The sequence below is a fragment of the Nicotiana tomentosiformis genome, chromosome 2 (genome assembly GCF_000390325.3).
Source record: "Nicotiana tomentosiformis chromosome 2, ASM39032v3, whole genome shotgun sequence".
Taxonomy (NCBI): domain Eukaryota; kingdom Viridiplantae; phylum Streptophyta; class Magnoliopsida; order Solanales; family Solanaceae; genus Nicotiana; species Nicotiana tomentosiformis.
In genome coordinates, this window is record NC_090813.1 from 85,992,901 (window position 1) to 86,064,989 (window position 72,089).

The window sequence follows — 72,089 nt, forward strand, 5'->3', positions numbered from 1 at the left end:
TGTGCGGTACTCCTTCCGCAGCTGCGAAAAACCTGTCTGGGCAGAACTTAAAAACGGACGAAAACTCAGTGCATTTCTTTCTATTTTTCATCCATTGTTGGGCGATTTCAGAGCTCTTTGTGAGGAGTTTCAACTATCAACTTGGAGGTAAGTTAATTCTATACCCTTTGAGTTAAATACATAGATTATAAGTAGATTATAACTAGTAAATCTTAGAAATCAAAGAGTTAGATGAAAAACCTAGATTTTTATAAAAATGAGATTTTGACCACGAAAATAGTTATGGAATCGGGTAGAAATTATATATTCAAGTTCTTGAGATTATGGATAACGTTTTCATCCGAGCACGTGGGCCGGAGGTAAATTTTAGGAATTTTACTATTTTGTATAAGGTAATTTATTTAATAGATAAATTTCGAATCATTTAGCATATATTAATTATTTTGTATAATATTTGTATAGTTTCGGATTTTTCGGCGAATAATTGTTGCTAATTGCGGGGGCTACATACGCACGAGGTGATGAGAGTCCGTGCGTAGCTACTATTAATGGTAAAGTCCGGGTAGTTTAGGACTCAAAGCATGGATTACTTGTGTAAATTGCATTCTTTGTTTAATTAATATTAATTGATATGTATATATGATTATATTTTGAATTGTTAGATAAAGATATTAAAGGATGAGAATCTCATATATTTGATTTTCTGTTTAAATTAATTAATTATCAAAAAAAATTTTCTTCCTCCCGAATTTATCCTATAATAAATATACTCTCCTTCCGGAGGTACATAAGAAAATGTCGTCCTTTCTTGTGGAGCGGGCCGAACGCCTCGGCAGGATAGATGCATCTATGGATCGCGTTGCACGTCTCTCGGCAGTGTACACGACACTCTGGATCGGGTCGTACGTCCTCGGCAGAAATCGTGCTTAATAATAATAATTACATGATACTTTAATAATTTATTTCAGCTTGCGAAGCTAATTGATAAATTGGAAAATCCTTAAAATTTAATGATTTATTATTCTTGCTTGTTAAGGAATTAATTGTTATTCCTGTAAATGAGATTTAATTGATAAATTGAAAATTTATTGAAATTGAATTGCAGCTTGTAAAGCTATTTGATAAATTGGAAGTTTTATTGAAATTGCATGATTTAAAATAAATAAATTAGAAAAATTATTGCATTTGAAGGATTGTTATTATTTCTGCTAAATGAATAAAATTATTGTTAACTCTGTGAACCATGCTGATTTGAATAATTACAATTTATTCCAATTATTATTATTGACCCATAGTGAGTGTCAAAGTCGGCTATCTCGTCTCTAACACTTCGAGATGAGGCTTGATACTTATCGGGTACATGTTGTTTTCGTACTCATACTGCACTTGTGACATCGGATTTTGGGAATGGTTGTGAGTTGTTTAAAATTTTAGTTGCTAAACATATTTATCATTTACTCTATGAGTTTTATCTTTACAATTTCATTGAAGAAATTTTTATTTCAAAAATACTAAAATGGGTAATTAAGTTAATTGATTATGGTTGGCTTGCCTGACAGTGGTGTCCGATGCCATCACGGTCTTTAATTGGATTTTGGGTCGTTACAAAATGCTTTTCCATTTTGACATACTAATTTAATTATCTGAATACCAATAAATTGTCTGCTAAATTTGTTTGATGACTCGAATACTAATAGCCAAAAAAGATACTATTTATCAAAATGAATATTAGTACATTAAACCATATAATTAAGAAGAATTTTCAGAAACCACTATTGTTTAGTAGCTACTAACTTCCTATAGCTATCATATATATAATTACTTCCTATAACTACTACTCAATTGTTAGAGTAGTGTATTCGCGTTACTGTATTCTTGAATACAACAGCAAAAAGCGCCTAAAAAGAAGGGCAGACCAGTTGTACGCGCATGTATTCACATGTATCCGCGCCATGCATTCATGAATACAGTAACAAAAAGTGCCTAAAATCAGAGTAGTCCAGCTATACGTGCATGTATTCATATGTATTCGCGCTGCTGTATTCAAGAATACAGCAGCAAAAAGCACCTAAAATCACGTTTGTCCAGTTGTACGTGCATGTATTCATATGTATTCACGCCATATATTCATGAATACAGTAGCGACAATCACCTTAAAAATAGGTATGTCCAACTATCTAATAACGTAAATAATATCAATTAGTGTGATACACTCCTAATATAACTCAACAAAATCAATTCTAACATGACTCATTATCAACGCAATTAATTAGAATGATTTTTCAGTTGTATATAACTTTTGTATTTAGTGTGTTTCAATATATTTTTTACTATTGCATTCATTAGATTCAATGTATGTATTTACTGTATTCGCTATTTTATATTTAGTGTATTCAAATGTATTTGTATTAACAGTATTTTAGTTATTCCTAATACATGTTATTACTGATGTATTCAGTATATTTCATTGGTTGTATTTACTGTATTTTTATTTGTATTCAGTGTATTTTACTGTATTTAATTATATTTTAAAATTAAATGTATTTTCTCATGACCCGACGGTCGTTTTGAGCTCTAGCGCGTCGTTCGGTAGTTTGAGGCCTTGAGTAGCTTCACTTCAGGTATTATGACTTGTATGCGTGGTCAGAATCGAATTTCGGGAGGTTTGGAGCTGATTCGGGAAGAAAATTCTAAATTCAGAAGCTTTAAGTTGGATTTTAAGGTTTGGATTTTTAGTAAACGACCTCAGAATCAGGAATTTAAGGTTCCAATAGGTTTGTATGATGATTTCAGACTTGGGCGTATGTTCGGGTCGAGTATCGGGTAGCTCGGGAGTATTTCGGCACTTATCACTAAAGGTTAGTATTTTAAAGGCTTAATAATTTTCTAAGTTTGTGTTGAAGTGAATTTTTATGTTATCGATGTCCGTTTGGGATTTTAAGCCTGGGAATAGTTCCGTATGGTAATTTTGGCCTTAGGAGCATATCCTGATGTTGATTTGAAGGTCCTTAGGTCATTTCGATGTCAATTGGCGAAAGTTGGAAATTTGGTGATTTTTGGGAAGCTTGACCGATAATGGACTTTTTGATATCGGGGTCGGATTCCGGAAGTAGGAGTACGTCCACAATATCAACTATGACTTGTGTGCAAAATTTGAGGTCAATCAGACTTGATTTGATACGTTTTGGCATAAGATATAGAATGTGGAAATTTGAAAGTTTATAAGTTTGATTCGAGGCGCGGTTCATGATTTTGAAGTTATTTGAAGTGATTTGAAGGTTCGACTAAGTTTGTGTGGTATTTTGGGACGTGTTGGTATATTTAGTAAAGGCTCGAGTGGCTCGGGTGAGTTCGGACAGGGTTCGGATCGATTGGAGTCTTGTTGAAGTTGCTGGAAGTTTGTGTTGTTGGTGTAACCGCTTCTGCGGAAGATTCATCGCAGAAGTGGCCTCGCAGAAGCGGCTAGAGGGGAGCTGGGTTAGAGGCGCAATTGCGAGGTTTTGGCCGTACCTGCGAGACCGCAGAAGCATATTTTTGATTGTAGGTGCGACTCCGCATAAGCGGAATTTGTGGCCACACCTGCGGAACCGCAGAAGCGGCCAAGTGACCACAGGTACGGTGATCACTGGGCAGAAGGTTTGCTTAAGTACGGGATTTTGGCCCATTGGCTCTCATTTCCACTTGGTTGAGGCGATTCTTGGAGAGCTTCAAGGAGGGATTTTCATCAAGTAACACGAGGTAAGAGATTCCCACCTATTGTAAGTTAAATACTTGGTTTATATATGGATTTAAATATGGAAATTGGTAGGAAATTGGTAGGAATTTGGGATTTTGAAGAAAAACCTAGAAATTGATATTTTTGGATTTTTACCACGAAATTGGACATAGAATTTGGAATAAATGATATATTTTAGTTCATGGTGTTATGGATAAAGCTTATCTTCGAAAGATTTTGGAATCCGGGCACGTGGGCACGAGGGTGGATTTTATCGATTTTTCAAGCGGAATTGGAAATTATTTAAATTGATTAGTTATGGGTATTAGAACAAATATTGATTTATTTGCACATTGTTTGCAAAGCTTGGGATCGACAGGAATCGGTTTGTGGTGTCAGAGTGGCATTGGAGTCGGCTATGGAACTTCAAAGCAAGGTAAGTCTCTTGTCTAACCTTATAAGGGGGAATTTATCCCATAGGCGATTTAAATAAATATTTGCTACTAATTGCGGGGACTTACGGTGAGCTGCATCCCATGTTACGAATCCGCAGCATACAGAGTCTCCATCAAAGTTATTTATATACTTCTGTCTAATTTGTATTCCAGACAAATGTTGCATTTATCATTTTTTTCCTAGTTGATGCCCATGCACTTGTGACACCGGGTTTTGGGGGTTCCTACTGGATGTTTAGTATGGTAGTTCACGCAATTTATGTTGTTTCACCATATAAATTCTATTTCATACTATTTAATTAATGGAAATTATGATTTTAAAAGTAATAGAAATGAGTAATTATTTTAGTAAATTACTATTGGCTTGCCTGACGGCGGCATTAGGCGCCGTCATGATCTATAGTGAATTTTGGGTCATGACAACATGGTATCAGAGCACTAGGTTCGTGTAGGTCTCACGAGTCATGAGCAAGTCTAGTAGAGTCTTGTGGATCGGTACAGAGACGTCTGTACTTATCTTCGAGAGGCTACAGGGCTGTTAAGAGCACTTCCCTTGTTGATTCCTTATCGTGCAGTTTGATTCCATTGAGGCTTGTGTCTTTATTTCCTTCCTACTCATTCTTACGCGACGTGAAGCGCTAGTTATCAATTGGCATTGAGGAGTTGTAGTGGTACTGTAAACATGGTGCAAGATGTTTTCCCTACGTATTCAAGCAGGCTATCTATCGTCGCCTTGCGGAAGGATGTTATGGTGTTTCAACTCAGTATCTATATTTCCTATGGTTTTGAGGTTATGCACAGATTGTTATGATGTTCATGTGTTGTTATCGCATAGTGTTGGTGTAGTTGTAGGGTGCTTGTTTATGTGTCGAGGCAGTGAAAGACTTGAGATGAGGATTTCTCAGCACATGATTTAGAGGTTCGGTGTTTAATTCCAGCAAAGGAAAGGCAATCAGACTATGGATGTTTGGGCTTGGGTCAATGAAGTAACGAGACTTGGTATTTTCGAGCGTGGTGGAATTCTCATTTGTGATGTGGTGTCGTCGTCTTTATTTGAACACATTAGGGCTTGCCGGTGTTATGATCTTCTTTGATTTTGCCTTCAGAGCAGGGTGTTGTGAAATGGTGCTTGAAGGGCGGTTGTCAGAAATAGCGGTGTGCAGCGGTTCATGATCGAATGGATGATTCCAATGTTGATGGCTAGAGGAAGATGATCTACTAGCAGACTTAGAATTGGTAGTAATTTGTTAGTTCAGGTGCTACAGAGATGGATTTCGATTTGATACAACAATTGGGAAATAAGGAATGAGGAAAGATACGTGGGAGGTGTCTTGCGATGGTTAATTTACTAGCAGGTCAAGTATGAGAAGAAGAAGTCGGGAAGTTTCTTAAAGGAGATGGTTTGACCGAAGTGGGAGAGGCAGAGTAGCATATGGATTCGGTGGTAGGATAGCCACGTACCTTGAGAAAGTGTTGAACGGTTTGGAAATCGCAATGGAGGGCGATTTGGTCTATGTATCTTATTTGGGATGATGGTTACTGTACGGAGAAAGGTTTAATGCGGCCGAAGGGGGGTTGCTTGAAATGGAGAGGGGTGTGAAGATTTGATTATCATTTTAGATACGACATGACTTGAGTGTGGATGATATTATTTAACTCTTAGTTGATATTAATGGGGAAGGAACGGACGTATACAACGTTGCGGAAAGAGGTCGGATATGAGATCGTGGCTGATGACTCAGAATGTTCATGAAGAGATTTAACAAAACACTTCAAGAAATTTGGCGGGTTAAAGGTGTGAGATCACAGTAATTGATATTGAGGAATCATTGCGGGCTCTACATCATGTAATGGTAGCTTAAAACTAAATGGGGGAGCCCCACCATCTACGATTTGATCGCGTGGTTGTCTGCTTGTGCAGGTTCTGGCTATCGGTGCATTGGTGAACTATTCATGACCAAGAAAAGAAAATATCAGGAGTAATTTGAGCACGGAACTTGATGAATGTGTGCCAAACTTCGTCTTATTGATTCGGGTGCAAGTTTTGGGAAGACTCAGAGTTTATACTTCTTGTGGGTGTAATGTACAAGGAAAATAATTCAGCTGGTTTCTTCTTTGAGAGGGCATTCATGTGCTTGTAGAGCAATGAAGTTTGGTTATATTCGAGACCGGGTCAGAATGGGTGACTCTTAACAATGGTCCAGTGAGTTCGAGAATTTAAGTCCAGTACCTAAGGTTATCGGGTCCGTTGTATGGTTAAGGATCGAGTTTCTGCAGGGGGTTGTGAACGGGACTTGGAGTATTTTATGTTATCATCGGGTATGCGGTGCGGTATTGGAGGAAAGGAAGAAATAACTTCGTATTTGCAGGAGGTCTTGCGGAACATGTATACCAATTGGAAATGCCATTGTGCGCATAAGGAAGGAATGAGATGAGTTATAAGTATTGAGACAATGTGATCTCGTGATGCGTTCACTCGGTATGAGTGCGGATTTAGTTTGTTATGTTTGAATGGAACTACTAGTATTTCTAAGGCAAGTCAAGAGTGTTTGAAGAAGTTGGGTCGATTAGTAATCGTTGAATCAACATGATTGTAGCAATGATCAGTTCCTTCAGCGTGAAGTTATACATATGGTTTGTGGTTGTACTCGTGGGCTTAACAGCCACCATAACTTGATTGATTCGGGAGGTATTTAATTCAAACGGTCTTGTTGTGTAAACGGATTCCGAAAAAGTTATGGCAGTTTAGATCACGACTTGAGGTTGTTATATCTCCGCGGTTTGGGAATTCAGTTGCGTGTTGCATTAGTTCTTCGGAAATGAGCTAAGTGAAAGGTTTATAGCCAATGGAGTGACTTATTCCACTAGTAGTTCAATGGTTATGGTGAATACGTGTATTATCGCATAGAAACATGATAGGTGCAGTGAGCGGCATGGGAACTAGAAGTTAAAGGTCAAGGTTGGGCTTCGGTGTTGATTAGAATGTCACGAGCTCGGATGAGCAGGTGTTCAGAGTAAGCTGGCATTTTCTTTAGTGTGACCTGAGGACGACGTACTGTGTAAGAGGCCTTGTGTATTGAATTGCAGATTCTTAATTTGATTTACGGAATTTTAACAATGGGTGGTATGGATGTTCGAACTTTTCTATCTGAGCAGAAGGTTGTGGGAGCGTACCCCACGGGGAAATCTGTATAAGTGTGTTATGTTAGTCACTTGATTGCTAAAGATTAAAACCAAGTATGGAGATTTTGGGTACTATTGTTAATGTGGGAGTTTGTTCCGGATTGGGACGGCTGCTTGTGTGTGTCATGAATAGGGCCAATGTGGATCCTTGAAAGGTTGTTAGCCCAGTATGGTATGATCAGAATCGATTTGAGGTCCGTTGGTGGGTCTAATATGAATGTGTGCTCTATGTAAGGTCGGACGTGTTCATTCGTCATAACATTGCTTACGAAGGAGTCGTCAGGCATTGGATGTTATTTTCGCCGTCAGTTATTCCGTGTAGCCTATATTGTGCCACGTGGGTTGTGAGATGTCTTGATTATTCGTACATGTGTTGAGGTCCCGTGTAGCTTGCGGTGTTATATGAGCAGGATAGCTCTCGAGATGTAGGTTATTTATCGCACCTTAATTGTGCTTGAGTTTCGTAGCGTGTGGCGCTATTCGCCTTCTCAGGATTTGTACTATGCATTGGCGTTCCTGTGGTCGATATTCGGGCATTTTATAAGTATAAGCATTATGTCTTGATGCGTGTGTTTTCTTCTTGATTGCTATGTGCGGATCGGGTGACACGCTGCCACGGATATATAATATTTGGATCGGGTTGCACGCCGCAACAGTGAGATGTTGAGCATGGTTCCATATGCTTATTTTGTGTGCTTTGTTTTCATCCCTGAGGTAGGTGCATAGCACCTATTCGGCCGTTTTATTCGTTACGCGGGCTGGGTAATTCCCTGTCAGAGATCGTTCTTCCTTATGAGTTATATTCGAGTTAGTAGCTTGTTGGCATATTGTGGGCATCATATGAGACTTTTGGCAGAGTCTGAGGTGGCTTGTTGCCAGAGCAAGTTGTACTGGGTGAGATGAGGTTATTGGACCTGAAGTTAGTATGATCAGGTTTATATAAGGAACATTAAAAAGAAAATATCGTTATTCATTTCAGAATGAGGTAATGGTTCTTGTCAGGAGGAGAGACTTCATGAATCATTGATTCGGCAGGAGGTTATGAGTTTTCCACATCTCTTTCGTCACGACTGTATCGGGAGGATTGAAATCGGGCTTATATGTGTTATGAGGTGTATTGTGGGCATCGGCTTCGTAAAAATTTCAGCTATTGTGGTTGGGGGATGTTACTATGGGCAACCGACTTATGTGGTGCACGGTGTGATTTCAGCACAGGTGCACAATTATGTTTTAGTACAGTGTGTAGTGATTGATACGGTGTTGGTATGTTAGAATCATGTATTGTAAAGAAATTCGGAGGTTAGAATTTGGTTCTAAGGCTTATTGATTGAATAAAAGAGAGGACCTTCAGTCCGGCTCGAGCTGAGGTGCCAAACTGGGATTGTGATGGCATAGGTAGGTGCACAAGGTGTTAAATAGTAATTTTGGACAACTCCGGAGCAGCTCTTAGCACGTTCGAGGACGAACGTATGTTTAAGTGGGGGAGAATATAAAGATTCGACCGGTCGTTTTGAGCTCTAGCGCGTTGTTCGGCGGTTTGAGGCCTGGAATAGCTTCACTTCAGGTATTATGACTTGTACGCATGGTCAGAATCGAATTTTGGGAGGTTTGGAGTTGATTCGGGAAGAAAATTATAAATTCAGAAGCTTTAAGTTGGAAGAATTGACTAAGGTTTGGATTTTTAGTAAACGGCCTCAGAATCGAAAATTTAAGGTTCCAATATGTTCGTATGATGATTTCGGACTTGGGCGTATATTCGGGTCGAGTATCGGGTGGTCTGGGAGTATTTCAGCACTTATCACGAAAGGTTAGTATTTTGAAGGCTTAATAATTTTCTAAGTTTGGCTTGAAGTAGATTTTTATGTTATCGATGTCCGTTTGGGATTCCGAGCCTGGAAATAGTTTCGTATGGTAATTTTGGTCTTAGGAGCGTGTCCGGATGTTGATTTAGAGGTCCATAAGTCATTTCGACGTAAATTGGCGAAAGTTAAAAATTTGATGATTTTTAGGAAGTTTGACCGATAGTGGACTTTTTGATACCATGGTCGGATTTTGATTCCGAAAGTGGGAGTAGGTCTATAATGTCAATTGTGACTTGTGTGCAAAATTTAAGGTCAATCGGACTTGATTTGATACGTTTCGGCATAAGATATAGAATGTGAAAATTTGAAAGTTTATAAGTTTGATTCGAGGCGCGGTTCATGATTTTGATATTATTTGACGTGATTTGAAAATTTGACTAAGTTCGTGTGGTATTTTGGGACGTGTTGGTATATTTGGTTAAGGCCCCGAATGGCTCGGGTGAGTTCGGATGGGGTTCGGTTCGATTGGAGCATTGTTGAAGTTGCTGGAATTTTCTGTTGCTGGTGTAACCGCTTCTGAGGAAAATTCATCGCAGAAGCGCCCTCGCAGAAACAAGGAAGGGGACCGCAGAAGCAGCTAGAGGGGAGTTAGGTTGGAGGTGCAGGTGCGAGGTTTTGGCCGCACCTGCGAGACCGCAGAAGCGGATTTTTGATCGCAGGTTCGACTCCGCATAAACGGAGCCTGATCCGTAGATGCGGAGGCAAGAGCCCTTAGGAGAAACCGCAGAAGAGGAATTTGTGGCCGCACATGCAGAACCGCAGAAGCGGCCAAGTGACCGCAGGTACGGTGATCGCTGGGCAAAAGGTTTGCTTAAGTACGGGATTTTGGCCCATTTCCTCTCATTTCCATTTGGTTGGGGCGATTCTTAGGGAGCTTCAAGGAGGGATTTTCATCAAGTGACACGAGGTAAGTGATTCTCACCTATTGTAAGTTAAATACATGGTTTATATATGAATTTAAATATGGAAATTGGTTGGAATTTGAGATTTTGAAGAAAAACCTAGAAATTGGTATTTTTGGATTTTTACCATGAAATTGGACATAGAATTTGGAATAAATGATATATTTGAGTTCGTGGTGTTATGGGTAAAGTTTATCTCCGAAAAAATTCGAAATCCGGGCACGTGGGCACGATGGTGGATTTTATCGATTTTTCGAGCAGAGTTGAAAATTGTTTAAAATTATTAATTATGGGTATTAGAACAAATATTGATTTATTGGCACATTATTTGCATAACTTTAGATTGACATACATCGGTTTGTGGTGTTAGAGTGGCAATTGAGCCGACTATGGAACTTCGGAGCGAGGTAAGTCTCTTGTCTAACCTTGCAAGAGGGAATTTACCCCATATGTGATTTAAATAAACATTTGCTACTAATTGCGGGGACTTACGGTGAGCTGCATCCCATGTTACGAATCCGCAGTATACAGAGTCTCCATCAAAGTTACTTACATACTTCTGTCTAATTTGTATTCCAGAAAGATGTTGCATTTATCATATTTTTGTTTCCTAGTTGATGCTCATGCACTTGTGACACCGGATTTTGGGGGTTCCTACTGGATATTTAATATGGTAGTTCACGTAATTTACATTGTTTCACCCTATAAATTCTATTTCATACTATTTAATTAATGGAAATTATGATTTTAAAAGTGATAGAAATGAGTAATTAATTTAGTAAATTATTGTTGGCTTACCTGACAGCGGCGTTAGGCGCCATTACAATCTATAGTAGATTTTGGATCGTGATATATTCTCTGTTTATATTCTGTTCTATTTTAATGTTTGTATTAAGTGTATTTCAATTTTTATATCATGTATTCATGCATACTGTATGTACATTATGCATGAATACAGGTGTATTCAACTGTATTAAAAAAATATAGACCTTCGAAATACATAAACACATGCAAAAAAATATATATTTATACAAAAATACAATGTGTTTGGGTGAATTTGTATAAAATACAATGTATTTGTGTCATTGTATGTGACTAAATAGAAAAGAAGAGAAGAAAGTTTGTCGGAGATGGCGTTTTCCGGCCAAGACTCCTTATATCGCTTCACTACCTCTTCCATTACAATTTACAACACTTCCAATTCGACCGTTTCTTCCTTTTTTCTCTCTTACTTACATGTTTTTGATTTTGAGATTTTTAGCCTTTCTTTCATGATTTGTTTCTCTTTCATGTATCTATGATTCTGTCACGCCCCGAACCTGGGCTTGGATGTAACACGGCACCCGGTGCCTGACTACATGTGACCGAGCGAACTAACTGGCTAGCTGAATCAACATGTGATATCATAACATACTGAATGTGGAAGATAAACTAGCACATGCTGATATACTGAAAGTCTAAATGATATAAATCAAAAAGCGAAAATCCTAATACAATTCTGGAACATATTTGTAGCAAACATTGCTTAACATGAAAAGCCTGCGACTCTGTCTAATTGTTAGTCTAATCTATGAAGCCTCTAATGAAGTACTGAAAACACTAACTATCTAAAAATACTGAAGAGTGTAAGGTAATGATAATGCCCCGAAAGTACTGGGGCTTACCAAATAGCCGGTACGAGAATCCTAGCGCTCTGAATCGTCGACCTGTAAATCATTATCTATATCGTGAGATGCAGACCCCGGGCAAAAAGGGACATCAGTATATTTGAATTGCACTGGTATGTAAAGCAACTAAAATAAAGAACTATAAATGTTGAAACTGATACTGAGATGATAACTGAGAATTGATAATCGATACCTGAAATGGTAATTGTTGAAACTGAAACTGAAATGATAACTGTGATAACTGAACAAAAAAAAAAGAAGTAAGGATATGAATACTTCCTCTTCTGAATGATGAACAACCTGTTTATCTGAATAAATCACGGCCTTGGACCCAATATATATGTGCACAAGCTACGGTCTCAGGCCCAAGTATACGTATACATAACTACGGCCTTAGGCCCCAAAATGCATATAGCATAAGCTACGACCTCAGGCCCAAACATGCTTAAAGCATAAACTACGGCATCAGGCCCAAATATATATAAAGCATAAACTAAGGCCTCAGGCCCAAATACAGGTGTTCAACATTCAGGAATTTAAAATAAAGAATTGAGAATCATACTGCAATACATGATGCTGAAATACTGAATAATATTGAGTTACATGATACTGGAATTCTGAATTGGACTAGACTGAACAAGTATTCATGAACTGATTATGATAACTGAAGCTTCAAATATTTATAACATGCTGAGTAATCTTGACAGAGACTCATGAGAATCAATCACAAGTCTATATTGGTTACGCACTGAGCTCACAACGTTCGGAATGAAAGTCATGAATGAATTACAAAGCTAGAGAATAGAAGTTCTACGACTATTCAAGGAACTAAGCTTAACTATATTTTTTAGGCCATTAGTAACATTGAATAAGAGACGTAGTATAGGGAGAATCATTAATATTTCCAAATATAGAGAGTTAGCCTCACATACCTTAACTTCTTGCTCTTGAACGTAGTACATCATTTGCTAACCCTTTCAACTTTAATCTATACCAATACAAGTCAAAAGGGTTCCATATTAGCAATAATACTCATGCTTAGGTCACTTAGGCATTTTCTCAAACACTTGATAGGCATAAAGCTTCATAGCCCTTATTAATGGTGTTTTTACACCCAACAACCCATTATCTTGCTCATAGATAAATTTTGAAATCTCAATTTGCTATAATCAATACCATTCTTCATCACCCATAAGATAAACAACACTCTTAATAACTAATTAACAATCAACAACCCAAACCTATCATCATTCATACTTTTTTATCAAACTCATAAACTCTAATCTCATGAACATAGAGTCTATAATTATTAATCAAATACTATAATCAAGTAGAAGGTGAAAATATTACCGTTTTGACGTTCAATCCTCTTGAATTCGAATTATAGGGTTTCGTCTCTCAAAACTGATGTCCCAATCGAATATCTATTGATTTGAAGGGTTTACCCATGTTAATAAGGTGTTGGGGAGTTGAAATCAACTTAGAATCATTATTAGAACTCACCTTGGATGAGGAGGGACCTTGGAGGAAGTTAGGTTCTTGAGAGCTTCCCTTTCTAGAGCAAGTTTTTATGTTTTGGTATGTGGGGGACGAAGTAGGACTTTAAAAATGACCCCCGGGTGCGCTCCCATGCACCTGGATGCGCAGTAGGGCAGTATCAGTGCCACAAGAGTGCGGCCGTGCATGGGACCATCTTTGCGCGCACCTAGGGGCACATACTGCGTATTGTCCAGTAAAACACACATAACGTTTTGCACAGAGATCCGTTCGGGATCCACAATGTATCGTTAGAAAGATATTTCCAAGGGCTACAACTTTCGTGTTTTGTGTGTTCCCAAATTCCTTACCTATTTTGCGCGAAGTATTGATGGAAGACGGATTTTTCATAATTTAGTCGATTTTATCGGATCTTATGCTCCTCACTCTCCGTTTTGATTCCAAAATAACTATTTCCACCCACACTCATCCCGATAGGACTTCATATGTCTAAAATATCAAATTAATACTCATTTAACATATCCACACCTAGTCCGAATGTACGAAGTGGTACAGATTTGGCCTATTTTGCTCGAAGTGAGAGAGAAGAAATAGGGAGAGAAAGAAGAAAAATTCTGAGAGAGAATCGTGTGTTAATTGAAAAAAAGAAAAAGGAAAAACATAAATAGCGTATTTCATACCTCAATAATAATATATATCATAAATACTTATTTTGTTATAAAATATAAAAGGTAGTTATAGAAAATAATATTTTAAAATAATTTTGGTTTATAATAAATAGGATGTATAGTAAAATTTCCTATAATTAAACTTGTTCATGTTCCCGTTAAAATCAATCTTGCTCCAAGTCTTGTGTTCTGTGAAAAAAGCTCTGGCCTTGTGCCTTCTGCCCTTCTCTCATCAGCTAGCCACACAACAGCAGCAATTGCACCAGTGTTTCCACTGTTGGTTTAGGCCCAAAGTCTATTTCTTAAATGCTGGGCCTTAAGAATTGGATTGTCCAACGTAACAAGAGAGCATGAGGTACACAAATAGCCCTTAAAGTAGATATTTAAAATTTTATATCCTCGCTTGCCCCATGGTCAAAACTTTAAACTTAATACGTATTGCCCTCACTTGACTCATGGACAATATTTTTAACTTTTGACCGATGGAGAAAGCGTGGATTAGAAATTAAAGACCATCCAAAAAAGTGTTATATTTATGTAATTTTTTGCTGAGTCAGAAGCACGAATGGTCAAACATGTTTTGTTGGAAAACATAATACAATTATATTTTGAAAAAAAGAAAATCTCCGAGAAAACCCAGAGAATTCTTCCAAAACCAAATATAAACACTCATAAAAGAATAAAATTGAAATTAAATCAAAACAAAAACAGAACAATATTCTTATCCAAACACGTTAAGATGCAAAGGGTCTCAGAAATCTCCTCCAACCTCTGTATTTTCACTAAGTTTCGATGACTTTGAGTTTCTCTTTAAATGATGACCAGTAGTAAATGAGTAAGTATTTATGATTCGGTTTGGGTTTTTTTTTTTTTTAAATGAGTAGTATTTATGATTCGGTTTGGGTTGTTTTTTTTTATAAAAAAAAAACCAAATAAGTCTCTATTTTTCTATTATTGGAATCAAACCAATCTAATTAAATTAATTTTTTATCGATTTTGTTAGCTTTTTTTTTTTTTTTTTTGTTGGGTTTTCTATAAATATGTGAAATACACTATACGTCATGCACATGTTCTACCGACTATATTCTAGCATAACACTTCCAAGTCAATTACTCTTTATGAATAGTTGTCATTTACCAATATATTTTGATGATAATTGAACAAAATAGTGATGAATAATTTAAGCACTCAATTAATGACAAGTTATTTTTAACATGAAATAGATTATTGAACTTAACAAAATAAAAACTACAAATCAAACTAGAAAGTAAAGGCAAAGAACTAAATTACTATAAAGGCAAAGAACTAGATTACAAACCAATTGTGTAAAAGATTAATATGTACTGTAAGATTTTATGAATTTTATATAGAAGTGTATACATATGTGTGTAACTATAATTTTAAATAGGTATTTTTATAATCGGTTTGATTCGATTTTTTTGGTTAGTTTTTCTTAAAATCTAAACCAAACCAAATATTGTCGGTTTTTAAAATTAAAAATTAAGATTAAATCAAACCAAAAAAAGTCGATTTTTTTCTTGGGTTTGAATCAGTTTTTGGTTTGGTTTGCTTTTTCGTTCACGTGAACACCCTAGTAGTAAATAAGCAGCATGGGCATGAGAATAATAGCCCGTTTGGCCAATCTGTAAAAATCAGCTTATTTTGAGAAGTGCTTTTTCTTAAAAGTACTCTTGGTAGAAGCAGTTTATGTTTGGCTAGTTAATTTCAAAAGCACTTCTGAGCAACAATTAGTGTTTGGCCAAACTTTTAAAAACTGCTTCTAAGAGTATTTTCCTCAAAAGTACTTCTCAAAAAAATTCTTTTGGAAAGAAACTATTTTTTTTTGATTCTCCTCAAAAATACTTTTTTTTCTTCCAAAAGTTTGACCAAACATTTCAACTTTGAAAAAGAAAGTACTTTTTTTTAGGATTGGAAAAACTTGGCCAACCATACTAAAAATAGGGGACAACTTCTTTTCGCCATCAAATGATTTCAGGTATTCAGATATGTTGTCTAGTTTGGTGTGCTGAACGGATGGTTAATAAGAGAAGCATGTCACATGGCTGAGTTGATTTCACCCCTCCGTTAACAGAAGCAATGTCATTTCTCTTTGTGTTTCTTCTATTCTATTCACAGCGCGTAACAAGTTAGCATATCAGCAGGTAGTTACGCACAAAAATACATACAACTGAAATGAGTTAATTGGTATTTTGCAGACAAGAAAGAGTTACTTTAGTTATTGAGCTGGTAGATGGTTCCATATTGGTTGAGGGAATGAACTGCCGTCTCATCTTGGACAACACTTACCTCATAAGCTAGTTTTTAAGGTATAGTTAGGATCAAAATTAATATTTACTTGGTATCATAGTCAAACTCATCTCTATTCTTGTATTTCCCCCCATGTTATGTTACGCATGTTCTAGTTGTCAGGCCTAGCGTGTGTGGTGTTAGAGTGTCGCAATCAACTCTATGCTCCAGTTTCTAGGCGTGAGCGTGGGCGGTGTTAGTGTCCCGCATTAGCTAAGGAATGCACTATTTATCTCCTTATATACTCTTGGAAAATCATTATCAAGTTAAATATTCAATTGGTATGATTGACCGTAGAAAAGGAAAATGAAAGTATTTTTTAGTAAATGGTGATGTAAATATGTGTAACTAACTAGTGACATTGTACTTATATAAAGCAGCTCACTGACTATCCCGTGTTCAAAGTAGAAACACAATGACCAAGCTCTTCTTACTCACATTACTCTTCCAATCACTCATTGCTGTCTCTGAACATCACGGGTCAGGGCAGAGCGTTGCACCACCAATTGCAGGTGGCACAACTCCCGCTGCCCCATCCAGTGCCGCCCAAGAGTTCTTAGATGCGCACAACAAGGTAAGAGCTGAGGTCGGAGTTGGCCCTCTGAAATGGAGCATCATGCTCGCCAATGCCACCAGCATTATTACGCGCTATCAGAGGGACAAGCGTAGCTGCAGCTTTGCAAACTTAAGCAGCATCAACTATGGCCAACTTCAACTCCTGTTTAGAGGATTGATTGCAATACCACCACAAGTAGCTGTGGATATCTGGGTTGCTGAAAAGAAGTTTTACAATTATGCTAACAACTCTTGCATACTGGGCCACGAATGCTTCTCTTACACCCAAGTGGTCTGGAAAAACTCGCTGGAACTTGGTTTGGTTGTGCTCAAGCTACTTGCTCCAACAACCACACTATTCTAACCATATGTTTCTATAATCCACCTGGGTAATTGGAGAGAAACCTTACTAATCTATCCACTTTTCTAATCTACAATTTTATGCAGAATCCAAAACTATTGCTTTTTATTTAACATATGCTTTCTGTCTTTTTTGCGCAAAACAAACATAATTACTTTAAAACTCCAGCGATAGTTGAGCAATGAATATGAATTAGATTTATGTACGAGACTGCAACTCAAAATTGCTGGTTCTTACACACAAACTAAGCTTTGCTCTAGTAGCAATAGCCAAAGAATGGAGGGCACTTCCACAAAGACACAAAATTATAGGAACTTTGATCATCCTCCATTCTAACACAAACTACCATTCATTTATACAGAAGGGATGAAAGAAAAAAAATTGAGACCCCTTTCAAAGACAAAAGAAATAAACAACCGGATCCTTCAATTAAGCTTAAGCATACCATCAAAGTAGTCATTTCACCAGGTCCTTCATTATCAGATACCGGAAAGAGAAATTATGTGGAGCCCATTCAATGTTCTTGCGGCCCTTCCCCTGTGGAATCTTCTTAATGCTCTTTCTAAGAGAATCCGGTAAAGATTGCTGGACCATCTCCATCACACCGGCAGGACATAAGCTAGAATCCTTAGCAAAGGACTCCACTACTTTTGGCAAAACAATTTTCTGATCCTTCCTCACACCGAAGGTAGCCCTGATATATTCTTCTTTTGCGACTTCCAGCTCCTGAAATACTCTCTTGGGTGTATAGACTCGAACCTGACAACAAACATTTGACTCCCCCGTTAGACAAACAAACTTAATCGTTAGTCATCAAATTTTGTTCTCAAATGATTACAAAATATTGTCATCTTTTTCTTCTTTTCAATCATTAAGTGCAGAAGAAAAGAATGAAACTAGTCTCTAGAGACTTTTTAGTCCAGATCCAATTTTATAGATGCCAAGGAGGCTGGCATCATTGAAATGACAAGATCCTGAAGTTCGGAAAGAACTTGATTATGCAAATTGGCCTCCACGTCACCACTAATTCTAACTTTTTTCAAACGTGTAACTGGATTTGCATAGCAGAGATCAACTGCTATTTTCATGACCAGTGAATAGATGTCCACAGATCTTAAATTAGTTTTAAGATGGAAGTTGATGCCTATTTCTAGCTTTGTGATGAGCAAAAACAGTTGTTTACTCAAATGCTCATGGAGAAGATAACAAGAAGAATATATTATGGCCAATACCGCGGGATCTGAGTGGTTGCCAGAGCATAGTGAAAAATGCAGTAGGGGTTCTGGATGTTCAATAGCGTATGTTTGTCTTTCATCCCCCGCCTTGAATTTTCCTTTAGAAGAAAGTAACAAGCGAAGCCACTGCATTGATAGAGAACTTTATCAGCATTTCAAGTATCAAATCCTACAACACCAGTAGAACTAGAGATGTTCCAAGAACAAAAATCACTAAGCTGGAGTATTATTCAATTATTTTTGAATGAGTACAGACATTTTGACTGCAAGAAGGAAAGAAAGATGCCCTAACTTCATCAGAAAAAAAAAGGAAAGAAAGATACTAAATGCTCTTGGGATATACTTCAAGGAGAGTCAATGTTTTGAGGTGTAGTTAATTGATTGTGCAGCTTAGAACATAACCGTTGCACATGTAATCTAACCTGAGAATGGATATGTAACAAGAAAAAAGTTCATGAGGTGTACCTGTCCTGGTCTGGACATTCGACATCCCAGGATAGAGTTCTGTATCACATCGGCACTTACTACATGACCTCCAACATTATAGGCAGCCTGGATTAAGCAATAAGGTTAGACAACATCTCCACCAAGCAATTCTTAGCCAAATAAATAAGTTATGTTTGCTAACCTTCAAGAGTAGATATATTCTCTTCACATTGTTTTGGGGAATACCGTAAGCTAAAAATGCCTACACAGAAATAGTAAAACTCCACCATCAGCTAAAAGTAGATATTGACTTCAATGATTTCCAAAACTATAATGCTGATACTCTAATCAACGAGGAATCTTACATGCATCACCAATGCATTATGCACGTTAATCCAGAATGCTAGCTTCTCTTCGTGAGTCAATTTTCGTGGATCTATTTGTTCTAAGCGAGAAATAAGTGACCTGCAATATGACACTTCAATGAGTGTTATTACAATAATAAAGGCTAAAGTCGTGCCATGAGGTGCCTGAGTATCAACTGTACTCACCTGAAATTCTGTAACATCGGTTCAATATCCCCCAATTTTTGAGTATCTCTATATACACACTGTACTTCAACCATAGTGCTGTAAGGTCCACTGAATTCCTTCAACCCTTCCACATGAAAAGGATTGTCCAGCCGAACATCAAAAGATGAATCATTCCTAAATCCTGGACTCCATATGTCTTTTGGAGAAAATGCACTTATGGAAGACAAAGATGAGGTTGGCGATGAAAGACCAGGATTTGTCAGTGGAGGATCAGCAAGCTTGCAATATATGGTGCACATGCACTTTATCATATCCTCAGACAGCTTATTTGGTGTCTCTGGAACGTGATCAGAGATACGGGTGCCAAGATGCTCCGCCAAACTGATTACATTTGAAGAAGTATTCTGCGCATACTGCAAAGAAGGCATAAGAAAAGACTCAATTTTTTAAAAAATTTATCGTTCTGTACAGAAAAAACCACTCCACATTTCTAAGACATTTAATACAAAATCACTCCTTCCCTCAAATTTCAGAGAGTGCAACAAGAATTTGTCTTCCTCAGGTAAATTACCTCCATCATAGATAAAGGTTGAGAATGACAAGCACGCAAAGCTTTGCCCAGTGTCTCCTCTGGTGGAGAAGATCTGCTCGACTGAGCTGAACGCTGAGATAACGAAGAACGGCTTCTATTAACTCCAGACTCATTAATTTTGTCTTCTGCCATGCTATTAGTTTCTTTCCGTGGATTTAATTCTGTTTGACTATTAACTCGAGATGAAGAGTTTTCCCTTCTCAACATCACATCAGAATTGGAGAATTCAAGACGCCTTCTTGGCGTACTTATAGGAGATTTTAGTTTAACATCTTTTGTGGGAGGAGACAAAGATGAGATTTGTTGATCAAATGCTTTCCTGTATAGTGAGAGAAGATACTGTTCCAGATGCCCAACTTCCAACTCTAGTACTGCAATATCTCTAATCAGTTCTGTGGCTGGCTGAAATCAATTGACAAGAGTACAATCAGCATTTGACAGAGATAAGGGTAATGGGTCATTTAATATATAAGAAAAGTGTCCAACAACCACCATGAGCCAACCACAATAGACTATTTGAACCTTAAACTACGAAACCGGCTTCACAGAGAGTTATAAATGTGTGAAATCCCCAAATTTTGCAAACACTCTGACAGTATATCTAAAGCTAATAATATGTGCATCTCACATATCTGAAATCCAGCTCTTCAAATTGGAATTACCTCAAATATATAGCATATTATATAGTTCATTTTACGACTACAAGGAGCAGGAGGAGGTACCTTAGGCATTGAGGTCACTTCATTGACATCTTGAGAAGAAGTTTTATACCCTAATGCTTTCTCAAGAGCACATCGAACTGCAACTTGGTCATGTAATCTTCTCTCCAGCTGCATTATCTGCAGTGAGATATGGTTTTGACCATTACATTAACAATCTAGTCAATTCAACTGTCTGAAAAGATATATCATCTATGTTAGGCTACCTCTTGCCTCAGAGAACTCTGAACTTCAGCCGTGGATGATTGTTTCTTCTCGCTCACATTACTGTCATTCGCGTGCCTCATATCCTAGTGAAATATAAAATGATTGTTAGTTGAAAAAGCTGGGTACCTCGAGGAGTTGTACTTATTTCTTTCTGTTTGCAGAAGAGAGAATTAATAAATCGAATCATAGAGATATCAGAAAAAAAGAATCCAGTCTCAGCATTTCCTTGGTCAAGTACACAGAAAGTGAGAAATGGATTTTAAAGCAGAGAAGGACAGGAATACAGGAAGCAAGGTAGAAGATCATGACAGCATGATGTTGGGAGTTCCATTCCTTTTTTTTTTTTTTTTTAACTTTTACTTTTACTTTCCTTTTCCAACATTTTGACATTGCAGAATTTCACTCACAGTATAGCTTGAGAGCTTCTAAATATCAGAAGACAAGATGGAAGTTTCCTTACCAACTTCAATCGATTAGCGGCCTCTACAGAAGGATCCACGATGTCCTCCTTGGGTCCTCGTTTATCCGGGAAGCTGTCATTACAGAAACCACATAACAAGATTGAATAAAGCTGTAGACAACACTCAAGAAACCACGTATAGGAAAGATTTAGCCACGGGGCATATCCGGACTACACCAGAGACTTCTAAAATAAGCAAACATGCTTTATGCAGAACTAAAGAAGTAGGATTTGAGAACAGAAGAAAATGGAATGGTAGTTCAGAAACTTGGATGCTAGATTCAATAGTCCATATCATACAAAAAACCCTTTCCCCTTTCCCAATCTTCCTACAAAAGCTTCCTAATTTTGCAGTAATGCTAAGCCCACAATGGTACCAAGAAAATTGCAAGAAGGGCCAGTTTATCAAGCAAACACATAGTTGCACAGATGTGATCTAGAGATGTTTCTTTGTACAAAACACCAAGTATTATCTACCTTGGGGAACATACCCAATAAGCAAATTTTCCAGTTAAGCAGACCTCTAATACAGTGAAGTAAGAAAGAGAAAAATGAGAAATTATAAAACAAGAAGAAATCCAAAGGCTACCTCTTGGAACGCGTGTGTATAGAAGATGTCACTCTATTTCCAGGCAATTTACTGGTACTGGTACTAAACCCTTCAAAATCCATATCTGCAGCCCACTCAATGACAATGAAAAGTTTCCCCATTTAGCCATCAAGAAACTAATTTTCTTGGCCAATGCGTAAAAGGAACAGCAAAAAATGGATCACAGAACACTTACCATTGCATACTTCAATACAGCTAACTATCAAAAATCAGATTTTTGGAAGATGGAAATAGACCCACAGGCATAAAGACCCCAAATAGGCCTAAAACATCTCAGCTTGGAATCAAAAACTCAATTTTTCTCCTTGCATTTGCAGAAATTCAAGCCACCACACTCAAGAACTAACTGGCGCTCAACAGCGTGAAAATCAGAATAGCTCGTTTATACACAAAAAAGAAATGGCCAAGACAAAAAGCAGCCCTTTTGACCGGGAGTTGAAAGTAACAGGTAACAGATGCTCTCTTTTGCTCCAAAAATCTGTTATTCCCACATTCCCAATATAGCTTTTGTGCAATGAAGGGGAAGGTGAAGGGAGCTTTTTTCTACTGAAAAAAGAGTAAAAGAGTGACAAGAGTGACTTCCTACTAAAGCTCTAAAATGTCAAAGGTATCTAAAAGTAGGTATATTTACTTGACTAGAAAGAGGAGTTCACAAAAGGTCAGGGATTGGAGGGAGGAATAAAAATGCTGGCTTAAAGGGCTTTAACTAAAACTTAAAACAGATTATTAACAAACTAAAATGGATTAATATTACAAGTATTGACAACCCATTTTTCCACATTCGTTTCACTACTTGTTGGTAAGCTAGTGGGAGTTGTTGACCGGCCCTTCCACCCCTTTGTCCCACACCTTTGTGCCCACTCTTATGTATACCTCTTAGTCCCCAAGTTTAAACACTACAGTATATTTTTTGTTTGGCTATCTTACAAATCCATAGACCATAGGTCATAGGTTATAACGTATTTTCTACACAAGCCTTTTTGATGGAAAATTGATCCTTTCAAAGATTGATTTTGAGGTCAACAAAAAAGGTTGTATACTAGAAAATTGTAGGACCTAGGGCACACTTAATAAGGTATTTCGTATGAATTCAACCACTCATATACTATAAAACTATGCGCACATGTATATGCATGTATTTATGATATTGTCATTATTATTATATGCTCCATCATGGCTAATGTGAGCAACTACACTATAATAACCAATTTCATGAGGAGAGAAAAAACAATTCCCACAATTATAGCTTTTTTTTTGGGGGGGGGGGGGGGGGGATTATGCTTTCTTAAAGAAATATTTGTGTTTGAAATTTACTGTTACTTTTCTAAAGCTATTGTGGAAATCATAAATCTTTTTCCATTTTCAAGCAGCACTTTTCTTGAAGTACCAAATTCATTAACTTTACATGAGGGGGTCTTTAAATGTGCCTAACCAAGTATAACAAAAAAGGGCCAGTAATCGAAAGGTACCCTGTCTATATGTGAAATTAAGGTTTTTAACATATGTAAGGTTAAAAGAAAAAAAAGTAGTGCCACACCTCAAAAGAGAAGAAAAGGAAGGGGTTAAAGGGAACATTGGATGCTTGAAAGGAAATGAAGTTTTGTGGGGTTCCTTTTGTCTAAATCTTCTTTTTATTAAAGTCTAATTAAGAGATGGCAAAAAAGATACCTAATTGTCCTTGAGTACCAAAGAGACTAACGTTTGTCAATAGAATCCTGAAAATAAAATACTTATTCTTATAGAGGGACCTTAACACTTGACCTTTTCCAAGAAGGAGACAAAAGAAAAAGAGGTATACTATTCGCTAAATGTAGTTATCAGTCAGGCCTTTGGTTTTTGTCGTGATGTTCAACTACTCATTAGAAAAGCTTCTTTCTTATTTAGCTACTTGTGAAGAGCAACAAAGGAACAGTTCTCCAGAAATAAATTGCTCCATATGATTCTTTACTTTTTGCAGAAAGAAACCAAAAAGTTTACAACGGAAGCAATGAATAATACAGTAGCAGAGAAGATAGTGATTTCTTACTGTCCAATAATGCCACTTACATTTTCCTTTCAACTTTCTTGATTTTTACTGATCTTGAGAAATAATTAGCTTCAAATACAAAAATGAAATGGAGTTGTATTTGCCTGTGTAGATCAAAGTTTTGATCTTTGGACTGAGATGATAAATTTAATGAAGTCCACTATTATCATACAGTTAACTGTTTAAGAGCAACACCAGAAAATGGAAACATGTGGTCCTACTTCCAAGTAATGAGTTAAAAACAAAAACAAAAAAGAAAAAGAGAAGGAAAGAAAAACTGAAACTTCTATTTTATCTTATTGTCCATTTTTATATGAACTGATTCGGATTGGGCATCTCCCAATGTGGTAGGCAGAAGATAGTTAAAAAGTGTATTATAACATAAAGAAATAGTATGATTTAGTGGAGCAAGTGAAGCATCTATTTTCAAATGAATCTGACAGAAAGGCCTTGTGGTTCCATGAATAGTTGAGCTGTTTTATTGATATTCTGTAAATTGTGGATTACAAAAAAACACAGACATGCCTAGTATATTTTGCTAGTAATTTTCTTAGTAGGTGCACAGAGATTCAAGCTACTGAGATTTTCTTGAAAAAGTAGTTGGTATCTTAGGAATTAAAAAATAAAAATAGGTTAGATTCCCCTGTATCTCCTTGATTTAATTTCATTGAATATCTGATTTTTGAAACCTTTGTACCTCTGGCGGGGCGGATTTAGAGCATGGTCACTGATTCATCTTAATCCACTATTTTCGTCGCGGAGCATAATTTTATGTGTAAAAATTCATAAAAATTATAACAAATAATAGGTCTGAACCTATAACTTTAAAAATACAACGGGTTCAATGCTAAAAGCCTTAAAGTTGAAAACCACATAATCTAAATCCTGGATCCGCAAATAACCTCTCTCAAGAAACTCTCATCAGCACAATTCTAGTTGAAATGGCCAAACAAAGATTAAACTAACAAAAAATCTGGATTGTTTCATTGCTTCTGTAGCAATATTCCAGAAGTAAGCAAACAGTTGCTGAAATTAACAGTTTCGGAAAATCAAACACAGAATCAATAGTTTTGTGTTCTTCGCGAAATTCAATCTAAATGGTGGAATAAGACAAATCAGAGGTAAAATTCAAAAGAAAGTACTAACTTGATTAAAGGGCCCTTTTTTTAACTTGATTAAACGTAGTTACTGACTCCACATAATAGAAGATCGTGTAATATAAGTTTAATTTTCTTGTCGCCATCAATGTTAACCAATTGCTTGTACTTATTATGTACACGCCCAGAAGTTTAAATTAAGAAGTTGAAAATTAATTTACAAACTATTACTCCCTCGTTTCAATTTAGACGAAGTAGTTTAACTCGACACGGAGTTTAAGAGAAAAGAAGAAGACTTTTGAAACTTGTGGTCTTAAAAGGTTAAGGGGTAAAAGTTTTGTGGGGCCATGACATTTGTGTGGTTATAAAAGCTTCTCATTAAGGGTAAAATGGGTAAAATGAAGAGTTTAAATTTGAATTATTTTCAAATTTAGATATGTGTCATTTATTTTGGAATAGACTAAAAAGGAAATTACCTCATCTAATCTGAAAAAGTGGGAGTAACTAATTAAGTAAGTTGAAAATATTAGTGTGAAACACTGTTTCAAGTTTATCGACGTACCAGTAGCTAGCTCTTTCTAAGTTTCAATGCAGAAAGACTGTCCGTAAAGCAATAATATGTGCCAAAAGTCATTTATGATTACTGAGAAGAGTACAATCGATTTTTGAAAATAGAGGAAACAGTCACGGTTCTTTAATTTTGTTGTGCCCATATTGTACTCATTTGTATTCAAAAACAGAAATGAATCTATTAGAATCCCCAAAAAAATGAATCAGATTCTTGTTTTCACTTCTTTTTCTTGATTGATCAGTTGTTACTTATGAATCATGATGTGAATATCTCACGAGCTAAGGCCTGAGCTTCTGGCATAGAGTCAGCAAACAAAGACATTGTTAATAAACTTGACATTAAAAGGCTCCGACATGGAGAGAAAATAATAAGGCTTTTTGTTGGATGGTGGGGCTGAGACGAGGGGAAGAAAGGTGTTAGAATCCCCATAAAAAGACATTAAAAAGGGAACTTTCCAAAGGGATTTGGACAAGGGAGTCAATGCCAATGATATAAGGATGCATAAAAGGCATCTCTTTCTCCCATGGCTGTCCCCACAATATGTAAATGATATACTAGGGTTTCGTACCGTGGATAAATAAAAATAATTTTGAAATAAAAATTTAGTATCGACTTATTTTTTGGTTGGTTATTAAATCTAAGATAAGTTATTTTTGGATTAAAAGTAGTACTGGGATACTGCCACATGGTGAAATAGTACATGTTAAGTTATCCTGGGATAAAACAAAAAAATCGACAATCCCAAAATTAATACAACATATCAAACAATCAATAAGAAAATAATATCAGGATAATGAATCTCGTATAACTAATCTCATGATACCTAATCCCAGCATAACTTGTTTTCGAAACAACTCCTAAAGATATAGTTACCAATTTGATAGAACTCAATAATTATATATATGTACGAAAAATAGTCGCAGATAGAATTAGATATGCATTGCAGACTAACGCCATCTAGATCCTAAAAATTTGTCATTGGTCTGTCTCTCGCACACGCTCCTGACTCATGAAACACAATGTGGCTCTCTAGCTGCTGCGTTTCTTGTTATCTGTAGTCATTGGCCACTAGTAACATCACTGCTGCTACACTATTCCACTGCCCAACGGCCACTATACTTTTTGCCCCCCAAGCTATGCACATTGCACCACCTCCTTAAAAATTTTGACCTGTTTCCTTGGATCGTTCCGATATGATAGAGATAGTTATATTTTCTCACATCATGAATTATTTCGATCTTTGGTTTCATTTCATATATTAGGATATAGGCGACTGTGCCATCTTTATTTATTTTATAAACTTTGAAGCTGACAATTAAAGAGTGGTTTAATTGGTTTATGGTCTAGTCATGCGAAAATCATAATGAATAATGATGAATTGTTTATGTAGTGAATAATAGGGAAGGATTGTCATGTGGTCAATAATATATGAATTGTTATGTAGGGATTACCTCATTTGAGGGTATTTCTGTCTTTAGCTACTATTATCTACGTATTAGTACTAATATATATATTAATTATTGCCCCATGTTTCATTCCCTATAAACATAATACTAAATTCATGTATAGGAGCATTTGGTTTCCGGTATCAAACTCCGCGTAACTTATATGAAGTTCAATATCATATAAATTAAACGATATACTCCTACTAATTAGTTATATAGTATCTTACGCATAAAACGCTGTATATGTAATATTGTTTACCCGAAAATCGGATAACGTTAGATTTGTGTATGGTTCTAAGGATATGCGATACAATTTGATATAAATCGTGTAGAGAAATAAAAATATGTGTATTCTTAATTATGAGAATGAAAATAGTGAGCAAAAAGAATGAGTAAAACAAGCACCAGGGATTTTTTTTTTTTTTTGTGATCTTTTGTTGTCATCCCTCTTATAGTAGAGGGATCCTACTTTATATACAATAAAAAATACGTAGTGGAGAGCCCATGATATATTGTCTTTTCCTCGATTTCCGCCAAGATTCTCTCCCATAGTGCGGTTGCAACGTGCGAGCTCGATACTGTCTCGAGCTCAGTGTTGGATCGAGCCTTCGGCCTTGGTCCGAGCTCGATTCTGACTTGGGGTCTCGGTATTCAGGGTGAATGTTGGTTGGTCTATGCATCTTCGATAATCTCCGCTTTGCCTTGTAGTTCGATTTGGATATGGGCTCGATAATGATATCGAGCTTGTCATTTGATCGGTCTTGGAGCTCGAAGTTCGCCGCTCTTACTTCGGATCTTGACCGAGCTTGTCATGCAGATATCCTTTGATCGAAACATTATCGTCTCGACCAGTCCGCACGACTAACTCGAATCGGTTTTGACCGTATACAGATAGTCCCCTCGTTTCTCGGAAAAGGATGTGGCGAGAAACGATATGATTTTTCAACAGCTCGATCAGATATATACTGACATTTTCATCGATCCCGACTATGACGTATGTGATAGCTATCCCATCTGTTTGATTTTACCGAGGCATTTAATGTGTCAGACGGTGGTCGGCCACCTCTGATATTGAACCGTCATTGCTTCAATTTATAAATAGCCTTTCTTTCCACCATTCATCATTTTATGCCTCTAGTCTTCCAAATTTTGCAAATTCCTTTTCTGAGTTTTCTGCTTGTAAACTTGTGAGTTTTATTGCAAATTCTTTCTTAGAACACCAAATACTTCCGTCCTTTATTTATGAAATTTTAAATGGCAAAAACGTCTAAAACTGTTCCGTAAAAAGAGACCGCTTCTTCATCTCGACCTACTGGTGGCGAGGATGTGGAAGAGCCCGGCCCTGAGAAATTCGTTCCGGTTGGGTGTTCGACCGTAGGCGATTTTAAAATTGAAAAGCCTTCTCCGATACCGAGCCGATGTCGAGGTATCAATGTTCAATCACTAAAAAAGTTCTCGATAAAGTCATACAAGAATGCAACTGGGATAATAAATTCGTAGTAATCCCATCACCCGATGAATCAATTACTACGTACGTCGAAGGGTTCTTAAGTGTTTATACTTATCCTTTCACGTTGGGACCCTTAGACCCTGTCATCGTCGCCTTTTGTAAGAGGTACGATGTGACCCTTGGCCAAATCCACCCTTCCTTTTGGAGGATAGTGATTCTTCTTCGATTTTTCTCGAGCAAGGTCGAGGGGCGTGTCTTCACCCTCGATCATCTTATGCGTCTTTACAGTTCCCGACTTTATCGCGAAGGGCTGATCAAGCTTGCTCGCCGAGCAACCAAAGCGCCATTCTCGAGCATAGACGAGACCCGGGATCGGGGTTGGATGGGATGTTTTGTTCGAATCAGAACCTCGGATCTGATCCCTGCCGATAACTTGCCATTTCCCGAGAAATGGAATATGAGCCATGAGTAAATGTTTCTCTTTGCCCGTTTTGATTTTGTGATTGCTTTCTATTTTGCTGATCCATTTTTCCTTATCACAGATGTATCTCGAATACCGGAACCGATCCCGGATCTTAGACAATGGGTTGAAAGCCTGGTGTTGCAGAGACCGTACTCCGAGCGTGTGAATTATCAAAGGGCCAATAGGAGGCCAGCAGTCACGGTAAATCTTTTTGTCGATTTGTCTCTTCATCGGTTTGTATGGTAAATCTCCCTCTTCCTTTTTGTAGGACTTGGGAAAGATGTAGTTATGAGGCCGCCGTCCGGTGGCGAGGAAGTTCCTGTCCCGAAGCAGGTGAAAGAAAGGAAGAGAAAAGATGTTTCGGGCTCCTCGAACTCGAAAAAGAAGAAACCGACTAAGAGATCTCGGAAGCCGAAGGGGGCCCCTGATGTTATGTCTTCGGAAGCGGTCCGCCATTCAAGGGATGAGCCCGAAAAAGGAGAGGAGAATTTAGCCTGTGTATGGGCTAATGTTGTGATTCAACATTCTTCCAATTTGGTGGAAGCAGATCGGGGAACCTTGGCCATAATCCCAGAACAAGAAGCCAAGATTATCCCTTCTTGAGCTAAGATGATTGGAATGGATACCGAGGGTGGATCTTCTCAAGCAGTAGAAGATATTTCAAGGGATAAGTTCAGGATAGTTGACATCGGCGGATCCCCTCAAATTTTGGATGACATGATTTGAGAGGCCGTCATGTTGGAGGATCGGTCCTATGAGGGTATTCAGGAGTCGGCCGATATCTACGGTTTTCTGGAGGGGCTCGAGTCAGGTGCCTCGGAGGAGGTTACTGGTTTTGGTGGAATGCCGGTACCCAAAAAAGTGTCGTGGTCGGGTTCCACCGAGCCTTCATCGATTCATAAACTGGTGGACCGATTCCGGCCCCGAGTATCGATCCCGACCGAAGGCGGAAGATAGTGCTCTCCATACCTGTGGATACCCAAATTTTTTCTTCCCCTGTGGGGATTGCCAGTTACCTTTGGTCCTTAGTGACCGAAGAAGATCAATCAGTGATGAATGCGGTGAGGCCCGCCTTTCTCTTCAATGAGGCCCAACATGCTTTGAATCGGGTAACTCTGATGGCGTTTTTACCGCTTCTTTTACACAGAGTTGCAGGTAATTTTAATGTTTCTCCTTTTGTTTGCAGGCTACGGTGTTGCATCACGGGGCCTTTCTTCGAATCAGGGAGGAGCATGATGTCGAGGTTCGGAGCCTCACTGAGAAGAGTGACTCGTACAGGTTTCTTAGTGAAAAACTTCGAGCACATTTGACAACGGCTTGGGAAGAGCATGAGGAGATGGCTGAGCACGTATTCCGCATGTTCCATGATAGTGAAGATGAAAAGAGATAACCACTAACGATCCGATTCTACAGGTGCGGTAGAGGATCGAGCAGATTGGACGGCTTAACTCACAGGTAGATGCGCTGATGGCCGAGGCAGAAGAATATAAAAATTATATGGATAACCTTGCCTCGAAAAAGATCGTCGAAGCTCAGTTAGAGCTGTCAGATGCCCAACTTCGATCTGTGAAAGAAAATGTTTTGGGGCTGATTGAAAAGATGAAAGAGCTTCAGCATCAGTTGGATTTGGCCAGTTTAGATAAAGCAGATTTGGCCAAAGAACTCGAAGTGGCCAGATCTGAAGTAGTCGAGGTCAACAAAAGAGCCGATGCCAAAGTGGCTCAGTTCAGGATCGATGTCGAGGTTAATCAAACCAAAGCCGCGAGCATGGTCGAACATGCAAAGTGGCAGGCTCGGAGAGAGGCTCTCGAGGGGATCAGAGCTCAGGGCTTCGAAGTTGGAGCCGAGATCGAAGTCGCCAGGGCGGAAGAGAACAAAGCTCGGATGTTGGCCTTTCCTGAGGAGGACTCAGATGGCTCGGGGGAGTCTGAAGACTAGGATGATGCCGAGAATACGGCCTCCGATGAAGATTGAGTCATTTAGGGCCTTAGGTCAATCGCTGCGTTCTTTTGATACCGCTTTCGGCTTTTGTATAAAGAACTTCCCTTTGGAAGAGTAGCCGCCTCTGTACAAAAAATTTGTAAATATAAATCTTTCTTCTTTTTGAAGAAAAATAGCCTTTCAAACTGAAAAGATAGTTTGAATTTAAATCTCTGTTGCCTTCGGGCCTTGTGGGTAGTCCCCTTCGCTTTATCGAGCTCGAACATCCTTCAGCTTAAATAGTCAAGTGTTCGTTTTAACTTGAAGAAAATGAGTAGTTTTGCTCGAAATCGAAATAAAAGTAGCCCGCAGGGTTAGTAATAGAGTAAATGATTCGAACTCGATGCAATGCAGTCCGTAGGCGTAATGATCAAAGTAGCCTGTAGGCTTAGTGGTCGAGTGAGTGCTTGCTCGAACTTGAAGTAAAAGTAGCTCATAGGCTTTAGTAGTCGAGTGAATGATTCGAACTTGAAATAATGTAGCTCGTAGGCATAATGGTCGAGTGAGTGCTTGCTCGAACTCGAAATAAAAGTAGCCTGTAGGCTTTAGTAGTCGAGTGAATGATTCGAACTCGAAATAATGTAGCCCGTAGGCGTAATGGTCGAATGAGTGCTTGCTCGAACTCGAAATAAAAGTAGCCCGTAGGCTTAATGGTCGAGTGAGTGCTTGCTCGAACTCAAAATAAAAGTAGCCCGTGGGCTTTGTAGTCGAGTGAATAATTCGAACTTGGAATAATGTAGCCCGTAGGCATAATGGTCGAGTAAGTGATTGCTCGAACTCGAAATAAAAGTAGCCCGTAGGCTTTGTAGTCGAGTTAATGATTCGAACTCGAAATAATGTAGCCCATAGGCATAATGATCGAGTGAGTGCTTGCTCGAACTCGAAATAAAAGTAGCCCGTAGGCTTTAGTAGTCGAGTGAATGATTCGAACTCGAAATAATGTAGCTCGTAGGCGTAATGATCGAGTGAGCGCTTGCTCGAACTAGATCCTGTTTGCATAGTAAATCTTGAACATAGAATATCGGTAAAGAAGAGGGCTTTCTTTACAAATCATTATACATGGGTTCATGTTTTGCGTCAGGGCTCGGGCCAGCTACATAAGCATGGTTCGTTTTAACCATTTGGCTCTTACAACGTTTCCTGTTGAGACGTTGTTTGTCATGAAATAACGAAGTAACTTCCTTTGCACCGAACTTGATAATCATCACAGATGCGTTCAATGATAAAGCCCCCTAGTATACGAGGTTGATTTTAAAGAGGCCTCGGATACTCGGCAGTAGTATCGTTTCCGCTATATGACTGGTATCGATCTCTGGTCGACTTTTGCTTTTTCGTAATGGACCTAGAAATCAACTGGTCATCTTCGACTCTTATTTTGGATTGATATCGATTGTGCACATCGGTCTAAGTAATGGCTGGGTACTCGATCAGATTTTGCTTCAGCCGCCGTGAAGCCTTCGAGCTCCACTCGTTTAGACCTTGAGTGAAAGCTTAAATAGACCAATCATCTATGACTGGTGGCAGATCCATTCGTTCCATTTGAAAATGAGCTACGAACTCCCTTAGCATCTCGTTATCCTTTTGTATTACCTTGAACAAGTCCGACTTTCTGGTTTCGACCTTTATGGCTCCGGCATGTGCTTTTAAGAAGCAATCTGCAAGCATAGTAAAAGAATCAATAGAGTTAGATGGTAAATTATGATACCATACCATTGCCCCCTTTGACAGGGTTTCATCGAATTTTTTCAATAATACAGATTCGATCTCATCATCTTCCAAATCATTGCCCTTGATGGCACACGTGTAAGAAGTGATGTGCTCGTTGGGGTCGGTCGTTCCGTTATATTTGGGTATTTCGGTCATACAAAATTTTTTGGGGATTGATTTTGGGGCTGCACTCAAGGGAAAAGGCTTTTAAATGAATTTTTTCGAATCTAGCCCTTTTATCATTGGTGGAGCTCCCGGGATCTGATCGACCCTGGAATTATATGTTTCTACTTTTTTATCGTTGGCTTCGACCCGTTTTGTGAGTTCCTCGAGCAATTTAGTTATTTCGGGAGTAGTCCTCGATTCTGGCTCGTTTGACTTCTCTATGGCTGGTTCCGTTCTGTGGGTGATTTCTCGAAGCGGATTGGGCTCCGGCCTGCTTTGTTCCTGAGTTTGGCTCTGCAACTGAGCTATCGCTATTTGCTGGGCTTGTAACATCTCGAACAACACCCGTAAGCTGACTTCGATCTCCTCCACGTTATGGGTGTCTCGAGCTACGGATCGAGTACCGTTCTGAATGCTTTTTTCCGGTTCGGAACGTTGGTTCGCCTCAAGAGCCATTTGTGAATTGACATCTAGCGGTACTTCGACTCGAGCTTTGGTGACATCGTTAATTCGGCTTCCGGCCCTGGGTGTCAAGTCGTTGGTTTCATCTTGAAGGCCGGCTTCATGGTCGATAGGTATAACCATCAATCGAGGGTTTGCCATTGTTGATCTGAAGTTGTAAACTGGTGTGTATTGCAGATTTGTATCAAACAACCACTATTACCCTTAGCCCCACGGTGGGCGCCAAACTGTTTACCCGAAAATCGGATAACGTTAGATTTGTGTATGGTTCTAAGGATATGCGATACAATTTGATATAAATCGTGTAGAGAAATAAAAATATGTGTATCTTAACTATGAGAATGAAAATAGTGAGCAAAAAGAATGAGAAAAACAAGCACCAGGGGTTCTCTTTTTTTTTTTCGTGATCTTTTGTTGCCATCCCTCTTATAGTAGAGGGATCCTACTTTATATACAATAAAAAATACGTAGTGGAGAGCCCATGATATATTGTCTTTTCCTCGATTTCCGCCAAGATTCTCTCCCATAGTGCGGTTGCAATGGCCCTAATCTGCGAGCTCGATACTGTCTCGAGCTCAGTGTTGGATCGAGCCCTCGGCCTTGGTCCGAGCTCGATTCTGACTTGGGGTCTCGGTATTCAGGGTGAATGTTGGTTGGTCCATGCATCTTCGATAATCTCCGCTTTGCCTTGTAGTTCGATTTGGATATGGGCTCGATAATGATATCAAGCTTGTCATTTGATCGGTCTTGGAGCTCGAAGTTCGCCGCCCTTACTTCAGATCTTGACCGAGCTTGTCATGCAGATATCCTTTGATCGAAACATTATCGTCTCGACCAGTCCGTACGACTGACTCGAATCGGTTTTGACCATATACAAATATATAAATTGATACGAAGATTAAACTTTCCTGCATTTCAAACCAAACGACCCCTAAGACTTGGTGCCGTCCAGAAGAAAATACCCCTACGTACTTCACAACTTCCTAAATCTTCTTTTGAATCTTAGGTCCCGTATGTCGTGCCCAATTGTCTTGTTGTTTTGTTTAAAATAAACATATGTATATATGTAATAAAATTTAAAATAATGTGTATATACGAGAGAAAAAAATCATACAGAACCCGTACACTATATATTCTAGATTAATTTATATTAATTGATAATATAATAAAAATGATAACTTATCTGTTATGATAAATTAAGTTGCATTGATCACGCAAATAAAATCTTTACACAATATATAACTTAAATCCTTATAATATTATACGGCCGCTAATATCGCACTGCACTGTTGATAGTGTACGAGATATGCAGTTATATTATATTGATTATATTAGCAAAATAAGCTGTACGAAATTAATAAACTAGTGAGCCAAATCTAAGATTCAACTCCGTGATTAGTGCAGCTTCCTGATCTCTGCGGGCCAAGCCGTCCTTTAACACCCAACATACGACGTCAAAATTTTAATTGCGTTAGCAACTAGCAATGAAGCATTAATCCAAATAAAAAACATAATATTAGTATGCAAATTAACATAACCGATAATGCATTTTGATTTTTATTAACTTGTTAAATCACCCCTTCCCTCAAATAGCAGAGAGTGCAACAAGCATTCATATTCCCTGGTGGGGAAAAAGAATTCATATGCTCGCTCCAGGTCCAACAATGTTATATGTCTGATTAATATAGGGCTTTTTTTCACTTTGAGCCCGCGCTAAAAACTATTTGTATTCGATAGCCTAGCCGAAAAAATATATAAAATTTGTATAATTTTTGTATATAACATACAAAAAATATATAACAATTATGACTAAATATCTCTATTATTGACCCTACTTTGAGGATTTAGATCTCTGTTGGGCTTGCATTCAATTAAAGCCCATATCTTGTGGGCTGAATCTAGAAACTGCCCACTATCGGGTCGTGGTTTACGTTTTTTCGCCCAAATTATCCTTATTTTTAGGAGTTCTTATACTGCGTAAGTGCTTACAGATTCGACTTTTCAGTAATTTGATTTTTTGTACCCACAAGTAAATAGTATCTTGGTTGACAAGAAATAGAGACATATCATCAGGTACTACGGGGATAACTAGAGTTTCATTGTGAAGAAAAGAAAAAAGATTAGGTCTCTTTTATTTGCATTTTTGTAGGAACAAATTTCAATCATCTTAGCAATAATGGCTTATGTGGTTCTTTGTCGTCGATACTCTTCAGCGAAACTTCTTATAAAATCATCTTTTTATTCTTCTTTTTCTCCATTTTCATACCTTAATACCCAACCTAAAGATCACTCATTTGTAAAACCAAATATATCAAGTTCCTTCTCTTCAATCTATAATTACCATAATAGTGATTATTCAACGACTATCCCATATCGTTTTATGAAAAACTCATGTGTTAATTCTGTCAACATTGAGCTCCTCCTTAGGCATCAGAAGTTGAACACAAGATGGGTGTCAAGTGAAAGAGTTAGATATTTTTCATCAGAGCACAATAAAGATGAATTATTCGAGGACAACGACCAATACGCTTCGTCAAAATGTAAAGAGTTAAATACACATGATCTCACACCATAACAAAAAAAAATGGTCCATGTTTTTTAGTTTTATCCAACCTAGCTCATATTGTACATATTTTGAAAGCACTAGCAAATTCAAAACTTGTGTTCTTACAACCATTGCTTCTAAAAGCTATGGAGTTAAATATTTGTTCTCATAACCATTGCTTTCACTCTTTCTTCTTTTCACATCTTCTACATATGCTTCTAGGGGTCGTCCGCCATTGTTGCTTCTTACCCTGTGTCACATGGTTGCAGTGTAAGAAAATTGAAGAGTAGAAGTCCACCATTGAAGGCCATTCAAAGCTTTGCTTTCGAAAATAGAATTTTTTGAGTTTGTTAGTTGTTTGGATTGGGTGTTATTCCAATTGATTCAAAATATCAAAAGGAGTTCAAAATTTAAATTTGAAGTAATTTGGAGTAGATTTGAGCAAGATTTGAGCAAGATTTGAGTTAAATTTTAGAAAAGACGCAAGGAAGAAGACGAAATCAGTTTTTTGTATAATTATGTATAATAGTGTATATGAGTGTATAAACACATCTTATACACTATTATACACATTTATACAAGCGTCTCTAAATGAACTTCTTCCACGATTTTCAGTTGCAATTCTTGTTCAAAACCAGTCCAAATCTCCATTAAATGACTTCAAATTTTATATACAACCTCCTTATACTATTTCTAACAAGTCTAAATAACACCCACTCCAAATTTAAAATTTAAACCCACATATTTAAGCTTGTTAAAAATTTAATTTTCACCATCCAAATGGATTTGTTTTGTTGAACTAATATTTGAGTCGATTCGAAAATTAACTCAAAAGGTTGTACAATCTTTTTTAAAAATTAAATAGTAATTTCTAAAACTTATTGGAGTTGGATGTTGAATCTTAACCTATTATTTTTGGACTAGTTGATTGTAAATTAAAATATGAGCTATAAAATTAAAAAGCAGGGAACTTAGTAAATTTCCCTTTAATAAATTACGCGTGAGTGATAAAGGGTTTTTATCTCCACATATAGAGTTTATTAATCAAATACCCCAAGGAGCTCGGTGATGTGACACCGAAGGAGTTCCACAAAGCAATAAGTTTTTCTTAATATCCATGGGTATTTTGAGCGTCATCTATTTTGTTATTGGCATTTCTATTCTTTCTTTAAGTGGTGGGACGAGGGGTATTTCATTGGGGGCTGCGCTAAGTGGTCCTTGGGCGGTAAAGTGTGTCTTGCAATTTTGCTTCTTTGCGTATGCAGCTTTACGCGAAATAAGGGCGATGCCGAATGTCAAATTACTAAGTAAAAAACTCAAATTATTAAGGAAAAGGCAGGAAAAAGGTAACCTGAAGATTCCGAGTACTCTTGCTTTTCAAGTCCTCAAGGAAGTGGAAAGGGCCTATGAAAGGAGTAAGACTTCAATGTATACTTTTTTTTGGCATAGATATAGCTTTATTTAGTTTTACTAGCTTTAGCACGTGTTAATAAACTAAAAATTACATACAAAAAGAATAAATTATGTAAAATTAAAATGGGCATTAAAATTGATGCGATACTCATTTAAATGACAACAATAATGTTGTTATATTGACTCGTTTATTGAATTTAAAATAATTAAATATCTTTTAAACTTGTAACAATGAACAATTTAATTAAGTTAATTATATTAATAATTATAGCCATTTTCTTTATGAGAATGTTGTGTTGATGTTAATAATTATAGCTATTTTATTTTAAGATTTGAGAATGAATAGATTGGTCCTATAATTTTTTTTAAAAATCGGAAAGTGACAATATAAAGTCTAAAATTAATTAATGTTAATCTATTATATATATATATATATATATATATATATATATATATATAGAGAGAGAGAGAGAGAGAGAGAGAGAGAGAGAGAGAGGGGGGGGGGGGAGGGGAATGAAAATAAAAAGAAAAAGAATTAACACAAATTATTTAAAATACATATCGTCTTCTACTGTTGCATTATATAGTAACTCTTTCAAGGTTGTGTTTCAACCAATTTAACTTGCAAATTGTATTATAACTTATTTTACTCTATTTTTTGGATATCATTTACCAGCAACATTATGCTTATGGAAATAAATTTATGAACCCTAAGAATCTATCTAGCTTGAAAAAATAATTTTACTTATATGATGAATTTGAAAAAAAAAAACTAAATTGATATTTGTTGCTAATTATCTAAATCAAAGACTTGATTATCTATTCTAAATAATTTAGTTCTTGTCGATTCAAATTCTTAATATTAGCTCGTATCAATTTTTAATATTTAACTGTAATTATAATTATATCTAATAAAAGTTTAATTATTTTCAAACGATAAAACATAGCGCATAAATATTGTCTAAATACGACAACAAAAATAAAGAGAAGAAATAATTTTATATATTATGGTCATCCTTTTTTTGTACTAATGGTATTTGAAGTCGATCAACATATCAGTTTTTTTTAAAAAAGAAGTCATATTAACAAAACAAGAAAATAGTTATTTGTAACTATTGAATTTGTACAATATGTCAACCACGTAGTATAAATAATTAGTAAAAGTAACTAATATTAATTCAGTAGTCGAAGAAAGTTCAACAGCGAGAAACTCGACTCATCACCTAATCAGTCGTTCCATCAAACGAGTCAAAAAATTACAGGAAAATAACTTGTATAAGAATATAAAGACTTCCTCTATTCAATTTAACATACAAGTTTTACAAATAAAAGTTCAAAAAGAAGAGGCATGCACGCTAACATAGTTGAAATACTTATTCTTCTTATATCGAAAGTTAAACATAACCTAGAAAATAATGATCACAATTAAAAAGCCAAAAATTCAAGCACAAATAAATATAGAATATTTTTCTCAAATAAAGAAAACCTGGAAACTCACAAAGCTATAGACCCAATAACGAAAGCCAACCTATGATAATGAAGAGCGTGGAATACTTTTTTTTTATAGAAGTATTTGCCAATGCAATTGAAAAAGGGAAAGAATCTATGTTAGGTAAAATTATGTATAGTTTCAATAGACAAAGAAAAAGAGTTCTAAAAAAGAAAAGAAAAATAAGGCCTATTAAAGATAAAATTTCATAACCCAAAAAAGTACCCATAACCTAGAAAAAGAAACTAAAACTGAAGAAGAAAAGAAAAATAGGAACTCCAAAGGCAAAAATTTTATAACAAAAAATAACACTCGTGGTCCTAAAAATACTCCTAAACTTAAATGGAGTTGATAGTGAAGGACTCTTGAAAAGGAATTGAGAGAAATAATATAATTTTTTAAATCAAAATCCTAAGTATTAGGCAATAATTAAATGAATATTATAATTTTTCAAATTAAAGTCCTAATAGTCCTAAACATTAGGCAAATAATTAACTGGCTATTTTTAGTATTAGAAAAAAGAATTAATGACTATTCTTATAGTAGGAGAATAAGTTAAATTACTATTGTGTTCAATATGAATATATTTTTAATGGGCATAAAAGGCGAACTGCATTTCGCTAAGGGTCTTTGTACTTTTAATATAGGGTACGCGTTTCACGCGTGTACCCCGTATCAATGAATATATAAGTTTCTAAGTGTGAGATCTTGAAATTAGTAAATATTGATTTATTTAACTATCTTAATAAAGGAAGAAATCTTTCTCTACATAAATCCTTAGATGCCTTATTATAATTTCTAAAGAAATATGGGAATATCTTATGAAATTTGTTATTATTTTTGTGACCTAATACTAACCGGTATGTGCTTTGCGCGTATTAAGTCAATGAGCAAATACTTTAAAAAAAATAAGTCAAAATATGGACTACACTTTTAATGACAAAGAATATTTACAGGAAAATAATTATAGAAAATTGATGCATATACAATAGTTTATATATCTAATTTGGGAAAAAATATATATGTTGAATGAAGTTTAAAGATTTTTTTATAAAATTCATATGTGCATGTCCCTAGCGTACGTTTACGAACAATAAATAAAATATTATAAACAAATTATTTAATTTAAATAAGATAAAATAACTTCAATAAGGTCATTAATGACTTCTTTTATAGGAGTATTTGGCTTTATATAATACAAATAAAAAATAATTTAACCAATAAAATCATGTATAACTCAAATATAGAAAAAAAAGAAAAGAAGTAGCCAACATTATTTGTAGTTTTATTTTTTGTGCTCTAATTCAGTAACCAACTTTATTTGTTGTTGCTTACTGTTTTATTTAAATAAAATAATTAAATTATGAATGCTTAATTGGTTATAGTACCAAAACACAGAAACTCCTAAACCTAGAGCAACAAATCTCAATGACGGTAAATTGAATTAATTTCTCAGATTTCGTTTGAAGAATTTTCGTGTGTCCCTCTTTCATAATAATTATTAAGTTACATAATTTAAATAAAACTAACTTATATAAGGTCAAATTTGAATTTATTTTAGGGAAATAATTTATTGACTATTCCTAAAAAGTAGAAAATTAATTACGTGGATATTCCTAAATAGTAGAGAATTAATTAAATGACTATTTCTAAATATTAGAAAAATAATCAAATGACTATTTTGTCCAGTGTGAACTCTATTTTTAAAGGGTAAAAAAGACGAATGACATTTCGCTAAAAGATTTCGTACTTTTAATATAATATAAATTTGTTATAAATTTTGGTCTAACTAAATACGTAGTTTATTTGTAGTTAGGAATCTCATGCTGCACTACTCCAATAGTGGCATTCTATTTTTGTACCTTATTGTGATTTACCCAAAGGATATTGATGGATGGGTTGAGCCAATATCTGTTTATTTTTGTACTAGATGATGCAAGCCCCCAACTGCAAGTTACAATATGAAGCAATTTATTGTTATTTTTCTTAGAGAAAACAGATGTTCACTTAATGATATCAACTTTTCCCGTTATTGCCGTGCAATATCACGAAATTCACTTTTCTGATGCAATCAAAAAAATTCCCATAATATCACTGCTAGTTAAACAGTAGAAACACCAGATAAAAATAAGGCAGGTCCCATAACAAACTCAAAATTCAAATGAAATTAGGGAAAGTGCGATCGCTTAAAAGTTACATTAGTACATCTATTATGAAAAACGTAGAAGGCATACATTTGGACACTCCCAACAGTATTCATCTACTGAATTGGACAATGGCAAAGGTATTGTTTCAGCACGTGGAAGTTCATCACTCCTTTTAGACTCTTTCTCATCAGAGGATAGTCATGCAGATAAAAAAAAGAAAGAAGAGATGTTTGAATTCCACAACAGAGAAATTCTATGATGATTCACGAGTATGAAATCTCTCATTATTCACTATAATATGCCTCCGCTTTGAGCACCCTAATTAATGCTCTATATTTTTATTAGCAAAATCTTATGCAGCTTTACAAACATGGTAGAGGTTATTGAGCAAACCATATCTATTTCAGCTAGATTACTTTTTATATAATCCAAAAGAATATAAATAAATATTTTTTCCTGTACTGAAGTTCTTCTGGTAGAAGGAAATTCATTTGATGAAAAAATAACTTATTTTTGTCTGAAGCTTCAGATGTAGAAGGGAATTCATATAGCAATTGGATGGTGAAATCGTAAACTGAATAGATTCTCATTCTCACAAATTAATCCGTCATGATAATGTTGAATCATGATCTTCCTTCAGCAAAAACTCCACAGTCCACAACAAAAAAAAATGCAACTCTTGCATTCTATTTGAACGATATAAACCTAAAGTTTTCAAACTGCCAATCGGACCAATATAATTAAAGTAATCCGAAAGCATATTAAAATTCCTACAGGGTAGTACAACAAATACTCCCGACTTCATATGATGTCTCAGAGAGGATAAAACTTCTTTAAACTGGGTAAGACTCTAATTTGGACAAGTTTAAGTGCTAAGTAGGTTCTTAAAAATTACACAAGGTAAATGAAAAGTATAAGATCTAGTTCAAGAGTGGTAAACTGAAAAGGGACCTAAAAGAATAGTTTACTCTTAAAACATACACAAAACTAAAAATTGTTAAGCAAACTTATTTCAACTGTTAAAATCATTTGGTCCTTGTCATTGCCACTTCTTCTTAGTTTAGAAATAACTTTTACTGGAGCCGCTGCCTTGTATACTTATAAAGGCGGAGAAGGAATACGTCAATATGTCCAAGAAAGAAAGTGAATTTATTTATCCTGAATTTAGTACATGGCAGTAGTTTTTCTTATGTGATTATCCATCTTTCAGTTATTGGAGGTTGTACTCAAGCAGATTAACAATAGTTGGTATCTGTTATTGCATCGTAATTTCAAGTTCTAACTTATCTGAAAACTTGTCAAATTAAATTAATTACCAACTGAGACGAGGCAGAGGCCTAGGCAAATGTGCACACAATCACGATTAAACATAGTGTTATAGGCTATATTGAGAATAAAAAATGGTACTTTATAATCTCTTTGAAGAGGGAAAGATGAGCCTCTTGTGGCATTAAAAGGACGATGAAATACCACTTGAATCATTGACAATAGAATGTTCAAAGAGAGGATGTTTTAGATGTCTTATATTGTCTTAATTTCATCCCAGAATTGATACTTTTACCTTAATAATGCTGAGGTAAAAGAGCTATTATGATTCACAAATTTTTTATAAGGAAATTTTGTTCATTGGTTATTTAGATCTAACACCAGATACCAGATAGAGATAATGAAAAGCACAGAATTTCTCGTTCAAAGCTTGCACGACAAACATAAATGACATAAATTATATCATGGTATTACTAATGCGATGAGCATAAATCGCTTAACAGCGACACAAAGAACACTTCATTCATTCCAAATGACACATACAAATAATTTTTGTCAATTACGTATAAAGTAATAGCTTATGCATTGAATGTATTAAGTAAAAATAGCATACACTTACTTTTTTAGGTCGACAGTGCCTGTAACTATAATTCAAAGTTCCTGAAAATAAAGACAACAAAAAACTTTATTTTGTCAGTGGTTTATCTGTAATTATGAATAAAAGAATTTGCAGTAACATGCTAAAATAAAAAGTTACAAAGTTATGTGCAACAAACGGTCAAACTTAATCAATACAACTTAACAGCTCAGAAAACATTGAATGCATCAATATTTCATCTATATAAGACAAAACACATGCAACCACCTTTTGTTTCGCTTTTACTAATCATTAAACACTCTAAAAAAAGTACACTACGCAGGAATATAATTCTGTCACACTGGTCCATTTGATCGACAAATAATGAAGAGAGAATTAGACAACGAATTGATGACAACAACCATTTGACTACTATGTTATATATCTAAAGGAGTTTCAAAATAGGAGCCCATAAAAAATCTGGAAGAACAGAAAAGCAGAAATCAAATTCCAAAGTTGAATTTTTATATGTAATCCTTGCACAGTAGCAAAAGCACAAATTTCCAAAACATATAATACACCCGAATAAGAAAGAAAAAAAGAACTAAAAATAAGGAACCGTACGATAATTTCAAAGAGCAAAAAAAGAACTATGCTGAAAAGTCTACAAATTAATTTAAGTTGTTGTCTTGATTCTTGACACATTATATGCGTAGAACCTGCGCCTGAAATGTGCTAAATTAAGAAATCGTTTTTAACTGATGATAGATTAAATAAATTACCAACTTGAAAATTCATATTAACTTCCAAGAATAGAACAGAAATCGGGACGACCGAAGAGAACCGAAAGAAAAGAAGACATCTGCCACTAACTTCAGCTGTAAAACTGGAGAGACTGAAGAGAAATGGAAAAACTTCTGGCAAAAAATTAAGAAAAGCACATCTGAAATTAATTGTAACCCCCAACTGAGAAGACAAAACGAACTGAAAGGGTAGTCTTCGGAAGACCGAAGAAAAATCATGCAACAGTATAATAGATTAAGGGCAAAAAGAAAAGCAAAAAGAAGAAAATGAAGTCCAAAGAACATCGAAAAGAGGCAGAAAAATAACAACATCAGACATGAATTTGGAAAACACGAAGAGAATTAGAAGAAGATTTGGGCAAAAGATTACTAAAAGAAAAACATACCTGAGATTACTACACTAGTTGAAGAGACGAAGAGAAGATTGTTGGAATAAGAGTAGTCTTGCGTCTGATTTTTGGAATGAGAAAGATTGAAGAAGGATACTTCAAGAGCCAGCAAGAAGTAAACACCAAAAAAGTCGTTATTTAAATTAGAGTATCTAAATTACTCTTTTACCCTTGGTCGACCTCTTTGACTTTTCTATATGATAGAAATTATCATTGTTTTGTCCGGACTATTTACTTAGTGTGAATCTGATGAGAATGAATGCAGAGAATGTTATAAAATAAAGACAGTAAAGTAAAGATAAGTATAGAGAGAAACTAATATATTATTCAATTTTAAATTGATGTACATAATGAACTAAAAAATTTTCTATTTAAAGAAGAAATAAAATTGTTGTATAAGTTGCTACTGCAAGCTGTTGTGTAAGCTGCTACTGCAAGTTGTTGTGTAAGCTGCTACTGCAAGTTGTTGTGTAAGCTGCTACTGCAAGCTGCTGTGTAAGCTGCTTGTAAGCTGCTATTGTACCAGATATAGATAATCTTCTACCGGGGGTAATATTTATCTATAACGGAGTACCGAAAGGATAAGCTCATGGTACCAGGTATAGATAATCTTCTACCGGGGGTAATAACCATAACGGAGTACCAAAAGGATAAGCTTCTTCAGGAGACTTATTTCCAATAGAGTACTAAATAGATAAACATATTTACGGCGGAGTCCCATATGGATAAGCTTCTTCAGGAAGCTTCTTTATAAAGGAGTACTAAATAAACATCCATAATATAATATATTCATAACACTCTCCATTGGATGTTTATTAAAAGATAATCTGCCTCATTAAAACCTTAATAGGAAAAATCCCATGAAAAAAAAATTCTAGTGAAGGAAAAAGAATACACATATTTAGTAATACGCATAATTAGTTGTCTCATTAAAAACCTTATAAGGAAAACCTTGTGGGAAAAACCTTAGTAAGGAAAAAAGAGTATAGCGCGTATTTTACTCCCCCTCATAAGAACCTTATTTCAAATATTTGAGTCTCCGCATTCCAATCTTGTATACCGTTTTCTCAAAAGTTGAAGTTGGCAAAGATTTAGTGAATAAATCTGTCGGATTGTCACTTGAACGAATTTATTGCACATCAATGTCACCATTTTTTTGAAGATCATGTGTGTAGAATAATTTTGGTGAAATGTGCTTCGTTCTATCTCCTTTTATAAATCCTCCCTTTAATTGGGCTATGCATGCAGCATTGTCTTCGTATAAAATTGTGGATCTTTTATCACATTCCAAACTATATTTTTCTTGAATAAAATGAATCACTAATCTCAACCATACGCATTCCCTACCTTCTTCATGAATAGCTATTATCTCAACATGATTTGAGGAAGTAGCAACAATAGATTCCTTTGTGGAGTGCCATGATATGACAGTACCTCCACATGTAAACACGTACCCGGTTTGAGATCGAGCTTTATGGAGATCAGATAAATAACCTGCATCTGCATAACCAACAAGATCTGCACTACCTTTATTAGCATAAAACAAACCCATATCAATAGTTCCTTTTAAATATCACAAAATATGCTTAATCCCATTACAATGTCTCTGTGTAGGAGAAGAGCTATATCTTACTAGTAAATTAACAGAAAATGCTATGTCAGGCTTTGTAGCATTAGCAAGATACATAAGTGCACCAATTGCACTGAGATAGGGTGTTTCAGGACCAAGGAGTTCCTCATCCTCTTCTGGAAGCTGGAACGGGTCCTTATTCACTTCAAGTAATCGAACAACCATTGGTATACTCAATGGGTACGCTTTGTCCATGTAAAAGCGTTTTAAAACTCTTTCTGTATAGGCAGATTGATGTATAAAGACCTCGTATGCCAAATGTTCAATTTACAGACCAAGACAATATTTTGTCTTTCCAAGATCTTTCATCTCAAATTCTTTCTTAAGATATTCAATTGCCTTTTGGAGCTCTTCTGGAGTTCCAACAAAATTTATGTCATCAACATAAACAGCAAATATAACAAATTCTGATGCTATTATCTTTATAAAAATACATGGACAAATAACATTATTTATGTAACCCTCTTTCAACAAATATTCACTAAGGCGATTATACCACATGCGCCCAAATTGCTTTAAACCGTACAAAGATCTTTGCAATCTGATTGAATACATTTCTCGAGATTTTGAATTTGCTTCAGGCATTTTAAATCCTTCAGGGATTTTCATGTAAATCTCATTATCAAGTGACCTGTACAGATAAGCTGTAATCACATCCATCAGATGTATATCAAGCCATTCACGTAAGGCTAAACTGATGAGATATCGAAATGTTATGGCATCCATAACGGGTGAATATGTTTCTTCATAATCGACTCCAGGTCGTTGTGAGAATCCTTGTGCGATAAGGCGAGCCTTGTATCTTTCAACTTTATTTTTGTCATTCCTTTTTCGCACAAAAAATCATTTATGACCAACTGGTTTTATACCAGCAGGTGATTGGACTACTGGTCCAAAGACCTCTCTTTTAGCAAGTGCGTTCAATTCTGATTGAATTGCCCCTTGTCATTTTGGCCAATCAGATCTTTGATGACATTCTTCGACAGATCGGGGTTCAAAATCCTCACTATCTTGCATAATGTTAAGTGCAACATTATATGCAAAAATATTATCCACCACTATTTCAGATCGATTTAAATTAATCCCATCACCAGTAGAACTTATTAAAAGTTCCTCTCTTACTTGAGTCTCGGGTTCATTGATTTCTTCAGGAATCTCAGAACTAATCAGATCTTGGGTCTCTTCAAGAGATCCCTTTATAGTATCGTTTTGATCATTTGTCAATTTTCTTTATCTAGGATTTCGATCCTTAGAACCCAAAGGCCTACCACGCTTCAGGCGTGCTTTAGGTTCACTAGCTCTCATGCTAGTAGATGGTCCTGCTGGGACATCAATTCAGATAGGCACATTCTCTGCAGGGATATATGAATTAATTATCCTTTTCAAATCAGTAAATGCGTCTGGCATTTGATTTGCTATATTTTGTAAATGGATGATCTTTTATACCTCCTGATTACATATAGGGGTACGTGGATCAAAATGAGATAATGATGAAACTTTTCACACAATTTTTCTTTTGATTTTCTTTTTCTCTCCCCTAATTTTGGGAAATTTGTTTCATCAAACCGACAATCTGCAAATCGGGAAGTAAATAAATCTCCTATCAATGGTTCAAGATAGCGAATAATAGAAGGTGATTCAAACCCAATATATATTCCTAACCTTCTCTGTGGGCCCATCTTACTACGCTATTGTCACGACCCGAAATCCATAAAGGTCGTGATGGCGCTAGACACCACTATCGGGCAAGCCAACAATGAATACTTAAATGGATTCTCATTTTCGTTACTTTTGAAATCATATTTTCCTTCAATTTAAATAGCAAAAGATGGAGTTTACAAAGTAAATAATATTATTTTCAAAAATTTCAATACAAGACAACCCATAATCATCCCAAAATCCGGTGTCACAAGTTCATGATCATTTACTAAGAATGTAAAATAAAATACAACAGCTGTCCGGAATACAATTGGACAGGAAAAATGTAAGTACTCTGAAGGAGACTCTATTGGCTACGGAACGTCGTATAGAATGAAACTCACCTAGGTCCCGCCATAATCGCACCTTTGCGCCCACAAGGCCGCTAAACATATGTGTACCTGCACAAAAATGTGCAGCAACCATCAAGTGTAGCATGAGTACGTAAATCAACGCGTACCCAGTAAGTATTCCGCCTAACCTCGAAGAAGTAGTGATGAGGGGTCGACTCAGACACTTACTATGGGCTATAATCAATATACCAATGATGATAAATTATGAATTTTTATGAGGCAACGGTAAACACAATTACATGAGATACGTAAATAATTCTCTTGTTAATAGGGGATTTCTAAATTTATCTTCATCTTTTAACAATTTATATCTCCGACCAATGAGGCCATATCAATTGTCAATAATTCCAAACAATCAATTAAGTCATGCGCAAATCATGCCGAGGTCGTACGGCCCGATCCAACATAATATTTAAACTGTGCACTGCCAGAGGGTCGAATGACGCGAACCATAGATGCATCTATAAATTTTCCCACTCGCGAATCATACATGCGACGCGGTCCCCGCTCACGAATCATACATGCGACGCGATCAAATATAAATTTAACATTAAAATCATATCTCTTTCTTGATTCTTTTCAAACTAATGAAAATTCAGCTTGTAGCTTTTTAAGAAAACTACCCCGCTCGCGAATCATACATGCGACGCAGTTACACATAAATTCTTCAGCTATTATATTATTCCTCAATTCTTTTCGAAATTTCGAAGTTCAAATGAAACCTTTTAAATATTAAGTTCTTCAATTTCAACTCCTTTCAAAATATTTAATAAGCAGACTCAATCTCGCTCCCTCTCAAGGCAAACAATAAACATAAATCAATAATAATATCAACAAGGCATGATGTGAATCTAAAACTACTCTGACTTAGGCATAACTAGTAGCTACGTGCGAACTCTCGTCATATCGTGCGTATGTAGCCCCCACAAATAGAAGCACACGATAATTTAGTTCACCTATGGGGTTAATTCCCTCTTATAAGGTTAGAAATGAGATTTACCTCGCTCTAAAGTTTCATAACCAGCTTCTGAGCCCTTCAAACAACTCGAATCGATGCCCAACGCCCCAAAACTAGCCAATAATTATGCAAACCCATTAATATACACTCAAATTCTCAATATAATCCAATTTATAATAATTTCTAACCCCGATCGAAAAGTCGATGAAAATTACCCTCGGGCCCGCGTGCCCGGATTCCAAAATTTTTCGAAGATAAAGTTTACCGATAGCCTCACGAACTCATATATATAATTTCCATCCAATTCCATAACCATTTTCGTGGTTAAAATCTCATTTTTATAAAAATCTAGGTTTTTCATCTAAACCTTTGATTTTCAAAATTTATAAGTTATAATCCACCCAAAATCTATGTAGTTAACTCAAAGTGTGTAGAATTAACTTATCTTCAAGTTGCTGGTTGAAATCCCCTCTCAAAATGCTCCACAATCGCCCAGAACATGAAGAAATAATGGCTAAAAATACGCAACTCTGGACTTAAATGAAGGTTCTGCCTTCTACGATTTTCGCACCTGCGGAGTTACACTCGCACCTGCGGAACATTGCTCGCTTATGTGCAAACGCAAGTGCGCCCATCCCTTCGCACCTGCGCATCCATCCGCTTCTGAGCGCCAATCCTTCGCACCTGCGCGTTCGCAGGTACACCAATATACTTCGCATCTGCGGTTGCTTGGCAGCTCCTTTCCTTCGCACCTACGGCTTGTGGTTCACACCTGCGGCTGCCCATGCGCAGGTGCGATCATACCAGAAGCTGGAAGCTTCAGCTCTTCTTCAAAATTCCAAAATTGGTCTGAGCCTCGTCCGGTTAACACTCGGGGGCCCCGGGGTCCCGCCCGAATATACCAACAAGTTTGAAATCATAAAACGGACTCGCTCGAACTCTCGGAACATGTAAAACAACATCAAATCTAAAAATCATATCCCAAACCAAATTGATTCAACTTAGAAATTTCAAATTCTTCAAACTTACTCCGAACGGGCCGAAATATACTTAAACTACTTAGAACGACACCAAATTTTGCGTGCAAGTCTTAAATCACCATACGGACCTACTCCAACTTCTAGAATCAGATTCCGACCCCGATATCAAAAACTCCATTTCCGGCCAAACTTCTCAAAATATTCAAATTTCTAGCTTTAGCCAAATGACTCCAAAATGACATACGGACCTTCGAATCCACTTCCGGACGAGCTCCCGATACCAGAATCACCATACGGAACTATTCCCAGACTCAGAATCACAAACGTACATCGATAACATAAAATTCACCTCCACCCCAAATTCATGAAATTCTTCCAAAGTGCTAACTTCCACAATAGGTGCTGAAACGCTCCCGGGGCATCCAAAACCCAATCCTAACATACGCCCAAGTCCGAAATCATCATACGAACCTGCTGGACACTTCAAATCCCGATTCCGAGGCCGTTTACTCTAAAATCCAATGTTAGTCAATTCTTCTAACTTAAAGCTTTCGAAATGAAAATTTTCTTTCCAATTCAACTCCAAACTTCCCGAAATTCAATCCCGACCATGCGTACAAGTCATAATACCTGAAGTGAAGCTGCTCATGGCCTCAAACCGCCAAACGACGTACTAGAGCTCAAAATGACTGGTCGGTTCATTACATTCTCTCCCACTTAAACATACGTTCGTCCTCGAATGTGCTAAGAATTGCGCTGGAGTTGTCCGAAATCACTGTTTAACACCTCGTGCACCTACCCGTGCTACCACAACTCAGTTGAGCATATTAGCTCGATCAAATCTGAAGATATTCTCTTTTATTTAGGCAAATAAGCCTTAGAGCCCAGTTCCAACATCCGAAATTCTCTGCCAGGCCGACTTCCCACATACGAACACTGTATCAATCACCACACGATGTACTAGAACATGACTGCATATCTTTGATGAATTCACACCATGCACCGCAACATTTACATGACCATAATAATATTCTTTGATCATAATAGCCGAAATCTCACGAATCTGATGCTCACAATACACCTCATGACATATATAAGTCTTGTTTCAACTCTGGCAACCACGACGGAAGAGATGTGTAGAAATTCATAACCAACTGCCGAGTCAACAAACCATTGAACCTCTCCTCTTGACTAGAATCATCACCTCATTATGAACCAAATAATGGTATTTTCTCTTTACTATACTTCATATAATCCGATCGCACTGATCCCGGATCCAATAATCTCATCTCATCCCAGTACAAGCTGCTCAGGCAATAAGCCACATCAGACACGGTCAAAAGTCTCGTGTGATGCCATAATGTGCCAACAAGCTACCAACTCGAATGTGATACATAAGGAAAATGAATCTATGGAAGGGACTACTTAACCCGCACAACTAATTAGACAACCGAAAAGGTGTTATGAACCTTCCCCAGAAAATGAGAAACAAAACACACAAGAATAGATAGAGGGAATTGTACTCAACATTACACTGTTGCGGCGTGCAACCCGATCCAAACAACATACACGTGGCGGCGTGCCACCCGATCCACACATAAAATCTACATAAAGAGATACTTACCGAGCTAGAATGCTCATTACTATAAAATACACGAATATCGGCCACAAGCACGCTAAGTGCATAATACCATCCCTGGGGAGACAGATAGCGCCATAGGCTACAAAACTCAAGCACAACTAAGGTGCGATATATGATTTGAATCTCGAGAGCCATCCTGCTCACATAACACCATCGTTATGCGGAACCTCAACACATAAGAAATTTACCAAGCCGTTTCACAACTCACACGACACAATATAGTATTACATGAAATAGCCAACGATGAAACGACATCCAACATCCGAATACTCCTCCATAAGGAGCGCTATGCCAAAATGAACACATCCGGCCTGACATTGAACCCATATTCACTTTTAAATCCATCTTTAGACCTCAAGCCGATTCTAATCGCACCATACTTGGCTAATAACCTTTCAAGGGTCCATAATAACCCCTATTTCCCATAACACATAAGAACAACAATCATAACCGGAACAAACTTCCACAGTCCACCACCAAATGAACCGAGCGCCCTCCAGGCATAAATTCCCAATTAGCGATATTACCAAAATCTTCATACTTGGTTTCCATTCTTCAATCAATCAAGTGACTACATGTCACACTTATACAATCTTCCTGTGGGATATGCTCCTATGACCTTCCGCACCAGGTAACAAGTCTGTACATTCATACTATCGGTCACACCAATCGCTGAAAAGTGAATCAAGGATCTGTAAATCAATACATAAGGCCTCTTATACATGACATCGAACTTAGGTGACACCGAAACAATACCATCTTAATTTAAACATCTGAATACTTTTTCCTGCTCATCCGAGCTCATGACATCCTTGTCAACACCGAACCGAAATCTAGAATCCTCAACTTTTGAATCCCTTGCTACTTGATGCACTTAATCACGCAAATGCGCAAGAGTACAAGAATTCCATCATAACTCCTGAACCACTAATAGGGTAAACACTTCATCACATAGAAACCCTCTACTTAACTCATTTCAAGGGAACCATTGCAACACGTGACTAAATTCTCTTATCCGCAGAAAATACCAACCTAAGTAGTGGTCTAAACCACCATAACTCTTCTGGGATCCATCTACACATAATAGGCCATAATACTCGAAAGCCTCCAAATAAGATCAGTTACGGCGACCATCAAACCTCGCACGTACCGTCACCAATCACATGAGTAACCCGACATACTGAAAGAGCTGATCATTGCCATCATATGCCAATTCAACCATTGCTAATCGATCCGACTCCTTCTAATTTACCCTGTACTTGCCTTAGGGATAATAATAGCTCCATTCAAAACATAGCGAACTCAATCTGCACTCGTCCTGAGCGATCCCATTTCACAAGACCACACTGACTCAAAACTCACGAACCATTTCATACCCTCCTTGTGTGCATGATCACGTCTTCAACTGATACACCCATTCTGATAATTCTTCTATAAATCCCAAGTTAAATGCTCCCATTCCTCTCATGACACCCCGTAGACCAAAGATAACACGGAACACTCCAAGCTCCTTTATCATAATCCGCTGCAAAAGCTCGATACTCAACCATACTACAAGCTCGAAATCCTTAGGCACCACACTTTACATTTGAATCCATAAGGACCGTTGTTGAGAGTCACCCATTCTGACCTGGTCCCGAATATAATCAACCCTAAGGCTCTGCTAGCACATGAACACTCTCTCAATAAGCACCCGGTTGAATCATTTTCCTTGTACATCACATCTACACGAAACATAGACGATGAGTCTTTCCAAAAACCTGAACATGAATCGATAAGGCCAAATACAACACACATTCCTCAAATCCTTTGCTCAAATTGCCACTGATGTTTTCTTTCCTTAGTCGCAATAACCCACTAATACACCGATAACTAGAAACCGCACAAGTTGACAACTACGTAATCCAACCATAGATGGTGAGGCTCTCCCACTTAGCCTGAAGCTACCATTGTATAACTCTAGAACCCGCCAAGATTCATTCTTTGAACTGATCTTGCACAACCAACTCGCCAAATTCCTCGAAATCTTTTTGTTAAACCTTTTATGAACACTCCGAACCACTAGCCACATTTACATATTCGGTATCTTACTGGGTAGCCAGTAGAATTCTTCGCAGAAGCTTCGTCAACACCACACGACCGCTAACCTACTCGTAGTAGATAACCCATCTGAGCATGTGCTCATTCACCAGTTGTACAAATCTGTCCACCCCTCACGGACATCAACTAAAGGTGCGACAATACCTTCAAATCCAAAGTCATGTTGTATCCTCCTTCATATCAAGCAACTCCTTTCTGTTGTATCCCATCTCCCGCCGTATAATAGCCAATATTTCAAATTAAGTCCGTAGAGTTAGTCACTGACAACCATGAATCCCAAATCACTCTAAACTTTCCTCAAGACGTGTAGCTATCCTATCACAGAACCCACATGCTACTCTGCCACTCTCCCACTTTGGTCAAACTCACTCCTTTAAGCAACTACCCGACTCTTGTTTCTCACACTTAGCCTTCTATAAGTTTATCCACCGCAAGGCATCTCCCACATGTCCTTCCTCATCCTTCGCTGCCCAGTTGTTGCCTTAAGTCAAAATCTATCTCTGTAGCACTTGAACCGATAGATCCCTACCAATATTAAACCTTTCCAAAAATCATCTTTCTCGAGTCATCAATACCAGGAAATGTCGATTCGATCTTGAACCCCTGCACACTGCGACTTCTGACAGCCGCTTTCTCGGTACCATTTATAATACTCTGCCCCAAGGCAAATTGAAGGAAACCATAACAGTGGCAATCTTAACACATTATAACCAATCAAGGATGATGACGCCACATCACAGGCGAAGATTCTGCCATGTTCGAAAATATCAAGTCCCGCTACTCCATCAACCCAAGTCTGAACATTCTTAGTTCGATTGCCTTTCCTCCGTCGGAAGTAAAATACCGAATCTCTGAATAATGCACTAAGTAAACCTCCTTTCAAGTCATTCAATACCCCGACACATAGGTAAGCATCCTACCATCACATCAATGCTGTGCGATAATAACTCATGAGCTTCATCGCAACATGTGCATAGCCTCAAAGCTCTCAGAAGTACAACTACTGAGCTGAAATAACAGAATATCCTTCTATAAGGCGACGACAATAGCAAAAATCAACTATGCAGGGAGAAACATCCTGCACCATATCTGTAGTACCATTACAATTCCTCAATTCCCGATTTATAACCAGCACTTCACGTCGCATAAGATTGAATAGGAAAGAAATGAAGGCATAAGCCTCAAAGGAATCAAATCACACGATGAGAAATCAAGAAGGGAAGTGCTCCTAATAGCCCTGTAGCCTCTCGAAAATAAGTACAGACGTCTCCGTACCGATCCGCAAGAACTCGCTCATGACTCTTGAGATCTAAGTGAACCTAGTGCTCTAATACCATATTGTCACAACCCGAAATCTATAAAGGTCGTGATGGCGCCGGACACCACTGTCAGGCAAGCCAACAATGAATACTTAAATGGGTTCTCATTTTCGTTACTTTTGAAATCATATTTTCCTTCAATTTAAATAGCAAAAGATGGAGTTTACAAAGTAAATAATATTATTTTCAACAATTTCAATACAAGACAACCCATAATCATCCCAAAACCCGGTGTCACGAGTGCATGATCATTTACTAAGAATGTAAAATAAAATACAACGGCTGTCCGGAATACAATTGGACAGGAAAAATGTAAGTACTCTGAAGGAGACTCTGTTGGCTACGGAACATCGTATAGAATGCAGCTCACCTAAGTCCCTGCCATAATCGTGCCTCTGCGCCCACAAGGCCGCTAAACATATGTATACCTGCAGAAAAATATGCAGCAACCAGCAAGTATAGCATGAGTACGTAAATCAACGAGTACCTAGTAAGTATCCTGCCTAACCTCGAAGAAGTAGTGACGAGAGGTCGACTCGGACACTTACTATGGGATATAATCAATATCCCAATGATATGATAAATTATGGATTTTTATGAGGCTACGGTAAACACAATAACATGAGACAGGTAAATAATTCTCTTGTTAATAGGGGATTTCCAAATTTATCTTCATCTTTTAACAATTTATATCTCCGGACAATGAGGCCATATCAATTATCAATAATTCCAAACAATCAACTAAGTCATGCGCAAATCATGCCGAGGTCGTACGGCCCGATCCAACATAATATTTAAACTGTGCACTGCCAGATGGTCGAATGGCGCAAACCATAGATGCATCTATAAATTTTCCCGCTCGCGAATCATACATGCGACACGGTCCCCGCTCGCGAATCATACATGCTATGCGGTCAAATATAAATTTAACATTAAAATCATATCTCTTTCTTGATTCTTTTCAAACTAATGGAAATTCAGCTTGTAGCTTTTTAAGAAAATTACCCCGCTCGCGAATAATACATGCGACGCGGTTACACATAGATTCTTCAGCTATTATATTATTCCTCAATTCTTTTCAAAATTTTGAAGTTCAAATGAAATCTTTTAAATCTTAAGTTCTTTAATTTCAACTCCTTTCAAAACATTTAATAAGCAGACTCAATCTCGTTCCCTCTCAAGGCAAACAATAAACATAAATCAATAACAATATCAACAAGGCATGATGTGAGCCTAAAACTACTCGGACGCAGGCATAGCTAGTAGCTACGTACGAACTCTCATCACCTCGTGCGTACATAGCCACCACAAATAGAAGCACACAATATTTTAGTTTACCTATGGGGTTAATTCCCTCTTACGAGGTTAGAAAGGAGACTTACCTCGCTCCGAAGTTCCATAACCGACTTTCGAGCCCTTCAAACAACTCGAATTGATGCCCAACGCCCCAAAACTAGACAATAATTATGCAAACCCATTAATATACACTCAAATTCTCAATATAATCCAATTTATAATAATTTCTAACCCCAATCGAAAAGTCGATAAAAATTACCCTCGGGCCCGCGTGCCCGGATTCCGAAATTTTTCGAAGATAAAGTTTACCCATAGCCTCACGAACTCATATATATAATTTTCATCCAATTCCATAACCATTTTCATGGTTAAAATCGTATTTTTATAAAAATCTAGGTTTTTCATCTAAACCTTTGATTTCAAAGATTTATAAGTTATAATCTACCCAAAATCTATGTATTTAACTTAAAGTGTGTAGAACTAACTTACCTTCAAGTTGCTAGTTGAAATCCCCTCTCAAAATGCTCCACAATCACCTAGAACATAAAGAAATAATGGCTAAAAATACGCAACTCCGGACTTAAATGAAGGTTCTGCCTTTTGCGATTTTCGCAATTGCGGTTCCGCACCTGCGGAACAATGCTTGCTTCTGCGCAAACGCAGGTGCGCCCGTCCCTTTGCACCTGCGCATCCATCCGCTTCTACGCGCATATCCTTCGCACATGTGTATTCGCAGGTGCACCAATATACTTCGCATATGTGGTTGCTGGGAAGCTCCTTTCCTTCGCACCTGCGGCTGCCCATGCGCAGGTGCGATCATACCAGAAGCTGGAAGCTTCAGCTCTTCTTCAAAATTTCAAAATTGGTCTGAGCCTCGTCCCGTTAACACTCGGGGCCCCCAGGGTCCCGCTCGAACATACCAACAAGTTTGAAATCATAAAACGGACTCGCTCGAACTCTCGAAACGTGTAAAACAACATCAAAACTAAAAATCATATCCAAACCAAATTGATTCAACTTAGAAATTTCAAATTCTTCAAACTTACTCCAAACGCGCTGAAATATACTTAAACTACTCGGAACGACTCCAAATTTTGCGTGCAAGTCTTAAATCACCATACGGACCTACTCCAACTTCCAGAATCGGATTCCGACCCCGATATCAAAAAGTCCACTTCCGGTCAAACTTCTCAAAACCTTCAAATTTTTAGCTTTAGCCAAATGACTCCAAAATGATCTACGGACCTACGAATCCACTTCCAGACGCGCTCCCAATACCAGAATCACCATACAGAGCTATTTCTAGACTCGGAATCCCAAACGGACATCAATAATATAAAATTCACCTCCACCCCAAATTCATGAAATTCTTCCAAAGTGCTAACTTCCACAATAGGTGCCGAAATGCTCCTGGGGCATCCAAAACCCGATCCGAACATACGCCCAAGTCCGAAATCATCATACGAACCTGCTGGATACTTTAAATCCCGATTCCGAGGCCGTTTACTCTAAAATCTAAATCTTAGTCAATTCTTCCAACTTAATTTTGAAATGAGAATTTTCTTTCCAATTCAACTCTGAACTTCCCGAAATTCAATCCCGATCACGCGTACAAGTCATAATACCTGAAGTGAAGCTGCTCATGGCCTGAAATCGCCGAACGATGCGCTACAGCTCAAAACGACTGGTCGGGTCGTTACAGCTATGGTGGTGCTACTGGTACATATACAACACATCCGAAAATTCATAGATGGGTAATATTTGGTTCATGACCAAAAACTAATTGTGACAGAGAATATTTATTATAATATATTGGTCTGAGACGGATAGGTGATGTTGCATGCAAGATAGCATGACCCCAAACAACAGTGGGCAATTTTGTTTTCATATGTAGTGGTCTTGCTATCAATTGCAGGCGTTTAATAAATGACTCTGCAAGACTATTTTGAGTATGAATATAAGCTACAGGATATTCAACTTTTATCCCAAATAATAGACAATAATCATCAAAAGCTTGAGATGAGAATTCTCCAGCATTATCAAGGCGAATAGTCTTTATAGGATAATCTGGGAATTGTGCCCTTAATCGAATTATTTGGGCTAATAGATTTGCAAACACCATGTTGCGAGATAATAGTAGGCGCACATGAGACCATCTTGAAGATGCATCTATTAGGACCATAAAATATCTAAACAGCCCACTTGGTGGGTGAATAGGTCCACATATATCTCTACGTATATTTTCTAAAAAGGCAGGGGATTCAATGCCAACCTTTATTGGTGATGGTCTAGTGATCATTTTGCCTTGATAACAAGCATCACAAGAAAATTCATTATTTGTAAGAATCTTCAGGTTCTTTAATGGATGCCCACTCGAATTTTCAGTAATTTGTCTCATCATTATTGATCCAGGATGGCCCAAACGGCCATGCCAAAGCACAAAAATATTTGAATCAGTAAACTTCTAGTTTACGATAGAGTGTGCTTCAACTGTACTAATCTTTGAATAGTATAAGTGTAACGACCCGACCGGTCGTTTTGACTATTGCAATCCCGTTCCCCTATTTACTGCTCAAATTATGAATTACAGTTGTTATTTGGCTTGCCGGGGTAATTGGTTTGGGTTCGGTGAGGTTTTGAAATGATTTAGAGCGCTTAGTTCCAAGGTTTAGAATTTAAGTTGAAAAGGTTGACCGAATGTTAACTTATGTGTAATGACCCCGGAGAAATTTTGCTAAGGAAATTAAGGTTTGGTGGTGCCGATGTGTAAAGAAAAATTTTATCGGAAAATGATCATTTCTGCGACCATTATGCGGTCGCAGAATCACTCTGCGGACCGTATAATGGTCGCAAAGTAGATCAGGAGAGGGGCAAGATTTGAGAAAAATCTGTGGTGCACTATGCGACCGCAAACCTATTTTACGGTGTATTATGCGACCGCGAAACAAGTATGCGGGCCGCATAATGACTGCAGACCGAGTCAGTAACGCCCAGCTTTGGAGGCCAATTTATGCGGCGGATATGCAGACCGCATACCTGTTATGCGATCGCATAGCTGTGTCGGAGCTTCCATTCTTTCTAATTTTTGACCCGACCCAACTTCGATTTATAGCCCTTGAAGCTCATTTTTGAGCCAAAAATCTGATATTTTGGAGAGAGATGAGAGCATTTTAGAGAGAGAAAGTGAAAACTTAGTGATTTATCCATCAATTCTTGTTCAAGGTTTGAAGATTTCACAAGGATCTTGCTAGGGCTTCAAAGAGGTAAGAATTTCTTTCCCTAATTCTTCAATTTTGGATTTAGAGTAAAGATGGATGATTAATAGTATGATTCTTGGGTGTAGAGTATCATATATACATACCAATAAGGTTGTGGAAAGATTGTTAAGTTCAAATGGGTAAGGATTGGGTTGAAAATGGTAGAAATCTTCATAGATTTTAATTGAAAATTTGAGGGTCGAGTTGGTGTCGGATTTTGGTGAAATTTATATGGTTGGACTCGTGGTTGAATGAGCATTCATATTCTGTAACTTTTGTTGGGTTCCGAGACGTGGGCCCTACGGATAATTTTTGAGTTAATTTCGGATTTTATTAGAAAAATTAGTATTTCCTTATGGAATTAATTACAATAATTTGTATTGACTGATTCGAATTAATTGTGGCTAGATACGAGGCTTTTGGAGACCAATTCTCGTGGCAAGGGCATAGCGGAATAAATAAGTACACGGGTTGAGGTAAGTAATAATTATAAATCTGGTCCTGAGGGTATGAAACCCCGGATTTTGGTATCATGTGATTATTTTAGAGGTGGCACACATGCTAGGTGACGGGCGTATGAGCGTGCACCGAGGGGATTGTGACTTGGTCCATCCCGGGAAATTATAAAGTTTAATAATTTATTGTTAGCTATATGATCTCTATGTGTTGAAGAAATTTGACTATAAATCATGTTAGAAATCATGCTTAGGCTATATTATAATACTGTTGAGACCCGTAGAGGTCGCGTACTTGTTGAATTATTTGCTAATTGATGTCTTGTACTCAGTCATGATTTTTCTTGCATATTATACCTCAGTTTTTCAGGATATTTGTTGATATACTATGTTATCTTTGTTTGGGCTGATCTTTGTGATTTCTGAGAGCCCGAGAGACTTGAGAGGTTGAGGACTAAGTAAGGCCGAGGGCCTGTCGGTGAGGTAAGGATATTATGGCACGTGAGTTGTTCGTGCAGGATATTATAGCACGTGAGTTGTCCATGCAACACGTGAGTTATCCGTGCAGATTATGGCGCTTGGGCTGTAGGATCCCCTCCAGAGTCTGTACACACCCCAAGTGAGCGCGGGTACCCATTGAGTGTGAGTGCTGAGAGCTGAGAGCTGAGTGGTTGAGCTATTGTGATGAGCTGAGTGACTGTTGCCTGAGAGGTTGTACTTGCTTTGCATTTGTTGTTGCACTTGGTTGCCATCTGTCATTGTTGTGAAATCTCTGAAAGAATTTATATCCGGATTACTTGAAATTAAACTGTATAAATTGATTTGACTTAAACTGCCGGATTTGAAAACATGTCTATTCTTTGCTGGAACTACTGAAAGTGAACTATGACTGTGTAGCTCGTCATTATCTTCAGTTCCTTAGTTATTATTGTTACTTGCTGAGTTGGTTGTACTCATACTACACCCTGCACTTCGTGTGCAGATCCAGGTATTCCTGAACATAGCGAGTGTTGATCATTTCGCGCAGTTGACTTTCAGGAGATTTTGAGGTAGTTGCCGTGTTCCGCAGACCTTGTCTCTCCTTCTCTATCTCCTTGTTTACTGTATTTGGTCTCAGACTATTGTAGACCGTATTTTCCAGACTTGTACTCATATTAGATGCTCATGTACTCAGTGACATCAGGTTTTGGGAGTGTTGTATCAGAAATTTCTAGATTTTTGGTATTGTATTAAATGTTACGCTTTTAAATTTAAAGGAAATCGTGGGTTATTGATGTTATCGGCTTGCCTAGTACTGGGATAGACGCCATCACGACAGGTTAGGATTTTTGGGTCGTGACAATAAGCCAGAAGATAAAGTTGGTAACTTTTTTACAATGCATTTCTGGCCAGAAACATTGTTTGTAATACAAAGATATTCCATATTTATTTCATCTATCGTCTCAACATGATACCCATTTCGTCGGATAGCTATAAAACTCAACAAGTTTCTTCGAGACTTGGAGGAGAATAATGCATTGTTTATAATAAGTTATGTTCCCTTAGACAAAAATATAATGGCTCTTCCGGAGCCTTCCATCAAACTTATATTATCAGAAATTATTGAAACATTTACTTTTTCCTTATGCAAATAAGAAAAGTATTTCTAATCTTTGAATATGGCATGAGTTGTTCCACTATCAATTATACAAATATCTTCATGATTGGTCTTTGATCCAAATATAATTTGAGGACTATCCATATTCTTCAAAATGACATAAACAAAATAAATATGACAGTAAACATCATTATCAAAGCATAACTTTTGTTTATGTACAACAAATACATAACCATACTATCTACTACAAACAACAAAAATTAAAATATTTATATTTCTACAGATTCATCACCAATCACATGACTTGTTTCTCCTTCCGGGAGTGCAAAGTAATCAGCTACATACAAATGCATGAAGTCTAAATTATATTCAGAAATAAAATTTGCCTCAGTATTTTTCTCTGTCTTCTTCAGGGAGGCTTGATAAAGCTCAACTAGGTGCTTTAACGTGCGACAGGTACGTGACCAGTGCCCTTTTTCTCCACATCTATAGCATGTATTTTCTGCCTTTGTTGCTTGCACCGCTTCATGCTTTTGTTCCTTCCTTTTTCACTGCTGGATGGTGAGGAGAGTTCTTTAGTGCATTCTTATTACCATAATTAGAGTTTCTTACCCGACCACGGCCATGACCACGACTAGGGCCACGACCTCTTCCACGCTTAGCTTGGTGGAAGTTCGTCTCATTCACTTCAGGGAATGGATAAGTACCAGTAGGTAGACTTTCATAATTTTTCATTAATAGCCCATTATGTTGCTCGGCTGTAAGAAGATGTGAGATAAGTTCAGAATATTTTTTGAATCCTATCTCTCGATATTGCTGTTGCAGGAGCATATTCGAAGCATGAAAAATGGTGAAAGTTTTCTCCAACATATCATGATCAGTAATATTATCACCACATAATTTTACTTGGGAAATAATTCTGAACATAGCAGAATTATACTCACTGATAGATTTAAAATCTTGTAGCCTTAGATGGGTCCAGTCATAATGTGCCTGTGGAAGAACGATCATCTTCAGGTGGTCATATTTATCTTTCAAATTATTCCACAGTATGACTGGATATTTAACAGTGAGATATTCCATTTTCAAGCCTTCATCAAGGTGATGGCATAGGAATATCATCGCTTTGGCACGATCTTGGTTTGATGCTTGATTTTTGTCCTTGATAGCGTCTGCTAGACCCATCGCATCAAGATGAATTTCAGCATCAAGCACCCAAGACATGTAGCTTTTGCCCGATATATCCAGGGCTACAAATATAAGTTTAGAAAGATTTGACATTATTTAGAAAAGAAAGTTCGTACCTCTGATACTTTCAAAGTATTTGCTCGAGATGGCAGAGTCTCGTGCTGATAACGTGTTATAAAATAAAGACTGTAAAGTAAAGACAAGTATAGAGAGAAACTGATATATTATTCAATTTCAAACTGATGTACATAATGAACTGAAAACTCCTCTATTTATAGAAGAATGGAAGCTGCTGTGTAAGCTGCTACTGCAAGCTGTTGTGTAAGCTGCTTATAAGTTGCTACTGCAAGCTGCTGTGTAAGCTGCTACTGCAAGTTGCTGTGTAAGCTGCTTGTAAGCTGGTACTCTGCTTGTAAGCTGGTACTCTGCTTGTAAGCTGCTACTGCAACTGTTGTGTAAGCTGCTACTGCAAGCTATTGTATAAGCTGCTTCTACCGTGGGTAATATTTATCCATAACGGAGTACCGAAAGGATAAGCTCATTGTACCAGATATAGATAATCTTCTACCGGGGGTAATATTTATCCATAACGGAGTACCGAAAAGATAAGTTTCTTCAGGAGGCTTATTTCCAATAGAGTACTAAATAGATAAACATATTTACGGCGGAGTACCATATGGATAAGCATCTTCAGAAAGCTTCTTTATAACGGAGTACTAAATGAACATTCATAATATAATATATTCATAACAGAGAACACTTTCTTTTAGGGTGAAGATCATTTTTATATGTAATTTTTGTTTTCAAATTCAGATATCTTAGTTATTATTTTTCACTTTAAGTAATTTGTCTACAATTCAATTGATGACGTGGCTTATTCTAAAATATGAATTTATAGAGAAGTTGTTTAAGTTATTGTGAAACCCACCCTGAATTTCAGGTCCAAAACAACCCTAAAGCCATACGATTTTTTATGCTTAAAAACTCGAGCATGTGTGTTTGAGGACTCTAGGATACTTTTTTCGGGGAAAAAAAATGTTTTACTGAAAGATTAATTACCATTTTTATTAATTTAATTACCTTGGCCTCGTTGGATAGTCCTCCACCTCTTTTATCGTGGAGGTTTTTATTTTTCATATGTCCAAGGTCATAGAAATGTCACTTGGTAGATTTTCTATGAGAGTAGTAGTAATTTTGCCCTTTGTAATTTTTGTTTTCATATTACGATATCTTAATTGTTATTTTTACTTTACTTAATTTGTCTATATTTCAAATGATGAGATGCCTCATTCTAAAATAATAGGTGGAGACTTTAATTAATTTGATTAATTCGACGAGCCAGTTTGTCTTGTCTTTCTTTTTAAAACCTGTTATTTGTCAATTCGAAGTTCGAACACTCTTTCATGTTTTAATTCTTTGGGCGAAGTTTTAACCTTGTGGTTCCATATGAATACTTGAGCTGTTTTATTGATATTCTGTAAATTGTGGATTACCAAAAAAAAAAGAAAAAAAAACATGCTATTGAAATACCAGACTTTGGAACCCCCAGTATTCTCAACAAACTCTCAAAAAATAAGCAGAGAATCATTTTTTTTATTTGTAGTATTTATTTTATAAAGCAAATATATTTGTGCTATGTACGGGGAATTATCACTTTTAGCCCGCGCCAGAAACTATTTATATTTGGTAGCCGAAAAAGTGTATAAAATTTATATAATTTTTGTTTAACATATAAAATGTATATATATATACAAAAAATATATATTTTTTGACTATTATTTTAAGAGTAACTATGCAGTGTCCTTTTCCCCTTTTATATACCATGCATTCCGTTATGGGTTAAAGCCCATACTTTTTGGGATGATTGAAACAACCCACTATCAGAGTCGCCCAAAGTTTTGTGTAGGTTACGATTTTGTCATCATTTTATTTTATGCTGCTTATAAATATTTATTTTGTACTACTTATAAATTTAAGTTTTCAGTATAATATTGTTTCCTTTTTTTTCCCCACCAGCAAATAGTATCTTGGTTGACAAGACAGAGAGATATATCATCAGCGTCATCAGGTCTAGGGTTTTATCGTGGAAGAAAAGAAAAAAAGATTAGGTTCGCTTACTTTGTATTTGTGTATGAACAACTTTTAATCATCAAAACACGCAACGATGTATGTAGTTATTTGTCGTCGATTCTCTTCATTAAAGCTTCTCAGAAAATCCTTCTTTCATTCTTCTTCTTCCTCTTCTTCTCCTCTCTCATACCTCACTACCCATCCTAAAGATCACTCATGTGTACGTAAACCCAAAAATATTAAGCTTCTTCTCTTCAATCTTCAATTGCCATAATAGTAGTATTAGAGATAGTAATTTATATACAACTATCTTATCCATTTTACTATACATTTGTCATAGTTGTCATTGTATTTCCATTCTCCTTTCTTGTTTGGACACGTAGCTGCTCTATGTGCTATATGTAGCCCCCTCTGTAACACTTATGAATTCACTGAAATAGGATATTCTTCTGTTGCATATTTGTTTTTGTCCATTTCTATATAGAGTAATATGGTATGAGAGCATTTTGTCTAACAAACAACCTCTCGATCCATCAGTTTCTTATTCTGCAAGCTTTTCCATTACTTTGCTGCAAGCTTTCCATTTTTGCCTTTGATTCTTACTTCACTCCTCTATAATTAATTTTTTTTATTGATATCTCATTATGTCGCCTTCCTCTGCTAGTACTGAGTCTGCTATCAACACAACCCCTCATGGATCTTCTTCTACTTTTCTTACATCTCCATTGTTCTCTACAAAGAAAGTGAATCTTTAGCTTAATGAAGATAACTACCTGTTATAGAAACAACAAGTTTCACTCATAATCAGGAGTCACAATCTCCACTACCTTCTGGATGACTCTCTTGCTGCTCCTTCAGCCACCATTGTTGAAGAAGGCAAAGCGATCCCAAATCCTGAGTTCCTTACCCACGAGCAACAAGACAGCGCCCTTGCATCTTGGCTACTCGCCTCAGTCAGTCCAAGTCTCCTTCCTTCCCTTGTTGGTTTGACCACCTCTGCCTACATCTAGAAAACACTCACCCAGATCTTTAACACACATACCACCACTAGAATTATGCATCTTTACAGTATGCTCAAGGGTCAACGTAAAGGCAACAAAAGTATGCGTGAATATCTCTCTGGTATCACATCTCTTTGCGACTCATTGGCAAGTTGTGGCGAACGAGTATCTGATTCGATTCACCTAGCTACCATTTATGACTTGTGTGCAAAATTTAAGGTCAATCAGACTTGATTTGATAGGTTTCGACATTGAATGTAGAAGTTAAAATTTCTTAGTTTCATTAAGCTTGAATTGAGGTATGATTCGTATTTTTAGCATTGTTTGATGTGATTTGAGGCCTCGACTAAGTTCGTATGATGTTTTAGGACTTGTTGGTATATTTGGTTGAGGTCCTGGGGGCTTCTGGTGAATTTCGGATAGTTAATGAATCAAATTTGGAATTACAACAAAGCTGGGAATTTGTTGCCTACTGATGCAATCGCACCTGCGGAGATTATCTCGCAGGTGCGAGCTCGCAAAAGTGATCCTGGTATCGCATAAGCGTGAGGTCCGCAGAAGCGGACGAAAACTCGCAGAAGCGACAAATTGCACCGGACCGCAAAAGCGGATTGCTGTCCGCATAAGCGAAAGGAGCTACAGAAGCGGGTAGGACCTTGCATCTGCGAGACCGTAGATGAGGTTAAAAATTTCACAGAAGCAAAAAGCCCTGGACAGAATAAAAACAGAGGGGTTGCGAGATTTTGGCATGTTTGGACATTTCCAACATGGGATGAGGCAATTTTTCAGAGGGATTTCACGGGAAAACTTGAGGTAAGTCATTTGTGATTATTGTTAGTCAATAATATTGAATTATCATCGAGTATTTCAACTAGATAACGTGTTTTAGAGGTGAAATTCGAGGATTTGGGCCTAGAGGTTTGAAAATAAGATTTGAGGATTTGAAGGTCGAGTTGATGTCAGAATTTGGTAAATTTGGTATGGTTAGACTCGTGGTTGAATGGGCGTTCATATTTTATAACTTTTGTTGGGTTCCGAGATGTGGGCCCCACTGATAAATTTTGAATCAAATTTCAGATTTTGTTGGAAAATTAGTATTTTCATATGGAATTGATTCCTATAATTTGTGTTGATTGTATCGAATTAATTGTGACTAGATTCGAGGCGTTCGGAGGCTGATTCGCGAAGCAAAGGCATATTGGAATAATGAACATGCACGGTTTGAGGTAAGTAACACTTCTAAACTTGGTTATGAGGGTATGAATCCCTAAATTACGTATTATATGAATTGTTCGGAGGTGACGCACATGCTAGGTGACGGGCGTGTGAGCGTGCACCATAGAAATTGTGACTTAAATAAATTCCATAGAGTTGCAAATCAAAGAATCATGTCATTATTCATATGTTCCCTACGTGTTAGAGAAATTGAGCTGAAGCTCGTATTAAAGATCATGTTTAAGCTACGTGCTGATATTTTAGGACACACGTGGTCGTGTTGCTGTTGAATTAATTATTTTAAAATATACATTTCATACTCATTCATGTTCATCCATTATGAGGATATTTATGCGATCGAGCTGCGCGACGCAACATGCCATATTGGTTTTATACATATTATTATTATATGGATCGGGGCTGCATGCCACAGCAGGCCTTATAGGCTTTATTATTATGAGATCGGACTGCACGCCGCAATAGGCCATATTGGCTTCATATAGCGCTTAGGCTGAAGGAGCCCCTTCGGAGTCTGCACCCCCCACAGCGAGCGCAGTTGATGTTTATATTTGGGATGGACTTCCCAGGACATGGACTTGCCTTAATTATTTATTTATTTATCTTAGGGATGGATCTTCCCCGGGCATGGATCTTGCCCGAAGTATTTATATTTTTGGACTGGATTGGCCTTATATAGTACTGAGTGACTGTCTGTTAGTTGATGTATGTATATATATGGATGGATCTTCTCTGGGCTGGATTGGCCATATACAGTACTGAGTAATTAAGTATTTTGAGATTTGTGAGTAGAAGTTTTCCACTGAGGTGCATCACATACAGCACGTACATTGGCATGTAGATATAGAGATGTCATATTCCTCATACCATTGAGAATTGATCAATTTTACTTGTACTGAGTTTAACTGTTGAACTTGAAAGCATGCCTACATTTTTGTACTGTTATTTCTATACTGGACTGTACCTGTTGAGCTTGTCACTACTTTCAGCCCAAAGGTTAGTCTTGTTATTTATTGAGTTGGTTGTACTCATACTACACCATGCACCTCGTGTGCAGATTCAGGTACTTCCGGATATGGCGGCTGCTAGATTTCAGAGTTTCATATGTTGGGACTATCAAGGTAGTTGTTTGGCGTCCGCAGACATTGACTCTCTTTCCTTTTAGTTATTGTATTGTTCTATATTCTCAGACAGTATTTTTATCAGTTAGACTTTATTATCATTTAGATGTTCATGTACTCAGTGACTTCGAATTTTGGGAGTGTATTTATATCTATATTTGTGAGATTTTCTGTTGAATTCAAATATTATGTTTCAAACAAAAAGAAATTTGTGGGTTATTGAGGTTGTCGGCTTGCCTAGTATTAATATAGGCGCCATCACGACAGGTGTGATTTTGGGTCGTGACAGTGACTAGCGTTCTACTTGATGCAGAGACTCGACAACAAGATAGTATTATTCATCTTTCTGTATCTACTAACCTTGTCACCAACCAGGCAAGTCCCATTTTTACTACTCCTTCCCCACTTCATGGCCTACCTTCTTATCAGCCTCCAAACTGCCAAGCTTCTCCATAACCTACTGCACCTTATCAGCCTCCAAACTACCAAGCTTCTCCACAACCTACTGCACCTTCTCCCTTCCAAGGAAGAGGCCGCAGGAGAGGTACTAGGCATCAGTGGCAATTATGTAGAAAATTAGGACATCTTGTTAATCGGTGCTTCTACAGGTTTGACCTTCGCTTCACTAGTCCTACACCTGGCCAACCTCTTCTATCACCACTAGTTCAACAGCCTTCACAAGCATATCATTCTTATCACTACCAAACATGACCTTCTCCATTCAACCTCTCTTATAACCCCCTTACCCAAACATATTCACCACCTACCTTTGCCTACTCCCAGATATCCACCTCACTTCAATTTACTCCCAACAATCTTGCTGGTTCTCAAAACTACAGTAACTCTGGTACTGGTTTTTCAACTTCACATGTCACTCCACAGGCTCACATAACGACTCCTGAAATAGTCAAAAATAGTGCTTGGTACCCAGACTCAGGAGCCACTCACCAAATTACTAATGATGCAAACAATGTGACAAATAGCTCTCAATACACAGGCTCAGGCACAATTACAGTGGGTAATGGAAATTCTCTTCCCTTCACTCATATAGGACAATCGTCACTTCTTACAAATTCTAAACCTCTACTCTTGTCAAATATATTGCTTGCACCTAAAGTCATAAAGAACTTATTATTTTTTTCAAAGTTCTCAAAGGACAATAATGTAATGTTTGAATTTCTTTCTCTCTCATTGTTTTGTGAAGGATATGGTCACCAGGGAGGCACTCCTTCAAGCGCATGAATATGATGGTCTTTATCTTTCGCATCTCTCCTCACTTCAGAAGCCTTCTTCAAACTCTGGAGCTCCTCTCAAGCCATCTTCAAGTCATGCCTCACACCCAATCTCTGTTTCTAGTCATTTTTTTCCTTCCTGCAATTTAGTTTAGACTGTTATGATGTCTGGCATAGATGATTAGGAAACCTCTCCATTGTTGTTGTTCATCATTCTCTGAAAGATTGTAATGTTTCCTTTTCAAAGTTTAGAGTATTTGAATCATGTACTGCTTGTTATATGGGAAAATGCACAAGTTACCTTTCAAAAGTCTTGATACTGTTTATACTGAGCCACTTGAACTTATTGAGGTTTTGCCCCTGTTCATTTGTCTGGTTTTTCTTACTACATCTCCTTTGTTGATGCCTATACATGGTTCACCTGGATTACATTCCTCACTCACAAATCTGATACACCTCAATCCTTTCTTAATTTTCAAGCAATGGCAGAAAGGCGCTTTGATAAGAAAATTAAAGAAGTTCAAACTGATAATGGAACAGAGTTCAACTTGCTTAAACATCATTTCCTCGGAAATGGTATCATACATAGGTTCATTTGTCCATACACTTCACCCCAAAATGGCATTGTTGAACGCAAAAATAGACACATTGTTGAAACGGGTCTCACTCTCTTAGCTCAAGCTTCGTTACCATTAAAATTTTGGAGTGATGCATTCTACTCCGCTGTTTTCTTGATTAACAGGTTACCTTCGAAGGTCATTCAGTACATGAGCCCTCATGAGAAGATCTTTGGCAGAAAACTTGATTACTATTTTCTCAAAGTATTTGGATGTCAATGCTTTCCTTTACTGAGACCATTTAATAGGCACAAAGTTGAGTTTCGGTCCCAACCATGCACCTTCTTAGGTTAAGGTGCAAATCATAGAGGGTATAAGTGCCTTACACCAGATGGAAGAATAATTATATCAGGGCATGTCTCATTTGATGAGAATACTTTTCCTTTTGTATCTCAGGTTCCTCAAGGTGTTTTAACAACTATTAAACCCTTCTCAGGAGTCATACCTCTTGTTGCTAACTCGAAGAACAATTGCACATTACCATCTCAGAATATCACATCAACTGTTGGAGAACCTGTGGGTATTCAACTTCCCCCTACTCCTCAAAATATGTTAGAACCGTCACGTATAGATCATCCCCTTACAACGTCACCCACACCTTCTTTCACTTTTGTTGAACAACTTGAACCACCAGCAATCAGATTGCCTGCTGACACAACACCTGAATTAGAAACAACAGTTAACACACATCCTATGGTAACCAGATCCAAAGCTGGTATCTACAAACCCAAGGCTTACAACGTTGATCTCACTTCAGCTGAGCTTGTATCTATCCATGAAGCAATGTTAAATGATAAGTGAAAAAAATTAATAGTCTATGTTGAGCTTTAAGCATTGATCAACAATGACACTTGGAGTCCGGTTCCTCCTCCTTCATTGCGAAAAGTAACAGGTTGTAAATTGTTGTTTAGACTCAAGAAAAATTCGGATGGGACTGTTTCCAGGCACAAAGCAAGGTTGGTTGCAAAAGGTTACTGTCACGACCCAATTTTTCCTACAGGTCCTGACGATGCCCAGTGTCACTGCTAGGTCAGCCAGCGGTGCACTAACCATGTGTTTATTCTTTTAACATTTTAGAAATAGTTAATTTTTAATTATTAAGTGAGTAAGAGGTGAGAAATTTAGTAAAATAAAGTGTAAACAATTATAAGAACAAATATGGTGAAGTAAATACTTAAAATCATCAAGTGTCTACTAGTGAAATTTCAACACCTGGTGTCGCAAGTGTATGAGCTACTAATAGAATATATAAAACACTAAGCTACTATCTAAAATAAAGTAGACGGAAAGTAAGTACAAAAGAGAGACTTCGGGTGCTGCAGAATGGGCTCGGGAAACAGCTCACCGCTAAGTCTCGGAGTATCAGGAGTGCGCGCCAGGATAACCACCAGATGCACCTGCCTCAGAACCTGCACGGTTAGTGCAGAAGTGTAGCATGAGTACATAAACAAAATGTACCAAATAAGTATCAAGTCTAACCTCGAAGAAGTATTTGACGAGGGATCGACATCGACACTTATTATTTGCTAACATTAAAGAAATCCAGAAGTTCTAGATAAGCATGGGTTATGTAAATAATAAGAATAACCCAATAACAAACAGGAAAATAAATAATCCTTTCACCAATGATACATCCCGAATCAATTTTTGTCTTATAAAATTTTAACCTCTCAAGCCATGAAAAAAATATCAAATATAATCAAACTCTAAGTATTATCACGCACGATTATGCTGAGGTCGTACGGCCCAATCCAGAATAACATATATACTGCCGAGGGTCGTGCGACATAAACCATAGATGTATCTATCTACTGCCGAGGCGTTCAGCCCGCTCCACAAGAAGAGAGGATACTTTATGAACATCAGATTTAAAAGTTATTACAAAGATAATACACAAAGAAGTACAATTTTTGTTAGATGTCAAGTAACCAGCCAAAACTCAAGTAAGTGAAATTCGAACTTTTACAATTCATTTATCAAGTTCCAATATAATTTAGGCACTTTAATTAACAAGTAAGATGCAAATATTACAAGTATTTCATGATTCAGATCCTAAACTACCCGGACATAAGCATAATTAGTAGCTATGCACGAACTCTCGTCACTTCATGCATACATAATCCTCATAATTAGAAGCAAATTGCAATTTAGATCACCTATGGGGTAAGTTCCCTCGTACAAGGTTAGGCAAGAGACTTACCTTGTCTCAAATCTCGCTTTCCGGCCTCAAATTCACTCTAAAGCCTCAAATCGGTGCCGAAAAATCCGAAACTAGTCAAATATTGTATAAATTAATCAATACATGTTCAAAAGTTCATAATTTAACTATTAGAGTAATTACCCAACTCAAATTGGAAGATTCCTAAAATTTACCCCCCCCCCCCCCCCACTTG

The 72,089-nt window shown here is 37.1% G+C and overlaps 3 protein-coding genes and 1 long non-coding RNA gene across 6 annotated transcripts; 1 reads left to right on the forward strand and 3 right to left on the reverse strand.

Moving 5' to 3' along the window:
* Positions 1-16,671: 16,671 nt before the first annotated feature.
* LOC104106707 (STS14 protein-like) lies at positions 16,672-17,175 on the forward strand. The gene has a single exon (XM_018774318.3). The coding sequence runs from the start codon at positions 16,672-16,674 to the stop codon at positions 17,173-17,175; it is 504 nt and encodes a 167-aa protein (XP_018629834.1).
* A 171-nt stretch (positions 17,176-17,346) lies between these two features.
* LOC104106708 (uncharacterized) lies at positions 17,347-22,433 on the reverse strand. 2 transcript variants are annotated; one of them, XM_009615313.4, is made up of 12 exons: positions 22,130-22,433; positions 21,934-22,018; positions 21,345-21,417; positions 20,884-20,967; positions 20,681-20,797; positions 19,938-20,360; positions 19,385-19,779; positions 19,199-19,298; positions 19,036-19,095; positions 18,873-18,959; positions 18,405-18,533; positions 17,347-17,931 (listed from the first exon to the last, which is right to left on the reverse strand). In XM_009615313.4, exons 2-12 carry the CDS (start codon positions 22,014-22,016, stop codon positions 17,629-17,631), a joined length of 1,854 nt encoding a protein of 617 aa, XP_009613608.1. In that variant the 5' UTR covers positions 22,017-22,018; positions 22,130-22,433; the 3' UTR covers positions 17,347-17,628. The 2 variants fall into 2 exon arrangements, with proteins under 2 accessions (XP_009613608.1, XP_070051780.1); XM_070195679.1 differs by lacking the exon at positions 21,345-21,417 and having other exon boundaries at positions 22,130-22,147.
* Positions 22,434-40,914: 18,481 nt separating this feature from the next.
* Positions 40,915-44,049, reverse strand: LOC104093730 (uncharacterized). 2 transcript variants are annotated; one of them, XR_011414045.1, is made up of 3 exons: positions 43,947-44,049; positions 42,800-42,840; positions 40,915-41,093 (listed from the first exon to the last, which is right to left on the reverse strand). It is a non-coding gene; the product is annotated as an uncharacterized lncRNA (long non-coding RNA). The 2 variants fall into 2 exon arrangements; XR_004506392.2 differs by having other exon boundaries at positions 40,915-42,840.
* A 17,710-nt stretch (positions 44,050-61,759) lies between these two features.
* LOC138905206 (uncharacterized) lies at positions 61,760-62,458 on the reverse strand. Its single transcript, XM_070193712.1, has 2 exons — positions 62,179-62,458; positions 61,760-61,992 (listed from the first exon to the last, which is right to left on the reverse strand). Exons 1-2 carry the CDS (start codon positions 62,456-62,458, stop codon positions 61,760-61,762), a joined length of 513 nt encoding a protein of 170 aa, XP_070049813.1.
* Between the last annotated feature and the right edge of the window lie 9,631 nt (positions 62,459-72,089).

What these genes read in the sequence shown, in the direction of transcription:
- LOC104106708 (XM_009615313.4), bottom strand. Translation starts at nt 22,016, where the DNA reads ATGGATTTTGAAGGGTTTAGTACCAGTACCAGTAAATTGCCTGGAAAT. An exon ending in AAGTGACCTCAATGCCTAAG is followed by an intron (nt 20,361 to 20,680) that starts GTACCTCCTCCT and finishes AATTGATTTCAG; the next exon opens with CCAGCCACAGAACTGATTAG. An exon ending in GAATGTCCAGACCAGGACAG is followed by an intron (nt 18,534 to 18,872) that starts GTACACCTCATG and finishes CTATCAATGCAG; the next exon opens with TGGCTTCGCTTGTTACTTTC.
- LOC138905206 (XM_070193712.1), bottom strand. Translation starts at nt 62,458, where the DNA reads ATGTCTTGGGTGCTTGATGCTGAAATTCATCTTGATGCGATGGGTCTA. An exon ending in ACAAGATTTTAAATCTATCA is followed by an intron (nt 61,993 to 62,178) that starts GTGAGTATAATT and finishes ATCTTCTTACAG; the next exon opens with CCGAGCAACATAATGGGCTA.
- LOC104106707 (XM_018774318.3), top strand. Translation starts at nt 16,672, where the DNA reads ATGACCAAGCTCTTCTTACTCACATTACTCTTCCAATCACTCATTGCT.